The sequence below is a fragment of the Coregonus lavaretus genome (assembly GCF_964263955.1).
Source record: "Coregonus lavaretus genome assembly, contig: HAP1_SCAFFOLD_1175, whole genome shotgun sequence".
In the NCBI taxonomy this organism is placed as follows: domain Eukaryota; kingdom Metazoa; phylum Chordata; class Actinopteri; order Salmoniformes; family Salmonidae; genus Coregonus; species Coregonus lavaretus.
The window spans coordinates 1,475-73,563 of record NW_028156594.1 but is presented as its reverse complement, the minus strand read 5'-3'; the positions used below and the strand labels follow the sequence as shown (position 1 = coordinate 73,563).

At 42.9% G+C, this 72,089-nt stretch overlaps 2 protein-coding genes across 2 annotated transcripts; both read left to right on the top strand.

The window, feature by feature from the left end:
* Positions 1–25,094: 25,094 nt before the first annotated feature.
* On the top strand, positions 25,095–39,419 carry LOC311126172 (uncharacterized protein; the record flags this gene model as incomplete). The annotated part of the gene is made up of 9 exons (XM_084200193.1): positions 25,095–25,113; positions 25,300–25,357; positions 25,485–25,632; positions 25,760–26,039; positions 26,236–26,465; positions 37,792–37,921; positions 38,199–38,321; positions 38,539–38,726; positions 39,051–39,419. 9 exons carry the CDS (start codon positions 25,095–25,097, stop codon positions 39,417–39,419), a joined length of 1,545 nt encoding a protein of 514 aa, XP_084056319.1.
* A 2,903-nt stretch (positions 39,420–42,322) lies between these two features.
* On the top strand, positions 42,323–44,193 carry LOC311126170 (cytosolic 5'-nucleotidase 1A-like; the record flags this gene model as incomplete). The annotated part of the gene is made up of 5 exons (XM_084200192.1): positions 42,323–42,340; positions 42,560–42,689; positions 42,967–43,089; positions 43,307–43,494; positions 43,825–44,193. The coding sequence occupies 5 exons, from the start codon at positions 42,323–42,325 to the stop codon at positions 44,191–44,193; spliced, it is 828 nt and encodes a 275-aa protein (XP_084056318.1).
* Positions 44,194–72,089: the final 27,896 nt, after the last annotated feature.

Below are 72,089 nucleotides of genomic sequence, written 5' to 3'. Positions count from 1 at the left end.
CACAGTGCGGAAACGAAAAACACACGCACGAGCACAAAATCCCAAACAAGAAACGAACACAGCCGACAGGAAATAAACACTCACAACACCTGACCCCAAACACAGAAACTAAATAGGCACATAATCAAACACTAACAAGGGTCAGGTGTACAAACAGACAAAACCAAACAAACACGAAACATCGAACGGTGGCAGCTAGTACTCCGGAGACGACGACCGCCGAAACCTGCCCGAACAAGGAGGAGGGGCAGCCTCGGCCGAAACCGTGACAGCCTTGATGACAGCTTTGCACACTCTTGGCATTCTCTCAACTAGCTTCACCTGGAATGCTTTTCCAACAGTCTTGAAGGAGTTCACACATGCTGAGCACTTGTTGGCTGCTTTTCCTTCACTCTGCCGTCCGACTCATCCCAAACCAGCTCAATTGGGTTGAGGTCGGGGGTTTGTGGAGGCCAGGTAATCTGATGCAGCACTCATCACTCTCCTTCTTGGTAAAAAATATCCCTTACACAGCCTGGAGGTGTGTTGGGTCATTGTCCTGTTGAAAAACAAATGATAGTCCCACTAAGCACAAACCAGATGGGCCATGAAGGCCTGATTCACACAGTCTCCTCTGAACAGTTGATGTTGAGATGTGTCTGTTACTTGAACTCTGAATTATTTATTTGGGCTGCAATTTCTGAGGCTGGTAACTAATGAACTTATCCTCTGCAGCAGAGGTAACTCTGGGTCTTCCTTTCCTGTGGCGGTCCTCATGAGAGCCAGTTGCATCATAGCACTTGAGGGTTTTTGCGACTGCACTTGAAGAAACTTTAAAAGTTCTTGAAATGTTCCATATTGACTGACCTTCATGTCTTAAAGTAATGATGGACTGTCGTTTCTCTTTGCATAATTGAGCTGTTCTTGCCATAATATGGACTTGGTCTTTTACCAAATAGGGCTATCTTCTGTATAGATACCTTGTCACAACACAACTGATTGGCTCAAACGCATTAAGAAGGAAAGAAATTCCACTAATTAACTTTTAAGAAAGCACACCTGTTAATTAAAATGCTTTCCAGGTGACTACCTCATGAAGCTGGTTGAGAGAATGCCAAGAGTGTGCAAAGCTGTCATCAAGGCAAAGGTGGCTATTTGAAGAATCTCAAATATAAAATATATTTTGATTTGTTTAACACTTTTTTGGTTACTACATGATTCCATATGTGTTATTTCATAATTTTGATGTCTTCACCATTATTCTACAATGTAGAAAATAGTAAATCCCTTGAATTAGTAGGTGTTCTAAAACTTTTGACCAGTAGTGTATTTTACAGTTAACTGCCAAAATAATGGAAGCAGATGAGTAAATGAGGGATACAACGTATATTGAAATCAGGCACTGAATGGTTTGATAAGCATGACAACTATGTAAACCATTTGCGATGGCCGTCTCAGTCACCAGATTTCCACCCAATTGGACACTTAAGGGGAGATTCTGGAGCGGCGCCTGAGACGAGTTTTCCACCACCATCAACAAAACACCAAACGATGGAATTTATCGTGGAAGAAGGGTGTCGCGTCCCTCCAATAGAGTTCCAGACACGTGTAGAATCTATGCCAAGGTGCATTGAAGCTGTTCTGGCTCGTGGTGGCCCAACGCGCTATTAAGACATTTTATTTTGGTGTTTCCATTATTTTGACCTGTATATTCTCAACACTCCTGCATCTAGACTTCGGCCAATGCATGTCATGGAATTGCGGTTTATCATAGCTTTGAAATCCTTTGCATAGAGGAACGGCAAGGATATGTGCATAGTGAAGGTATGAAAGGGAGCATTTACAAGGTAGAACGCTAATTGATATGAAAGTGATGCGTTTTGGTTTTCATGCTTAGGCTACCATATAAAATAGGCTTTATTACATTTATTTACACTTAATATTGTCAATGTCGCGTCAATTCAAATCTGGTATCAGGAACAAAAGAGGTCAACACGACTTCTAAGGTATACTAGTTATTTTAATTAATGCAAAAACCTTCAATGGTAAATATGATGTTTCGTATATACGGGCTCTCTGTGATGCCTCGCAGGACACTCCAGAGAACTAACACATTGTTCCAGAAAACAATACCCAAATACTCTGACAGAGGAAGTTTCCCACTTCTCTGCTGGCCAATTAGAGTAAAGACTTGAGCGTGGTTTACACTATCTCAGCCAATCCGTTGATGCAGTGGTTGCTCTCATCTCCTCGACGCCATTTGTTACACACTTAATCCAGGCACAAGATTATCATAACAACCTATCATAGTGAGAAGAGCCAGCTCCCTTAGACATCATTCCCATGTCAAAGGAAGACTCATAGATCACAATGAACTATTATAGTCTAGCATTTGAAGACACAATCCTTATCTTCTCTTCACATCAATCACAGCCTTCCAGGTGTCACAGCCTACATTAGCCCAGTCAAGACTGCATTCTTTCTAAGTTAGTCATCCTATCAGTTTAGAAGAATAATAAATCCCCAATAATATCTATTCCACTTTTTACTATCCATTCATTGTTCTAATACAGGGTTCTTCAATTCCGGTCCTGGAGGGCCGAAACACTTCTGTTTTATATTTCTACCTGGTAGTTAATTGCACTCACCTGGTGTCCCAGGTCTGAATTAGCCCCTGATTAGAAGGAGAGGATGAAAACAGAGGTGTTTCGGCCCTCCAGGACCGGAATTGAAGAACCCTGTTCTAATATATTCGGCTTTCCTATTCCATAAAATAATTACTTTTTAAACGCAATAAACCTCACCTTGCTCTTAAAGCTATATCAAAATCTCAAGCAAGTTAGTTGACCATATCTGCTGTTCCACTTGTAAAATGTTACACGTCCGGCGTTACGCTTACAGTTTAAAGTTGAATATACATAATGCGAAAGGACAGTCTCATGTTGCACATGTAGTGTTTTTCTTTTTAAACTCTAATTTCTATATTTAAGAAGATCAAGTCTGTCTTTTTGTAAACGTTTAACTGAGAATAAAGGGTTTATCGTGTGCATATAGCAGTACGGTTGAAGGGAGGTTGAAAAAGGTTCGAAACAGAATTGAACGGTTGATTTTGTTTTTATGTATTATCAAATCTCACCAATAGATGGGGCTGCTGGCTACAAAATGGCTGAATTGTTTTGTTCACTGTTTTGTGATGTCTACATTGGCCTTTGCGTTAGCATTTTATGCTCTCAAGTGAACTATAACAATCAAATGTAGAAAACTCATTCAGATCCTGGAGTAAAATCTTCCATAAATCAGCCTTGCTCTTCTGAACCAGAGTTGATCAAAAGCCTCTCTTCCATGCACTTGCAGGTACGCCCCACAGGAGAGCACTGTCATTCACACTATTTAGTGTACATGAGGTATCTTTCTGCCTGTTGGGCAACGGACTGCATCTCCATGAGCTGGGCCCAGTCTGCAGTTGCCATGGATACTCTGGGTGCTGACACTAGGAGGACTGAGTAGCCACTGCTTGTTTAAGACACTATTCATAACAAAGGATTAGAGGCACAAAGTACCCCCACTGCGTTATATGAGATACACCTCATCCTCATCACACAGGCACTATAATTAGCTGTACGTGGGTGTTTGCTTGTGTGAAGGTGGGGATCATGGTGTTAATTCTGTAAATTCTCAAACCATTTTACTTTGTAAAATAGGTAATTCACCTCATCCACTACCAATATGTACTTACCTATGCAACAGATGGTTGATTGTGGTTGTTGCTCTACTACTGTAGATGTCTGGGATTGACCTGTATGTGTTTGTGTTTTCCAGAATGAGTTCAAGGCCAAGAACATCAAGAAGAAGCAGAAGGTGAGCATTATAATGTCTGTGGATGAAAACAGAAGGTAAGGGGGGGTCTCAATGATAGGAGACGGATTGGAGCGTGTGGCTATGTGGGGTTTATTTAGGATCATCTTTGAAGAGGTAGGGTTTGCATGAACATTATCTGTTGGTGATAAGTGTGTGTCAGGATGGGATGGGGATGTTTTGGTGTCTACAGGGATGTCAACAGCAGCAGCAGCACTTGACTGTATCGTGCTTCCAGGGGGCTAGCATGTGGCACATCTTTAGGCTGTGTTACATAGGACTGACACACACACAGTGATACGGCTTCTTCTTGCCAACAGGAAACTGTGATATGATAATGACATGTATTGAGGTCAGCTGGCCCCGTTCCTTACGAGAAGGAGCAGGATGAATCCCACAGCAGCAACATTATCCAGGTCACCAACCGAAATCTGGGAGGGGCCTAAAATACTGTAATTCAACCAAATGACTATCAACTCACTGTAACTTATTGTAGGTCTATTTATAGAGGAACTTATTTAGTTGTTTAGTGATAACGTTTTTATAAGACATTGGCCTATAAGACAGAGTTGAAAGCAGATGTTCATCAAGGACTCTACTATAGACTTCTATTTCCTTACAAAATAGTGTAACAAATATGGTTCTGTGCATATATAAAAGCTATATGTATTGAGTTTCAGTTGATTTTAGAATGGCTTTACTTTTCAGCAGTGCAAATGTTAGTGTTACATTAGGCCCTGTGGTTTCTTGTGTCATGATTCTATCATTGGACATAATAATCCTCATAGGATTGTAGCCTACATATTACTTATTCAATCTCAATTCAACATGATATGGAATTATATGGAACTATGTATTTATTATGTCACAATCAATAGAAGTCTCTGGTTGCTATGACGTTGTTAACCTAGATTAACTATTAGTTATGTAGTCATGATTATGACTCAATAATATGTCATAATACTGAGCAATACCGCTGCTTTTCCATCCATAGAAATTGAATCTCATTCTAGTTCTGTGGATCCATCATTCAGGCACAAGACAAAAAGTTGCCTGAAGGCTGTGTATCATTGTATTGTTGACCCAGACGGAGTGCACTTCACAAGGATTGTCTTTATCTGAGAAAGCTAACCATGGATAACTCTCCTGGAGGTAAGCACTGATTGGGCTGATGTAAGGTTGCATAATTCTGGTAACTTTCCCAAAAGTCCCCTATGAACGACTACCAATGGAGCAAGGATTGACTTCATTTGTACAGTCCAATAGTCATGGTGTGCAGAATGTGTCATTGCTGAACCAAGGCTTTGTCCTCTAATCTTCCTTGCATTCTTTCTTTAGTGAACCAGGAGCAGGGAGACATACCAATGATCCCATTGGTCCATGAGCCCATGTCAGGGTAAGGGTTTTCTATGTAACACAATGTAACATCTGCACAGAGGTGCATTCTTAAAGAAATGGGAATTGGGGGACAAAGAATCCTAAAGATGGTCCAATGGGCATGGTGTGAAATCTCTTTATCTCAGTCTGATAAACGTCCTGATGACTGCTAAGGATGAGATGCAGTGGGCCCAGAACCAGGTGAACAACTTGCAGCAGTCAATGGACCACATGCAGGGGCAGCTGAATTCCATGCAGGGGAAGTTTATTGAGTTGCAGAGTGCCCTCTCTCAGGTAGTAGATTAGTCTCAGCAAGAGTAGAATGATTCATGTGTAATCATGATGATTAATGATGATGGCTGGAATGATAATGGTAATTCTAATGTCTTTGTAACTCCTATACTCCACCTGCACTGGATAGCTCCTTGATGACATGCCTGTGGTACCTGAAAGGGAGGGGATCCAACCGACAAACATCATCCCTGTGCAGAGGGAGGGGATCCTCCCGACAGGCATCATCCAGAGGGAGGATCCCAACAAGAACCAATCATTCCAACAAGGCATCATCCCAACACAAACCAATGGAATGGAACAGATGGAATGGCATGGACCACCTTCACCTCCCATCATCCCCATAGTGGGATCCTGGGATGCTGGAGTGAATGCTCCACGTTGTGGACATTTCTATGCCAGGAGAAAAGGTAATAAGAAAAGCCTTATCTTATGAGTGTGTTGTCTAAATGTCTACGTGAAACAGATTTAACTCTAGGAATCCATGTGCCTGTAGTCTGGTTGTGTTTGGGTTGTAACAAAGTATCATTTCAAGACACACTGTCAGTTAGTGATTGTTCTGTACTGTGATGAGCAGAGTGGCTTGACTTCTCCCACTTGTCACAGATATCCGGAGTAGATATGTGGCGGATCCTGCTTTAATGACCATCACCAAGCCGGAACACTCCGAGGCCAACCCTCAGAGCCAGACTGGCAACTGGCTGGCGGCTGAACCTCAGCCCCCAGCACCCCCAGTACAGAAAACACCAAACAGTGGAGGCTGGCTCAGCTGGTTCTTCTGTGAAAAGAAAAAGGTTCCTCAGATGACAACGATACCAGATGACAAGCCTAGTTCTGTAAGTAACCTGTTATGTATATTCTATATAGAGACACTCTAGTGGATTCATCTATTTCTCAGTGGCTTGATTCACATTGATGGGTTGACACAAGTCCCATGCCCAAGGCTGAGGTATTCACTTTAATTCACGTCAGTAAAGCAGTGGATGACCATTGTATTTCAACTGTAAGAATGTTACTAATACATTTGCAAATTTGTTGATATGTTTTCCAGAATAAGCCTGTTCTACCTCCTCCCCCGATGGGGATGTATCTAGGGAACTCTAGTCTCCCCAAAGGAGTGAATCCTTACTCCATGAAAGCAGGTGAATAGTGCTTTAGACTACATGAGGTTTAACTCCAAGACTATACCAGCCAATGATAGCCCTCTCTGATGATCTCCTGCTAACACCTTTCCTTCTAACAGCAGGTCTAGGGGGCAGGTATCCCAAGCTATTGAACCCTGGTGGGATCACCACAACGCCTCCATACCAGGGACCTGGATCGCTCCCTGCCCAGCACACAACACTCATGGCACCAATGGCTGTGCCATTCGATGTTTAAAGGCAGAAACTTGCCCAAGGCACTCTATCCTATTGAGGTTTGACACTGAACAATCCTTCCGCAATGTATTAATTGAGTTAGCTTTACTTTACAGCAACACCTGGCTGAAGTAGCAGTGATGTTTAAGCTATTTATTTTTGTCTCACAGGTCATTTTCCAGGAGGGATCATTTGATATTTCAGCATTTTTAAAAGACAAAAAAAAGCATAAAAAAGTTATTAAAAGACTCTGTATGTTCACATAGCTTTGATATGTTTTCTGGCATCCTTTACAAGTCCATCGCTTGTGCATTTCTCTATGTTACATACTATACAGATGGCTGTATTATTTATACATATATTTCCCAAATATATAAAAAAAGATATTTCATTTATCTATTTCATAAACATAAGATCAAATGCAATTATAGTGCATATATTTAAATATATTACTTTACTGCAGGCCTGGCGTTGTGGGCGGGCCTTAGGGAGCCATGCTCGCCCTACCATACATTTACATTTACATTTTAGTCATTTAGCAGACGCTCTTATCCAGAGCGACTTACAGTTAGCACATACATTATTTTATCGAACACACAACCCTGGCGTTGCAAACGCCATGCTCTACCAACTGAGCTACATCCCCTGCCGGCTCCACCTCCTTGCCTGTGTAAATAAAATACATGGTTGAATGAAATTTTGCATGACTAATGTTTTTGTTGTTGTTGCTATAACATGCTATGATATGATATGATATTTGGTTAAATTAAATATGGCTCAAGTAATTAAGACTGACAGGGTTTTAGACCTATCATAAATGCATCATGAAGCGTGTGTCTCTTTTTGCTGATTCAAATGAATAGTGGGTGGAGCGTTATGTAGACAGCCTCGTGATCGTTCGGAATGTCATGTTCAAGAGTAGGCTACCTTAACTTGTTTGTTCATCGTGGTCAAAATGGATATTAGAAATTGGTTTGCTAAAAAGAATGCCTCATCTGCTGCAACAAGTAGTCTTAAAACAGCCGGCCACAACACAGCAATGATATGGAATAATTTACTCTTTATTGTATTGATATGACATAGACATTGTCAACGGATTCCTTTGTATATGTTGAAATAAGCTGATCTTTGTATTTAAAGCAGTAGCTTTTTATGTTATTTTTATTGTAGTGTGGAAGCAATGAATTTCATCATATAGGCTAATTTGAGAAGAATTTGTAAAACTATTATTTGACACAAGTGGTGGTGATCTGTTCAAAATGACCATAATGTGACTATTTCACGAATGGCCATGAGCGCACAAGTTGGTTAAAAAGGTACGCTACAGTAGGCCAATTTTACAGAAAAATCAGAGTGATTATTGTTATATAGAGGCAATTCTGTTTTGAATGCTTCCCAATCTACTTAATTACTGTCATGAATTCATCTTGCCTTGGTCTGCAAATGCGATCAAAGAGTTGCATTAGCCTATTATAAAGGCGATTTAAGCAGCTGTGGTGAGTGTTAGTAAAAGCATTCTAATTTAATTTACATTTCAGTGTATTTCCTATGTCATGTAGGTAGTAGGCCATGCATAATACAAATATACGGAGCTGTCCATGGTGCTGAAGTTAGAGATCAATGTACCGGTAATGCCGAAGCCAGTAGGCAGCAAGCCACGTCAACAGGTGGAACGTGGACATGGGTAGGCTTATGCATGTTGTGCATAAGCCTACCCAGTTTTACATCTCAATAAAGTAAGCGGTTGGCACTTGGCACATACCTGAAAAAAAGAATGACTTAGCCCTAGAGATGAGAGGGAAAGTGTCCTAGTAGTGTTCCCATATCTCCTATTAATTCGCTGACAAAATATTATCATTAACTGCTCTTGAGTGTGAGGATACAGTGGTGAGGATGATTGCTTTTGTGTCTCAGGGTTGGAGATTTATCTTATCTATCACACAATATTTGTTGCTCAGAATGTTTGGCTCCCAAATAACACCAGCCTGTGGTGGAGTGGTCATTAGGACAGACAGAGAGAGAGAGAGACCTTAGACCTTCTGTCTGAGGACCAACTAGGGTCACCCAGCCACAGACTTGCGGGATCCCCCCCCCCACATCCACACCCCCACCCCAACCAATCAATACCCCCCCAAACCAACCATGCCCACATCCCATATAGGCCCCCTCAGATCAGACCTATGCCCCTCCTGCCCACCCCACGCCCCCCACTCCCGCAAAGAGGGCCTCAACATAAAAGTCACACATACGCCCAGGCCGTGAGCAGGCAAACAGGCCCAACCCCCACGCTTACACTAGCCCAAGATAATGGAATGTATCAGATGCTCAGCAGGCTCTGCTCACACTTACTGGTCTGAGGCCAAAACACACGACTAACAACATTGGACACTTTATGGAACACAAATCCTTCACTATCTCGTCCTGGAGTATCCAAGGCCTGAGGTCATCTGCCTTTGGCCTAAAGATCAGGAACCTGGACTTTACCAAATAAATCAGAAATACAGACATTGTCATCCTACAAGAAACATGGTATAGAGGTGATGGACCCACTGGTTGCCCTCTAGGTTACAGAGAGCTGGTAGTCCCATCCACCAAACTAGCAGGAGTAAAACAGGGAAGGGACTCAGGGGGTATGCTAATTTGGTATAACTCACTCTATAAAAATAAATAAAAACAGGAACATTTTACATTTGGCTAGAAATTCAAAAGGAAATGATCTCAACAGAGATAAATGTCCTCCTGTGTGGTACCTATATCCCCCCACTAGAATCCCCATACTTTAATGAAGACAGCTTCTCCATCCTAGAGGGGGAGATCAATCATTTCCAGGCCCAGGGACATGTACAGTGCCTTGCAAAAGTATTTATCCCCCTTGGCGTTTTTCCTATTTTGTTGAATTACAGCCTGTAATTTAAATGGATTTTTATTTGGATTTCATGTAATGGACATACACAAAATAGTCCAAATTGGTGAAGTGAAATGAATAAAATAACTTTGCTATGAAGCCCCTAAATAAGATCTGGTGCAACCAATTACCTTCAGAAGTCACATAATTAGTTAAATAAAGTCCACCTGTGTGCAATCTAAGTGTCACATGATCTGTCACATGATTTCAGTGTATATATACACCTGTTCTGAAAGGCCCCAGAGTCTGCAAAACCACTAAGCAAGGGGCACCACCAAGCAAGCGGCACCATGAAGACCAAGGAGCTCTCCAAACAGGTCAGGGACAAAGTTGTGGAGAAGTACAGATCAGGGTTGGGTTATAAATAAATATCAGAAACTTTGAACATCCCACGGAGCACCATTAAATCCATTATTAAAAAATGGAAAGGATATGGCACCACAACAAACCTGCCAAGAGAGGGCCGCCCACCAAAACTCATGGACCAGGCAAGGAGGGCATTAATCAGAGAGGCAACAAAGAGACCAAAGATAACCCTGGAGGAGCTGCAAAGCTCCACAGTGGAGATTGGGGTATCTGTCCATAGGACCACTTTAAGCCGTACACTCCACAGAGCTGGGCTTTATGGAAGAGTGGCCAGAAAAAATCCATTGCTTAAAGAAAAAAATAAGCAAACACGTTTGGTGTTCGCCAAAAGGCATGTGGGAGACTCCCCAAACATATGGAAGAAGGTACTCTGGTCAGATGAGACTAAAATTGAGCTTTTTGGCCATCAAGGAAAACGCTATGTATGGTGCAAACCCAACACCTCTCATCACCCCGAGAACACCATCCCCACAGTGAAGCATGGTGGTGGCAGCATCATGCTGTGGGGATATTTTTCATCGGCAGGGACTGGGAAACTGGTCAGAATTGAAGGAATGATGGATGGCGCTAAATACAGGGAAATTCTTGAGGGAAACCTGTTTCAGTCTTCCAGAGATTTGAGACTGGGACGGAGGTTCACCTTCCAGCAGGACAATGACCCTAAGCATACTGCTAAAGCAACACTTGAGTGGTTTAAGGGGGAAACATTTAAATGTCTTAGAATGGCCTAGTCAAAGCCCAGACCTCAATCCAATTGAGAATCTGTGGTATAAAGATTGCTGTACACCAGCGGAACCCATCCAACTTGAAGGAGCTGGAGCAGTTTTGCCTAGAAGAATGGGCAAAAGTCCCAGTGGCTAGATGTGCCAAGCTTATAGAGACATACCCCAAGAGACTTGCAGCTGTAATTGCTGCAAAAGGTGGCTCTACAAAGTATTGACTTTGGGGGGGGGTGAATAGTTATGCACACTCAAGTTTTGTGTTTTTTTGTCTTATTTCTTGTTTGTTTCACCCAAAAAAAATATTTTGCATCTTCAAAGTGGTAGACATATTATGTAAATCAAATTATACAAACCCCCCAAAAATCCATTTTAATTCCAGGTTGTAAGGCAACAAAATAGGAAAAATGCCAAGGGGGGTGAATACTTTCGCAAGCCACTGTTCTAGTCTGTGGTGACCTAAATGCTAGAACTGGACAAGAACCTGACACCCTCAGCACACAGGGGGACAAAGACCTACCAGGAGGTGACAGCACCCCTCCCCATATGTCCCCCTAGACACAACTACGTCAACATAACCAACAAAAACGGGTCACAACTCCTGCAGCTCTGTCTCACACTGGGTATGTACATAGTCAATGGTAGGCTTCGAGGGGACTCCTACGGTAGGTATACCTATAACCCATCTCTTGGCAGTAGTACTGTAGACTACTTTATCACCAACCTCAACCCAGAGTCTCTCGGAGCATTCACAGTCAGCCCACCGACACCCCTATCAGATCACAGCAAAATCATAATCTACTTGAATGGAGCAATAATCAACCATGAGGCATCGAAGCTGAACGAACTGCATACTATTAAGAAATGCTATAGATGGAAGGAGGGTAGTGTAGAAACCTACCAAAAAACTATTGGCCAACAACACATCCAATCCCTCCTAGACAAAATGTTTTCCTTCAATAGTGAAGGTGTAAACTTAGGAACAGTAGGAAGCCTGAACAATATATTTGACCTATCAGCTGACATATTAAATTAAAATTCCGGCAGAAAACCTAAGACAACTAACAACAATGAGAAATGGTTTGATGAAGAATGTAAAAACCTAATAAAGAAATTGAGAAACCTATCCAACCAAAAACACAGAGAACCAGAAAACTTTAGCTTACGCCTTCACTATGGTGAAACACTAAAACAATACAGAAATACACTAAGAAAAAAGAAGGACCAGCATGACAGAAAACAGCTCATTGTGATTGAAGAATCCATAGAATCAAATCACTTCTGGGAAAATTGGAACACACTAAACAAACAACAACATGAAGAGCTATCTATCCAATATGAAGATGTATTGATAAACCACTTCTCCAACCTTTTTGGCCATATAACAAAGAACCAGGTGCAAAAACATATACATGATCATTTACTAAACTTAGAATAAGTTATTAAAGACTACCAGAACCCACTGGATTCTCCAATTACATTGGATGAGCTACAGTGTCACGATCGTCTAGGAGTGAAGGAGACCAAAGCGCAGCGCGTTGAACGAACATGACTTTAATTGAAAAAAGCACCGAAATACAAAACAAAAGACGACTCGTGAAGTCCACAGTACAACGACTGAAACACGGAACAATAACCCACAATGCCCACAGGAAAACATGCAGTATAAATATGGCTCCCAATCAGAGATAACGAGCCGACAGCTGACACTCGTTACCTCCGATTGGGAGTCAATGACCAAACCTAGAAATAAACGTGACAGAAATGCAAACATAGAAAATCACCCAAAACCCAACAAAACACAATACACCCTGGCTCAAATACAAAAGTCCCGGAGCCAGAGTGTTACAGTACCCCCCCCTAAAGGTGCGCACTCCGGGCGCACCAGCATACAGTCTAGGGGAGGGTCTGGGTGGGCGTCTGTCCACGGTGGCGGTTCTGGCCCTGGTCGTGGTCCCCACCCCACCTTAGTCACCACCCGCTTCCCTAGCCTCCTCCACATGACCACCCCCCAATTAAACCCCACTGGATTAAGGGGCGGCACCGGACTAAGGGACAGTACCTGACTAAGGGGCGGATCCTGGCTGGCTGGCTCTGGCGGATCCTGGCTGGACGGCTCATGGCAGGCTGAAGGATCTGGCTGCTCATGGCTGGCTGACGGATCTGGCTGCTCATGGCTGGCCGACGGATCTGGCTGCTCATGGCTGGCCGACGGATCTGGCTGCTCATGGCTGGCCGACGGATCTGGCTGCTCATGGCTGGCCGACGGATCTGGCTGCTCATGGCTGGCCGACGGATCTGGCTGCTCATGGCTGGCGGAAGGCTCTGGCTGATCCTGTCTGGCGGAAGGCTCTGTCTGATCCTGTCTGGCGGAAGGCTCTGGCTGATCCTGTCTGGCAGAAGGCTCTGGCTGATCCTGTCTGGCAGAAGGCTCTGGCTGATCCTGTCTGGCGGAAGGCTCTGGCTGATCCTGTCTGGCGGAAGGCTCTAGCGGCTCTGGTCTGGCGGACGGCTCTGATGGCTCATGGCAGACGGGCGGCTTTGCAGGCTTTAGGCAGACGGGCAGTTCAGGCCCCGTTGGGCAGACGGCAGACTCTGGCCGTCTGAGGCGCACCGTAGACTTAGTGCGGGTGGCCGGAACAGGCCGGACCGGGCTTGCGACGCGCACCGTAGTCTTGGTGCGGGTGGCAGGAACAGGCCGGGTCGGGCTGGCGACGCGCACCGTAGTCTTGGTGCGGGTGGCAGGAACAGGCCGGGTCGGGCTGGCGACGCGCACCGTAGTCTTGGTGCGGGTGGCAGGAACAGGCCGGACCGGGCTGGCGACGCGCACCGTAGACTTGGTGCGGGTGGCAGGAACAGGCCGGACCGGGCTGGCGACGCACACCGTAGACCTGGTGCGGGTGGCAGGAACAGGCCGGACCGTGCTGGCGACGCGCACCGTAGACTTGGTGCGGGTGGCAGGAACAGGCCGGACCGGGCTGGCGACGCACACCGTAGACCTGGTGCGGGTGGCAGGAACAGGCCGGACCGGGCTGTGGAGACGGATAGGAGGCCTGGAGCGAACAGCGGACACCACCCGTCCTGGCTGAATGCCTACCCTCACACACTCTGTGTGAGGCATCAGCACAGGACGTACAGGGCGGTGTACCCCTGGCCTGGTGGCCTCCTGGATACTCCCCCTTTTCTCCTCCGTCAGCCCCGTCGTCCATGCCGTGTGCCCCCCCCTAAAAATGTTCTGGGGTTGACACACGACCCTCCGACGATGGCCCTGCTGCCGCCGTTGCTCCTCTCTCGCCAGGGCCTTGATCCTTCCCCAAGGTCCCTTGCCTCCGAGCATGTCCTCCCAGGACCACGATGTGCCCACCTGGGCCATCGCCAGCCTCTCCATCTCCTTGCCCGGTGCCTCCTCCCATGTCCAGTCTCCCTGCTCCTGGACACGCTGCTTGGTCTTTCTTTGGTGGGTTATTCTGTCACGATCGTCTAGGAGTGAAGGAGACCAAAGCGCAGCGCGTTGAACGAACATGACTTTAATTGAAAAAAGCACCGAAATACAAAACAAAAGACGACTCGTGAAGTCCACAGTACAACGACTGAAACACGGAACAATAACCCACAATGCCCACAGGAAAACATGCAGTATAAATATGGCTCCCAATCAGAGATAACGAGCCGACAGCTGACACTCGTTACCTCCGATTGGGAGTCAATGACCAAACCTAGAAATAAACGTGACAGAAATGCAAACATAGAAAATCACCCAAAACCCAACAAAACACAATACACCCTGGCTCAAATACAAAAGTCCCGGAGCCAGAGTGTTACATACAGGACAAAATACAACTTATTTTTCAGTGACAACACGTTTGTGGCGTCCTTGGAGACGCAGATAGCTAATTAGCACGGGTAGTCGACTCTGTCTTCCGTCTGTTGTCTGTAAACAAGCTCTGTAAAATGGAAATATGTCCATGTGGGGGAGTCTTAACCCTATAAAGGTGTTTTAGGAATTTAACCTTAACATTTTTATAATAATAATAATTCTTGCTGATATGAAATATACGTTCTTTGTTTCCAAAGCCGTACCGCAAGCGATCCGTGCTAACGTTTAGAGCTAGCATCAGGGCTGTAAACAACTCCCACAGCCAGAAGATACTATTGTCAATAGGCACTAAAGGTTATTAGTGTCTATGAATGGGCTGGGATTGCCTTACAACTATATATACATTCCTTATTGTAGGTGAAGGAGAAACCTCACTCAATATTGCCATTGTCTTTAGGCCTAGCTGAAATGTGTGTAATGCATCCAGAATAGGTTTTTGCTCAGAATTACAATAGCCAATGTTGTTTACCACTGTTACCATCTACGCATGGATGCCATTGTGGCAGGTTAATCTGGTTCTTCTACTATAATGGTATGCAGCCACAGGAGTCAAAATTATATGACCATTAGACCATGTTTGAATCAATAGCTGAATGACAAATGTTTAACTCGAGGGAAGACCTCTTGTAATAACATTTATAGTTGGGTGGATTTCTGTTGGGTGGATTGTTGCACAATTGCTGTTATACTAATCTATAATGAGCCTTTTAGCTAATCAGTGGGCAAGGCCAGCCCCCCTGCCAAGATGGGCCAGCCTGTTTTTCTCAGGCTGAGGTCACGCAAACTCATATTCAAAGTGAAACAGGGCTTCAGCAAAGATACTTGTTCTGACACTGTCATCAGTTACAGACAACATCATGGATTGTAAAAAACTGAAAGGATGGGTGTCACTGCTTATAAACTTGGAGCACATTCCACTTTGTCATATTTTTTTGGGCAGCTAAAACCATGATTTGGACAAACAGTAAAGTGCATTAGCCTCACGATTCCTGTAATGAAACTGAGCACCCTGACCCTGTGCCTGTTTCACAGGGACCTGCTGCTGTAATGAGCAAGCCACTCTCCTCTTCCCCCATGCGCTTGAGAGAGAAATGTGGTCTAATCGTTTAACATTTCAAAATGCAATTGCGGGAAATCACCGCTTTGGAAGTTTAGTCTCTTTGTCCCGTTTGAAGAGTGGAGGGCCTCAGCTTTCTCAATAGTCAGCTCAATAGTTTTACAACCAAGATATTTGATATGGCTTTGAGATATGGAGCGGCGCGCGGCGAAATGCACACCGGCCTTTGCGAGGGTATAGGCCGATAGGTCTCATGGGTAGTAGCCTACAACTGCAACATGTTTTTAGGACATAAAATGTACTGTTGGTTGAATACATGGCTACTAGCAGTGGGTATTATATTTAGAGTTATCGATCTAGTTAATGTGTTTTGAGTTTCCACTTCCTCGTGTTGTACCCCAAATTAATTAGCCTAATGATATTTGAGGTGCACATAAAGATGTATCTCTATTGAACAAAAAAATTCTGGAGTCCTATTTTGACAGTAAAATATAGCAAATATAGTCTTAATTGTCATCCCATAATTCATGACAATCACTGGGTTAGGTTAAATGTATTGAGTCATGCATTCCTGCTTGTACGTGTTAGATGAAACAACTTAGTCTGTCTATTTATTACACTTCTTAATAAAGCACTATGAATGACTTCATAAAATGATTACTCGTAATTTGGGGGGCTGGTGCCAACAACTGTAAAAGTTAGTAGCACCAGTGACACCAGGGGAAAATGTTAGCCTGGAGCCCTGTAATAGTAATTGACCTAGAGACTGCTGCCCTATGTACATAGTCATTGAACACTGGTCACTTTAATAATATTTACATACTGTTTTACCTACTTTGTGTGTATGCTGTATTCTAGTCAAGGCTCATCCTATATAACTACTGCTGTACACACCTTTTCTATTCATACATTTTCCATTATGTCTATACACACCATCATATAAACTCAGCAAAAAAAGAAATGTCCCTTTTTCAGGACCCTGTCTTTCAAAGATAATTTGTAAAAATCCAAATAACTTCACAGATCTCAATTGTAAAGGGTTTAAACACTGTTTCGCATGCTTGTTCAATGAACCATAAACAATTAATGAACATGCACGTGTGGAACGGTCGTTAAGACACTAACAGCTTACAGACGGTAGGCAATTAAGGTCACAGTTATGAAAACTTAGGACACTAAAGAGGCCTTTCTACTGACCTGCTCATCTGCGTGAACGTGCCTTAGACATGCTGCAAGGAGGCATGAGGACTGCCGATGTGGCCAGGGCAATAAATTGCAATGTCCGTACTGTGAGACGCCTAAGACGGCGCTACAGGGAGACAGGACAGACAGCTGATCGTCCTCGCAGTGGCAGACCACGTGTAACAACACCTGCACAGGATCGGTACATCCGAACATCACACCTGCGGGACAGGTACAGGATGGCAACAACAACTGCCCGAGTTACACCAGGAACGCACAATCCCTCCATCAGTGCTCAGACTTTCCGCAATAGGCTGAGAGAGGCTGGACTGAGGGCTTGTAGGCCTGTTGTAAGGCAGGTCCTCACCAGACATCACCGGCAACAACGTCGCCTATGGGCACAAACCCACCGTCGGGACTGGCAAAAAGTGCTCTTCACTGACGAGTCGCGGTTTTGTCTCACCAGGGGTGATGGTCGGATTCGCGTTTATCGTCGAAGGAATGAGCGTTACACCGAGGCCTGTACTCTGGAGCGGGATCAATTTGGAGGTGGAGGGTTCGTCATGGTCTGGGGCGGTGTGTCACAGCATCGTCGGAATGAGCTTGTTGTCATTGCAGGCAATCTCAACGCTGTGCGTTACAGGGAAGACATCCTCCTCCCTCATGTGGTACCCTTTCTGCAGGCTCATCCTGACATGACCCTCCAGCATGACAATGCCACCAGCCATACTGCTCGTGATTTCCTGCAAGACAGGAATGTCAGTGTTCTTCCATTGCCAACGAAGAGCCCAGATCTCAAACCCATTGAGCACGTCTGGGACCTGTTGGATCGGAGGGTGAGTGCTAGGGCCATCCCCCCTCAGAAATGTCCGGGAACTTGCAGGTGCCTTGTGGAAGAGTGGGGTAACATCTCACAGCATGAACTGGCAAATCTGGTGCAGTCCATGAGGAGGAGATGCACCGCAGTACTTAATGCAGCTGGTGGCCACACCAGACTGTTACTTTTGATTTTGACCCCCCTTTTGTTCAGGGACACATTATTCAATTTCTGCTAGTCACATGTCTGTGGAACTTGTTCAGTTTGTCTCAGTTGTTGAATCTTGTTATGTTCATGCAAATATTTACACATGTTAAGTTTGCTGAAAATAAACGCAGTTGACAATGAGAGGACGTTTTCTTTATATGTATATTCCGTCTATCTAATAACTCTATATTAAATTCCTTTATTTTTATTTAGGGGATTTGTGTGGTTTTTTGTATTGTTCGCTATTATTAATATCACTACTGCACTGTTGGCGCTAGAAACATCATTTCGCTACACCCACGATAACATCTGCAAAATGTCTATGCGGCCAATAACATTTGAAGGTATGTGTTGATTCAGGAGAACATATATATGACGGGCACTAATTAGCAATATAGGCTAAGTTGCTAGCTTGGCTTTTATAACGTGGAATGTTTAAGCAGACAGAACAGAACAAAAGCAGCACTGAGTGACACCAGCGAAGATGCTGAGACAAACAAAATGGTTAGAGAAGAGGCACAGTTATAGTGGTGAGTTGTCTCCAGTGGTGTTTTTACGTATTTGTTTTAAACATGAGCTGGTTAAAAAAAGAGGACCATGTCTCGCCAATCACTGGTACAGAAAATGGTTGAGAAATGCTGTACTTTACTGCCAATGTTATGTCAGCACTACTGCCTGTGTGTAGGGTCAGGGTGAAGGGTGCATCTATGGTTGGTGGTATCATGATGGTGGGAGGGATGGTGGTGTACGCAGCGATGTGGATAATGCCAGGGCTGAATTCTTGTCCCAGTCCGCCCCTGTGCATTTATCAGTGCATTTGTGCACACCCTGCAGGCTCTGATGTCTGTGAACGCACGGCTGAGGCAGCTCTACCCCGACAGCGAAGAGCTGTTTGACATCGTCCTGATGACTAATAACCACGCCCAGGTCGGAGTGCGCCTCATCAACAGCATCAACCACTACGGTTCGTGGTCGACATGCTCAGCCATGCCTACTACAGTGCTATAAGCAGAGAAATACAATGACCAGTAATTGGAGTAATTATATTTCTATGGTTATAAGACGCGCTTATTGTGAGCTGCATTTCATTGAATGATGGGTATTTTTGACCAAATATGTTTTTAGTGGTTGTATGCATGTTTTGCATGGATGTTAGTGGCAATCTTTGGCTACCAGCCTGATGATACCATCACATTTGTATGGGGTTCTGATACGTTTTTGTTTTTCACTCTACCTGACAGATTTAACCATTGAGAGGTTCTGTATGACGGGAGGGCAAAGCCCCATTGGCTATCTGAAGGCCTATCTGACCAACCTGTACCTCTCCAAGGATGGAGAGAAAGTCATGGAGGCCATTGAGGAGGGTAGTTGAAAATGCTGCTTTCCTTTGTCCTCTAGGGATTAAACTGGTTTAGGTTAGCATGGATGCTAAATTGGTAACAGAGTAAAAAACTGTAGATGTACATTGTGGTAACACTTTTTATAGGTATGATATAGCCTACATATATGATACCGTTGTAATGCATTTTTAAGACTTATGAGCATGTATAAGCCCCTTTTTTATAATGTCTTTATAAATAGGCATTGCAGCAGCGACCATGTTTGCATCTGGAGATGTGGAGAACAAGCTTTCCGACACACAGCTGAAAGTTGCCTTTGACGGGGATGCTGTCCTCTTCTCTGATGAGTCGGAGATCATCGTGAAACAACACGGCCTGGACACGTTCTTTGAGCATGAGAAGGAGTTTGAGAACAAACCTCTTGCACAGGTGTTCATGAGAGTATATGCCTCCTATTTTATGTTAGCTTTTGACATGATTCCAAATGTTCTTTCTTTGGGTAATACTTTATTTGGAGTCTCCCTATAGAGGGTTATAGATGTTCAACTTACTATCAACAAACTTTTTAACTAACACACCCACTTACCCTAATCCTTAACAAGTTGTTGCATATCATCCGTGGCTGTTGATAGTTTGAGCATTTAAAGACCATCTATAATAGGGGACTATCCAAATAAACTGGAACCCATTGATGTATTTGCTTTAATAAAAAATGTAATAATACTATGCTAACCCTATGTCTCATTCACTCAGGGTCCCTTAAAGTGTTTCCTGGAGGCGCTTGGTAAGCTCCAGAGGAAGTTCTACGCCAAGAACGAGCGTATGACCTGCCCCATTCGTACCTACCTAGTAACATCCCGCAGCGCAGCCAGCTCAGGGGCCCGCGTCCTCAAGACCCTCAGGAGCTGGGGCCTGGAGATCGACGAGGCCCTGTTCCTAGCCGGGGCCCCTAAAGGGCCCCTCCTGCAGAAGATCCGTCCCCACATCTTCTTTGATGACCAGATGTTCCACATCGAGGGGGCCAAGGAGCTGGGTACTATCGCGGCACACGTGCCTTATGGGATTGGACAGAAGTACCACAAGGAGAAACTTAGTGAGCAGCCTGCCAAAGACACAAAGTAGTGAGCCTCCTAGGGGTGGGAAGGTATCATACATTATGCAAATAGTTAGTTGCGCACAACCCTGTCATCAGCGGTAGGTTTTGTTTTGTGCTGGATTTTGTATTAAAAGTGCCTTTATCAGAATATACTGTAATAAAAATGTAGTAGTACTCACTTCAGGGATTTTTGCTAGAATAAAACAAGTTTTACAATGTCACCTGATGTTCTCGTTCATAAGGAGAATACTTTAATGCAATATTCATCATATTCCAGTTGTTAATTACAGAATTATCTATCTAGTTTTTGCAAGAATGTATGTGTTCACATTTCACACACACAAGTGTTTTTTATATCTTTAGAGAAGAACATTTGGTCTCATTTGCTGCAGAGACCAACATGTACACTACCTGTGAAAAGTTTTAGAGCACCTACTCATTCAAGGGTTTTTCTTAATTTTTACTATTTTCTACATTGTAGAATAATAGTGAAGACATCAAAATTATGAAATAACACGTATGGAATCATGTAGTAACCAAAAAAGTATCAAAATCAAAATATATTTGAGATTCTTCAAATAGCCACCCTTTGCCTTGATGACTGCTTTGCACACTCTTGGCATTCTCTCAACTAGCTTCACCTGGAATGCTTTTCCAACAGTCTTGAAGGAGTTCACACATGCTGAGCACTTGTTGGCTGCTTTTCCTTCACTCTGTGGTCCAACTCATCCCAAACCAGCTCAATTGGGTTGAGGTTGGGGGATTGTGGAGGCCAGGTCTTCTGATGCTGCACTCCATCACTCTCCTTCTTGGTTAAATAGCCCTTATACAGCCCGGAGGTGTGTTGGGTCATTGTCCTGTTGTAAAACAAATGATAGTCCCACTAAGCACAAACCAGATGGGCCATGAAGGCCTGATTCACACAGTCTCCTCTGAACAGTTGATGTGTCTGTTACTTGAACTCTGTGAAGCATTTATTTGGGCTGCAATTTCTGAGGCTGGCAACTCTAATGAACTTATCCTCTACAGCAGAGGTAACTCTGGGTCTTCCATTCCTGTGGCAGTCCTCATGAGAGCCATCATAGCACTTGATGGTTTTTGCGACTGCACTTGAAGAAACTTTAAAAGTTCTTGAAATGTTCCATATTGACTGACCTTCATGTCTTAAAGTAATGATGGACTGTCGTTTCTCTTTGCATAATTGAGCTGTTCTTGCCATAATATGGACTTGGTCTTTTACCAAATAGGGCTATCTTCTGTATAGATACCTTGTCACAACACAACTGATTGGCTCAAACACATTAAGAAGGAAAGAAATTCCACTAATTAACTTTTAAGAAAGCACACCTGTTAATTAAAATGCTTTCCAGGTGACTACCTCATGAAGCTGGTTGAGAGAATGCCAAGAGTGTGCAAAGCTGTCTTCAAGGCAAAGGGTGGCTATTTGAAGAATCTCAAATATAAAATATATTTTGATTTGTTTAACACTTTTTTGGTTACTACATGATTCCATATGTGTTATTTCATAATTTTGATGTCTTCACCATTATTCTACAATGTAGAAAATAGTAAATCCCTTGAATTAGTAGGTGTTCTAAAACTTTTGACCAGTAGTGTATTTTACAGTTAACTGCCAAAATAATGGAAGCAGATGAGTAAATGAGGGATACAACGTATATTGAAATCAGGCACTGAATGGTTTGTTAAGCATGACAACTATGTAAACCATTTGCGATGGCCGTCTCAGTCACCAGATTTCCACCCAATTGGACACTTATGGGAGATTCTGGAGCGGCGCCTGAGACGAGTTTTCCACCACCATCAACAAAACACCAAACGATGGAATTTATCGTGGAAGAAGGGTGTCGCGTCCCTCCAATAGAGTTCCAGACACGTGTAGAATCTATGCCAAGGTGCATTGAAGCTGTTCTGGCTCGTGGTGGCCCAACGCGCTATTAAGACATTTTATTTTGGTGTTTCCATTATTTTGACCTGTATAGTCTCAACACTCCTGCATCTAGACTTCGGCCAATGCATGTCATGGAATTGCGGTTTATCATAGCTTTGAAATCCTTTGCATAGAGGAACGGCAAGGATATGTGCATAGTGAAGGTATGAAAGGGAGCATTTACAAGGTAGAACGCTAATTGATATGAAAGTGATGCGTTTTGGTTTTCATGCTTAGGCTACCATATAAAATAGGCTTTATTACATTTATTTACACTTAATATCTATTCCACTTTTTACTATCCATTCATTGTTCTAATAAAGGGTTCTTCAATTCCGGTCCTGGAGGGCCGAAACACTTCTGTTTTTTTATTTCTACCTGGTAGTTAATTGCACTCACCTGGTGTCCCAGGTCTGAATTAGCCCCTGATTAGAAGGAGAGGATGAAAAACAGACCGGAATTGAAGAACCCTGTTCTAATATATTCGGTTTTCTTATTCCATAAAAAAATTACTTTTTAAACGCAATAAAGCTCACCTTGCTCTTAAAGCTATATCAAAATATCAAGCAAGCTAGTTGACCATATCTGCTGTTCCACTTGTAAAATGTTACACGTCCGGCGTTACGCTTACAGTTTAAAGTTGAATATACATAATGCGAAAGGACAGTCTCATGTTGCACATGTAGTGTTTTTCTTTTTAAACTCTAATTTCTATATTTAAGAAGATCAAGTCTGTCTTTTTGTAAACGTTTAACTGAGAATAAAGGGTTTATCGTGTGCATCTAGCAGTACGGTTGCAGGGAGGTTGAAAAAGGTTCGAAACAGAATTGAACGGTTGATTTTGTTTTTATGTATTATCAAATCTCACCAATAGATGGGGCTGCTGGCTACAAAATGGCTGAATTGTTTTGTTCACTGTTTTGTGATGTCTACATTGGCCTTTGCGTTAGCATTTTATGCTCTCAAGTGAACTATAACAATCAAATGTAGGAAACTCATTCAGATCCTGGAGTAAAATCTTCCATAAATCAGCCTTGCTCTTCTGAACCAGAGTTGATCAAAAGCCTCTCTTCTATGCACTTGCAGGTACGCCCCACAGGAGAGCACTGTCATTCTCACTATTTAGTGTACATGAGGTATCTTTCTGCCTGTTGGGCAACGGACTGCATCTCCATGAGCTGGGCCCAGTCTGCAGTTGCCATGGATACTCTGGGTGCTGACACTAGGAGGACTGAGTAGCCACTGCTTGTTTAAGACACTATTCATAACAAAGGATTAGAGGCACAAAGTACCCCCACTGCGTTATATGAGATACACCTCATCCTCATCACACAGGCACTATAATTAGCTGTACGTGGGTGTTTGCTTGTGTGAAGGTGGGGATCATGGTGTTAATTCTGTAAATTCTCAAACCATTGTACTTTGTAAAATAGGTAATTCACCTCATCCACTACCAATATGTACTTACCTATGCAACAGATGGTTGATTGTGGTTGTTGCTCTACTACTGTAGATGTCTGGGATTGACCTGTATGTGTTTGTGTTTTCCAGAATGAGTTCAAGGCCAAGAACATCAAGAAGAAGCAGAAGGTGAGCATTATAATGTCTGTGGATGAAAACAGAAGGTAAGGGGGGTTCTCAATGATAGGAGACGGATTGGAGCGTGTGGCTATGTGGGGTTTATTTAGGATCATCTTTGAAGAGGTAGGGTTTGCATGAACATTATCTGTTGGTGATAAGTGTGTGTCAGGATGGGATGGGGTTGTTTTGGTGTCTACAGGGATGTCAACAGCAGCAGCAGCACTTGACTGTATCGTGCTTCCAGGGGGCTAGCATGTGGAACATCTTTAGGCTGTGTTACATAGGACTGACACACACACAGTGATACGGCTGCTTCTTGCCAACAGGAAACTGTGATATGATAATGACATGTATTGTGGTCAGCTGGCCCCGTTCCTTACGAGAAGGAGCAGGATGAATCCCACAGCAGCAACATTATCCAGGTCACCAACCGAAATCTGGGAGGGGCCTAAAATACTGTAATTCAACCAAATGACTATCAACTCACTGTAACTTATTGTAGGTCTATTTATAGAGGCACTTATTTAGTTGTTTAGTGATAACGTTTTTATAAGACATTGGCCTATAAGACAGAGTTGAAAGCAGATGTTCATCAAGGACTCTACTATAGACTTCTATTTCCTTACAAAATAGTGTAACAAATATGGTTCTGTGCATATATAAAAGCTATATGTATTGAGTTTCAGTGGATTTTAGAATGGCTTTACTTTTCAGCAGTGCAAATGTTAGTGTTACATTAGGCCCTGTGGTTTCTTGTGTCATGATTCTATCATTGGACATAATAATCCTCATAGGATTGTAGCCTACATATTACTTATTCAATCTCAATTCAACATGATATGGAATTATATGGAACTATGTATTGATTATGTCACAATCAATAGAAGTCTCTGGTTGCTATGACGTTGTTAACCTATATTAACTATTAGTTATGTAGTCATGATTATGACTCAATAATATGTCATAACACTGAGCAATACCGCTGCTTTTCCATCCATAGAAATTGAATCTCATTCTAGTTCTGTGGATCCATCATTCAGGCACAAGACAAAAAGTTGCCTGAAGGCTGTGTATCATTGTATTGTTGACCCAGACGGAGTGCACTTCACAAGGATTGTCTTTATCTGAGAAAGCTAACCATGGATAACTCTCCTGGAGGTAAGCACTGATTGGGCTGATGTAAGGTTGCATAATTCTGGTAACTTTCCCAAAAGTCCCCTATGAACGACTACCAATGGAGCAAGGATTGACTTCATTTGTACAGTCCAATAGTCATGGTGTGCAGAATGTGTCATTGCTGAACCAAGGCTTTGTCCTCTAATCTTCCTTGCATTCTTTCTTTAGTGAACCAGGAGCAGGGAGACATACCAATGATCCCATTGGTCCATGAGCCCATGTCAGGGTAAGGGTTTTCTATGTAACACAATGTAACATCTGCACAGAGGTGCATTCTTAAAGAAATGGGAATTGGGGGACAAAGAATCCTAAAGATGGTCCAATGGGCATGGTGTGAAATCTCTTTATCTCAGTCTGATAAACGTCCTGATGACTGCTAAGGATGAGATGCAGTGGGCCCAGAACCAGGTGAACAACTTGCAGCAGTCAATGGACCACATGCAGGGGCAGCTGAATTCCATGCAGGGGAAGTTTATTGAGTTGCAGAGTGCCCTCTCTCAGGTAGTAGATTAGTCTCAGCAAGAGTAGGATGAGTCATGTGTAATCATGATGATTAATGATGATGGCTGGAATGATAACGGTAATTCTAATGTCTTTGTAACTCCTATACTCCACCTGCACTGGATAGCTCCTTGATGACATGCCTGTGGTACCTGAAAGGGAGGGGATCCAACCGACAAACATCATCCCTGTGCAGAGGGAGGGGATCCTCCCGACAGGCATCATCCAGAGGGAGGATCCCAACAAGAACCAATCATTCCAACAAGGCATCATCCCAACACAAACCAATGGAATGGAACAGATGGAATGGCATGGACCACCTTCACCTCCCATCATCCCCATAGTGGGATCCTGGGATGCTGGAGTGAATGCTCCACGTTGTGGACATTTCTATGCCAGGAGAAAAGGTAATAAGAAAAGCCTTATCTTATGAGTGTGTTGTCTAAATGTCTACGTGAAACAGATTTAACTCTAGGAATCCATGTGCCTGTAGTCTGGTTGTGTTTGGGTTGTAACAAAGTATCATTTCAAGACACACTGTCAGCTAGTGATTGTTCTGTACTGTGATGAGCAGAGTGGCTTGACTTCTCCCACTTGTCACAGATATCCGGAGTAGATATGTGGCGGATCCTGCTTTAATGACCATCACCAAGCCGGAACACTCCGAGGCCAACCCTCAGAGCCAGACTGGCAGCTGGCTGGCGGCTGAACCTCAGCCCCCAGCACCCCCAGTACAGAAAACACCAAACAGTGGAGGCTGGCTCAGCTGGTTCTTCAGTGAAAAGAAAGATGTTCCTCAGATGACAAGGATACCAGATGACAAGCCTAGTTCTGTAAGTAACCTGTTATGTATATTCTATATAGAGACACTCTAGTGGATTCATCTATTTCTCAGTGGCTTGATTCACATTGATGGGTTGACACAAGTCCCATGCCCAAGGCTGAGGTATTCACTTTAATTCACGTCAGTAAAGCAGTGGATGACCATTGTATTTCAACTGTAAGAATGTTACTAATACATTTGCAAATTTGTTGATATGTTTTCCAGAATAAGCCTGTTCTACCTCCTCCCCCGATGGGGATGTATCTAGGGAACTCTAGTCTCCCCAAAGGAGTGAATCCTTACTCCATGAAAGCAGGTGAATAGTGCTTTAGACTACATGAGGTTTAACTCCAAGACTATACCAGCCAATGATAGCCCTCTCTGATGATCTCCTGCTAACACCTTTCCTTCTAACAGCAGGTCTAGGGGGCAGGTATCCCAAGCTATTGAACCCTGGTGGGATCACCACAACGCCTCCATACCAGGGACCTGGATCGCTCCCTGCCCAGCACACAACACTCATGGCACCAATGGCTGTGCCATTCGATGTTTAAAGGCAGAAACTTGCCCAAGGCACTCTATCCTATTGAGGTTTGACACTGAACAATCCTTCCGCAATGTATTAATTGAGTTAGCTTTACTTTACAGCAACACCTGGCTGAAGTAGCAGTGATGTTTAAGCTATTTATTTTTGTCTCACAGGTCATTTTCCAGGAGGGATCATTTGATATTTCAGCATTTTTAAAAGACAAAAAAAAGCATAAAAAAGTTATTAAAAGACTCTGTATGTTCACATAGCTTTGATATGTTTTCTGGCATCCTTTACAAGTCCATCGCTTGTGCATTTCTCTATGTTACATACTATACAGGTGGCTGTATTATTTATACATATATTTCCCAAATATATAAAAAAAGATATTTCATTTATCTATTTCATAAACATAATATCAAATGCAATTATAGTGCATATATTTAAATATATTACTTTACTGCAGGCCTGGCGTTGTGGGCGGGCCTTAGGGAGCCATGCTCGCCCTACCATACATTTACATTTACATTTTAGTCATTTAGCAGACGCTCTTATCCAGAGCGACTTACAGTTAGCGCATACATTATTTTATCGAACACACAACCCTGGCGTTGCAAACGCCATGCTCTACCAACTGAGCTACATCCCCTGCCGGCTCCACCTCCTTGCCTGTGTAAATAAAATACATGGTTGAATGAAATTTTGCATGACTAATGTTTTTGTTGTTGTTGCTATAACATGCTATGATATGATATGATATTTGGCCCATTTAAAGTTTCAATTACCTCTATTTTTTATTGTTAAATTAAATATGGCTCAAGTAATTAAGACTGACAGGGTTTTAGACCTATCATAAATGCATCATGAAGCGTGTGTCTCTTTTTGCTGATTCAAATGAATAGTGGGTGGAGCGTTATGTAGACAGCCTCGTGATCGTTCGGAATGTCATGTTCAAGAGTAGGCTACCTTAACTTGTTTGTTCATCGTGGTCAAAATGGATATTAGAAATTGGTTTGCTAAAAAGAATGCCTCATCTGCTGCAACAAGTAGTCTTAAAACAGCCGGCCACAACACAGCAATGATATGGAATAATTTACTCTTTATTGTATTGATATGACATAGACATTGTCAACGGATTCCTTTGTATATGTTGAAATAAGCTGATCTTTGTATTTAAAGCAGTAGCTTTTTATGTTATTTTTATTGTAGTATGGAAGCAATGAATTTCATCATATAGGCTAATTTGAGAAGAATTTGTAAAACTATTATTTGACACAAGTGGTGGTGATCTGTTCAAAATGACCATAATGTGACTATTTCACGAATGGCCATGAGCGCACAAGTTGGTTAAAAAGGTACGCTACAGTAGGCCAATTTTACAGAAAAATCAGAGTGATTATTGTTATATAGAGGCAATTCTGTTTTGAATGCTTCCCAATCTACTTAATTACTGTCATGAATTCATCTTGCCTTGGTCTGCAAATGCGATCAAAGAGTTGCATTAGCCTATTATAAAGGCGATTTAAGCAGCTGTGGTGAGTGTTAGTAAAAGCATTCTAATTTAATTTACATTTCAGTGTATTTCCTATGTCATGTAGGTAGTAGGCCATGCATAATACAAATATACGGAGCTGTCCATGGTGCTGAAGTTAGAGATCAATGTACCGGTAATGCCGAAGCCAGTAGGCAGCAAGCCACGTCAACAGGTGGAACGTGGACATGGGTAGGCTTATGCATGTTGTGCATAAGCCTACCCAGTTTTACATCTCAATAAAGTAAGCGGTTGGCACTTGGCACATACCTGAAAAAAAGAATGACTTAGCCCTAGAGATGAGAGGGAAAGTGTCCTAGTAGTGTTCCCATATCTCCTATTAATTCGCTGACAAAATATTATCATTAACTGCTCTTGAGTGTGAGGATACAGTGGTGAGGATGATTGCTTTTGTGTCTCAGGGTTGGAGATTTATCTTATCTATCACACAATATTTGTTGCTCAGAATGTTTGGCTCCCAAATAACACCAGCCTGTGGTGGAGTGGTCATTAGGACAGACAGAGAGAGAGAGAGACCTTAGACCTTCTGTCTGAGGACCAACTAGGGTCACCCAGCCACAGACCTGCGGGACCCCCCCCCCCCCCCCCCCACATCCACACCCCCACCCCAACCAATCAATACCCCCCCAAACCAACCATGCCCAAATCCCATATATGCCCCCTCAGATCAGACCTATGCCCCTCCTGCCCACCCCACGCCCCCCACTCCCGCAAAGAGGGCCTCAACATAAAAGTCACACATACGCCCAGGCTGTGAGCAGGCAAACAGGCCCAACCCCCACGCTTACACTAGCCCAAGATAATGGAATGTATCAGATGCTCAGCAGGCTCTGCTCACACTTACTGGTCTGAGGCCAAAACACACGACTAACAACATTGGACACTTTATGGAACACAAATCCTTCACTATCTCGTCCTGGAGTATCCAAGGCCTGAGGTCATCTGCCTTTGGCCTAAAGATCAGGAACCTGGACTTTACCAAATAAATCAGAAATACAGACATTGTCATCCTACAAGAAACATGGTATAGAGGTGATGGACCCACTGGTTGCCCTCTAGGTTACAGAGAGCTGGTAGTCCCATCCACCAAACTACCAGGAGTAAAACAGGGAAGGGACTCAGGGGGTATGCTAATTTGGTATAACTCACTCTATAAAAATAAATAAAAACAGGAACATTTTACATTTGGCTAGAAATTCAAAAGGAAATTATCTCAACAGAGATAAATGTCCTCCTGTGTGGTACCTATATCCCCCCACTAGAATCCCCATACTTTAATGAAGACAGCTTCTCCATCCTAGAGGGGGAGATCAATCATTTCCAGGCCCAGGGACATGTACAGTGCCTTGCAAAAGTATTTATCCCCCTTGGCGTTTTTCCTATTTTGTTGAATTACAGCCTGTAATTTAAATGGATTTTATTTGGATTTCATGTAATGGACATACACAAAATAGTCCAAATTGGTGAAGTGAAATGAATAAAATAACTTTGCTATGAAGCCCCTAAATAAGATCTGGTGCAACCAATTACCTTCAGAAGTCACATAATTAGTTAAATAAAGTCCACCTGTGTGCAATCTAAGTGTCATATGATCTGTCACATGATTTCAGTGTATATATACACCTGTTCTGAAAGGCCCCAGAGTCTGCAAAACCACTAAGCAAGGGGCACCACCAAGCAAGCGGCACCATGAAGACCAAGGAGCTCTCCAAACAGGTCAGGGACAAAGTTGTGGAGAAGTACAGATCAGGGTTGGGTTATAAAAAAATATCAGAAACTTTGAACATCCCACGGAGCACCATTAAATCCATTATTAAAAAATGGAAAGGATATGGCACCACAACAAACCTGCCAAGAGAGGGCCGCCCACCAAAACTCATGGACCAGGCAAGGAGGGCATTAATCAGAGAGGCAACAAAGAGACCAAAGATAACCCTGGAGGAGCTGCAAAGCTCCACAGTGGAGATTGGGGTATCTGTCCATAGGACCACTTTAAGCCGTACACTCCACAGAGCTGGGCTTTATGGAAGAGTGGCCAGAAAAAAGCCATTGCTTAAAGAAAAAAATAAGCAAACACGTTTGGTGTTCGCCAAAAGGCATGTGGGAGACTCCCCAAACATATGGAAGAAGGTACTCTGGTCAGATGAGACTAAAATTGAGCTTTTTGGCCATCAAGGAAAACGCTATGTATGGTGCAAACCCAACACCTCTCATCACCCCGAGAACACCATCCCCACAGTGAAGCATGGTGGTGGCAGCATCATGCTGTGGGGATATTTTTCATCGGCAGGGACTGGGAAACTCGTCAGAATTGAAGGAATGATGGATGGCGCTAAATACAGGGAAATTCTTGAGGGAAACCTGTTTCAGTCTTCCAGAGATTTGAGACTGGGACGGAGGTTCACCTTCCAGCAGGACAATGACCCTAAGCATACTGCTAAAGCAACACTTGAGTGGTTTAAGGGGGAAACATTTAAATGTCTTAGAATGGCCTAGTCAAAGCCCAGACCTCAATCCAATTGAGAATCTGTGGTATAAAGATTGCTGTACACCAGCGGAACATATCCAACTTGAAGGAGCTGGAGCAGTTTTGTCTAGAAGAATGGGCAAAAATCCCAGTGGCTAGATGTGCCAAGCTTATAGAGACATACCCCAAGAGACTTGCAGCTGTAATTGCTGCAAAAGGTGGCTCTACAAAGTATTGACTTTGGGGGGGGGGGGGGTGAATAGTTATGCACACTCAAGTTTTGTGTTTTTTTGTCTTATTTCTTGTTTGTTTCACCCCAAAAAAATATTTTGCATCTTCAAAGTGGTAGACATATTATGTAAATCAAATTATACAAACCCCCCAAAAATCCATTTTAATTCCAGGTTGTAAGGCAACAAAATAGGAAAAATGCCAAGGGGGGTGAATACTTTCGCAAGCCACTGTTCTAGTCTGTGGTGACCTAAATGCTAGAACTGGACAAGAACCTGACACCCTCAGCACACAGGGGGACAAAGACCTACCTGGAGGTGACAGCACCCCTCCCCATATGTCCCCCTAGACACAACTACGTCAACATAACCAACAAAAACGGGTCACAACTCCTGCAGCTCTGTCTCACACTGGGTATGTACATAGTCAATGGTAGGCTTCGAGGGGACTCCTACGGTAGGTATACCTATAACCCATCTCTTGGCAGTAGTACTGTAGACTACTTTATCACCAACCTCAACCCAGAGTCTCTCGGAGCATTCACAGTCAGCCCACCGACACCCCTATCAGATCACAGCAAAATCATAATCTACTTGAACGGAGCAATAATCAACCATGAGGCATCGAAGCTGAACGAACTGCATACTATTAAGAAATGCTATAGATGGAAGGAGGGTAGTGTAGAAACCTACCAAAAAACTATTGGCCAACAACACATCCAATCACTCCTAGACAAAATGTTTTCCTTCAATAGTGAAGGTGTAAACTTAGGAACAGTAGGAAGCCTGAACAATATATTTGACCTATCAGCTGACATATTAAATTAAAATTCCGGCAGAAAACCTAAGACAACTAACAACAATGAGAAATGGTTTGATGAAGAATGTAAAAACCTAATAAAGAAATTGAGAAACCTATCCAACCAAAAACACAGAGAACCAGAAAACTTTAGCTTACGCCTTCACTATGGTGAAACACTAAAACAATACAGAAATACACTAAGAAAAAAGAAGGACCAGCATGACAGAAAACAGCTCATTGTGATTGAAGAATCCATAGAATCAAATCACTTCTGGGAAAATTGGAACACACTAAACAAACAACAACATGAAGAGCTATCTATCCAATATGAAGATGTATTGATAAACCACTTCTCCAACCTTTTTGGCCATATAACAAAGAACCAAGTGCAAAAACATATACATGATCATTTACTAAACTTAGAATAAGTTATTAAAGACTACCAGAACCCACTGGATTCTCCAATTACATTGGATGAGCTACAGGACAAAATACAACCCCCCCCACCCCAACCCAAAAAGGGCTGTGGTGTTGATGGTGTCCTAAACAAAATGATAAAATATATGGACCACAAATTCAAGTTGGCTACTCTTAAACTCTTCAATATTACCCTCAGCTCTGGCATCTTCCCTAATATTTGGAACCAAGGCTTGATCACTCCAACCCATAAAATGTGACCCCAATAATTTCTGTAGAATATGCGTTAGCAGCAATCTCTGAAGAATCCTCTGCAGTATCATCAACAGCAGACTCTAACATTTCCTCAGTGGAATCAATGTCCTGAGAAAATGTAAAATTGTCTTCTTACCAAAATACTGTACGACAAACCACGTATACACCATTATTGACAAACTGGACTCAGAAATCAAATGTCTACTGTTTGCAGATGATCTGGTACTTCTGTCCCCAACCAAAGAGGGCCTAAAGCAGCAGTGAATCTCAGTAAGACAAAAATAATGGTGTTCCAAAAAAGGTCCAGTAGCCAAGACAACAAATACAAATTCTATCTAGACACTGTTGCCCTAGAGCACACAAAGAATTACACCCACCTCATCCTAAACATCAACACAACAGGTACAGTTGAAGTCGGAAGTTTTACATACACCTTAGCCAAATATATTTAAACTCAGTTTTTCACAATTCCTGACATTTAATCCTAGTAAAAATTCCCTGTTTTAGGTCAGTTAGGATCAGCACTTTATTTTAAAAATGTGAAATGACAGAATAATAGTAGAGAAGTTTACATACACTCAATTAGTATTTGGTAGCATTGCCTTTAAATAGTTTAACTTGGGTCAAACGTTTCGGGTAGCCTTCCACAAGCTTCCCACAATAAATTGGGTGAATTTTGGCCCATTCCTCCTGACAGAACTGGTGTAACTGAGTCAGGTTTGTAGGCATCCTTGCTCGCACAGGCTTTTTCAGATCTGCCCACAAAAGTCCTTCAATGCAAAACAGTATTTTAATCAGTTATTTGGTGATGTGAATATATTTACTGTATCTAAAATTGATAACTAAAAAAAAAAAACACACTATTGAAACATTTCTGAAATTCACTGAGTTGGATGGTATTTCCTGTCCTCCTCTGCTGTACAATGTTTTAAAACAGTTGCAGCCAACAGTATTTTTCAGTGACAACACGTTTGCGGCGTCCTCGGAGACGCAGATAGCTAATTAGCACGGGTAATCGACTCTGTCTTCCGTCTGTTGTCTGTAAACAAGCTCTGTAAAATGGAAATATGTCCATGTGGGGGAGTCTTAACCCTATAAAGGTGTTTTAGGAATTTAACCTTAACATTTTTATAATAATAATAATTCTTGCTGATATGAAATATACGTTCTTTGTTTCCAAAGCCGTACCGCAAGCGATCCGTGCTAACGTTTAGAGCTAGCATCAGGGCTGTAAACAACTCCCACAGCCAGAAGATACTATTGTCAATAGGCACTAAAGGTTATTAGTGTCTATGAATGGGCTGGGATTGCCTTACAACTATATATACATTCCTTATTGTAGGTGAAGGAGAAACCTCACTCAATATTGCCATTGTCTTTAGGCCTAGCTGAAATGTGTGTAATGCATCCAGAATAGGTTTTTGCTCAGAATTACAATAGCCAATGTTGTTTACCACTGTTACCATCTACGCATGGATGCCATTGTGGCAGGTTAATCTGGTTCTTCTACTATAATGGTATGCAGCCACAGGAGTCAAAATTATATGACCATTAGACCATGTTTGAATCAATAGCTGAATGACAAATGTTTAACTCGAGGGAAGACCTCTTGTAATAACATTTATAGTTGGGTGGATTTCTGTTGGGTGGATTGTTGCACAATTGCTGTTATACTAATCTATAATGAGCCTTTTAGCTAATCAGTGGGCAAGGCCAGCCCCCCTGCCAAGATGGGCCAGCCTGTTTTTCTCAGGCTGAGGTCACGCAAACTCATATTCAAAGTGAAACAGGGCTTCAGCAAAGATACTTGTTCTGACACTGTCATCAGTTAGACAGACAACATCATGGATTGTAAAAAACTGAAAGGATGGGTGTCACTGCTTATAAACTTGGAGCACATTCCACTTTGTCATATTTTTTTGGGCAGCTAAAACCATGATTTGGACAAACAGTAAAGTGCATTAGCCTCACGATTCCTGTAATGAAACTGAGCACCCTGACCCTGTGCCTGTTTCACAGGGACCTGCTGCTGTAATGAGCAAGCCACTCTCCTCTTCCCCCATGCGCTTGAGAGAGAAATGTGGTCTAATCGTTTAACATTTCAAAATGCAATTGCGGGAAATCACCGCTTTGGAAGTTTAGTCTCTTTGTCCCGTTTGAAGAGTGGAGGGCCTCAGCTTTCTCAATAGTCAGCTCAATAGTTTTACAACCAAGATATTTGATATGGCTTTGAGATATGGAGCGGCGCGCGGCGAAATGCACACCGGCCTTTGCGAGGGTATAGGCCGATAGGTCTCATGGGTAGTAGCCTACAACTGCAACATGTTTTTAGGACATAAAATGTACTGTTGGTTGAATACATGGCTACTAGCAGTGGGTATTATATTTAGAGTTATCGATCTAGTTAATGTGTTTTGAGTTTCCACTTCCTCGTGTTGTACCCCAAATTAATTAGCCTAATGATATTTGAGGTGCACATAAAGATGTATCTCTATTGAACAAAAAAATTCTGGAGTCCTATTTTGACAGTAAAATATAGCAAATATAGTCTTAATTGTCATCCCATAATTCATGACAATCACTGGGTTAGGTTAAATGTATTGAGTCATGCATTCCTGCTTGTACGTGTTAGATGAAACAACTTAGTCTGTCTATTTATTACACTTCTTAATAAAGCACTATGAATGACTTCATAAAATGATTACTCATAATTTGGGGGGCTGGTGCCAACAACTGTAAAAGTTAGTAGCACCAGTGACACCAGGGGAAAATGTTAGCCTGGAGCCCTGTAATAGTAATTGACCTAGAGACTGCTGCCCTATGTACATAGTCATTGAACACTGGTCACTTTAATAATATTTACATACTGTTTTACCTACTTTGTGTGTATGCTGTATTCTAGTCAAGGCTCATCCTATATAACTACTGCTGTACACACCTTTTCTATTCATACATTTTCCATTATGTCTATACACACCATCATATAAACTCAGCAAAACAAGAAATGTCCCTTTTTCAGGACCCTGTCTTTCAAAGATAATTTGTAAAAATCCAAATAACTTCACAGATCTCAATTGTAAAGGGTTTAAACACTGTTTCGCATGCTTGTTCAATGAACCATAAACAATTAATGAACATGCACGTGTGGAACGGTCGTTAAGACACTAACAGCTTACAGACGGTAGGCAATTAAGGTCACAGTTATGAAAACTTAGGACACTAAAGAGGCCTTTCTACTGACCTGCTCATCTGCGTGAACGTGCCTTAGACATGCTGCAAGGAGGCATGAGGACTGCCGATGTGGCCAGGGCAATACATTGCAATGTCCGTACTGTGAGACGCCTAAGACGGCGCTACAGGGAGACAGGACAGACAGCTGATCGTCCTCGCAGTGGCAGACCACGTGTAACAACACCTGCACAGGATCGGTACATCCGAACATCACACCTGCGGGACAGGTACAGGATGGCAACAACAACTGCCCGAGTTACACCAGGAACGCACAATCCCTCCATCAGTGCTCAGACTTTCCGCAATAGGCTGAGAGAGGCTGGACTGAGGGCTTGTAGGCCTGTTGTAAGGCAGGTCCTCACCAGACATCACCGGCAACAACGTCGCCTATGGGCACAAACCCACCGTCGGGACTGGCAAAAAGTGCTCTTCACTGACGAGTCGCGGTTTTGTCTCACCAGGGGTGATGGTCGGATTCGCGTTTATCGTCGAAGGAATGAGCGTTACACCGAGGCCTGTACTCTGGAGCGGGATCAATTTGGAGGTGGAGGGTTCGTCATGGTCTGGGGCGGTGTGTCACAGCATCGTCGGAATGAGCTTGTTGTCATTGCAGGCAATCTCAACGCTGTGCGTTACAGGGAAGACATCCTCCTCCCTCATGTGGTACCCTTTCTGCAGGCTCATCCTGACATGACCCTCCAGCATGACAATGCCACCAGCCATACTGCTCGTGATTTCCTGCAAGACAGGAATGTCAGTGTTCTTCCATTGCCAACGAAGAGCCCAGATCTCAAACCCATTGAGCACGTCTGGGACCTGTTGGATCAGAGGGTGAGTGCTAGGGCCATCCCCCCTCAGAAATGTCCGGGAACTTGCAGGTGCCTTGTGGAAGAGTGGGGTAACATCTCACAGCATGAACTGGCAAATCTGGTGCAGTCCATGAGGAGGAGATGCACCGCAGTACTTAATGCAGCTGGTGGCCACACCAGACTGTTACTTTTGATTTTGACCCCCCTTTTGTTCAGGGACACATTATTCCATTTCTGCTAGTCACATGTCTGTGGAACTTGTTCAGTTTGTCTCAGTTGTTGAATCTTGTTATGTTCATGCAAATATTTACACATGTTAAGTTTGCTGAAAATAAACGCAGTTGACAATGAGAGGACGTTTTCTTTATATGTATATTCCGTCTATCTAATAACTCTATATTAAATTCCTTTATTTTTATTTAGGGGATTTGTGTGGTTTTTTGTATTGTTCGCTATTATTAATATCACTACTGCACTGTTGGCGCTAGAAACATCATTTCGCTACACCCACGATAACATCTGCAAAATGTCTATGCGGCCAATAACATTTGAAGGTATGTGTTGATTCAGGAGAACATATATATGACGGGCACTAATTAGCAATATAGGCTAAGTTGCTAGCTTGGCTTTTATAACGTGGAATGTTTAAGCAGACAGAACAGAACAAAAGCAGCACTGAGTGACACCAGCGAAGGTGCTGAGACAAACAAAATGGTTAGAGAAGAGGCACAGTTATAGTGGTGAGTTGTCTCCAGTGGTGTTTTTACGTATTTGTTTTAAACATGAGCTGGTTAAAAAAAGAGGACCATGTCTCGCCAATCACTGGTACAGAAAATGGTTGAGAAATGCTGTACTTTACTGCCAATGTTATGTCAGCACTACTGCCTGTGTGTAGGGTCAGGGTGAAGGGTGCATCTATGGTTGGTGGTATCATGATGGTGGGAGGGATGGTGGTGTACGCAGCGATGTGGATAATGCCAGGGCTGAATTCTTGTCCCAGTCCGCCCCTGTGCATTTATCAGTGCATTTGTGCACACCCTGCAGGCTCTGATGTCTGTGAACGCACGGCTGAGGCAGCTCTACCCCGACAGCGAAGAGCTGTTTGACATCGTCCTGATGACTAATAACCACGCCCAGGTCGGAGTGCGCCTCATCAACAGCATCAACCACTACGGTTCGTGGTCGACACGCTCAGCCATGCCTACTACAGTGCTATAAGCAGAGAAATACAATGACCAGTAATTGGAGTAATTATATTTCTATGGTTATAAGACGCGCTTATTGTGAGCTGCATTTCATTGAATGATGGGTATTTTTGACCAAATATGTTTTTAGTGGTTGTATGCATGTTTTGCATGGATGTTAGTGGCAATCTTTGGCTACCAGCCTGATGATACCATCACATTTGTATGGGGTTCTGATACGTTTTTGTTTTTCACTCTACCTGACAGATTTAACCATTGAGAGGTTCTGTATGACGGGAGGGCAAAGCCCCATTGGCTATCTGAAGGCCTATCTGACCAACCTGTACCTCTCCAAGGATGGAGAGAAAGTCATGGAGGCCATTGAGGAGGGTAGTTGAAAATGCTGCTTTCCTTTGTCCTCTAGGGATTAAACTGGTTTAGGTTAGCATGGATGCTAAATTGGTAACAGAGTAAAAAACTGTAGATGTACATTGTGGTAACACTTTTTATAGGTATGATATAGCCTACATATATGATACCGTTGTAATGCATTTTTAAGACTTATGAGCATGTATAAGCCCCTTTTTTATAATGTCTTTATAAATAGGCATTGCAGCAGCGACCATGTTTGCATCTGGAGATGTGGAGAACAAGCTTTCCGACACACAGCTGAAAGTTGCCTTTGACGGGGATGCTGTCCTCTTCTCTGATGAGTCGGAGATCATCGTGAAACAACACGGCCTGGACACGTTCTTTGAGCATGAGAAGGAGTTTGAGAACAAACCTCTTGCACAGGTGTTCATGAGAGTATATGCCTCCTATTTTATGTTAGCTTTTGACATGATTCCAAATGTTCTTTCTTTGGGTAATACTTTATTTGGAGTCTCCCTATAGAGGGTTATAGATGTTCAACTTACTATCAACAAACTTTTTAACTAACACACCCACTTACCCTAATCCTTAACAAGTTGTTGCATATCATCCGTGGCTGTTGATAGTTTGAGCATTTAAAGACCATCTATAATAGGGGACTATCCAAATAAACTGGAACCCATTGATGTATTTGCTTTAATAAAAAATGTAATAATACTATGCTAACCCTATGTCTCATTCACTCAGGGTCCCTTAAAGTGTTTCCTGGAGGCGCTTGGTAAGCTCCAGAGGAAGTTCTACGCCAAGAACGAGCGTATGACCTGCCCCATTCGTACCTACCTAGTAACATCCCGCAGCGCAGCCAGCTCAGGGGCCCGCGTCCTCAAGACCCTCAGGAGCTGGGGCCTGGAGATCGACGAGGCCCTGTTCCTAGCCGGGGCCCCTAAAGGGCCCCTCCTGCAGAAGATCCGTCCCCACATCTTCTTTGATGACCAGATGTTCCACATCGAGGGGGCCAAGGAGCTGGGTACTATCGCGGCACACGTGCCTTATGGGATTGGACAGAAGTACCACAAGGAGAAACTTAGTGAGCAGCCTGCCAAAGACACAAAGTAGTGAGCCTCCTAGGGGTGGGAAGGTATCATACATTATGCAAATAGTTAGTTGCGCACAACCCTGTCATCAGCGGTAGGTTTTGTTTTGTGCTGGATTTTGTATTAAAAGTGCCTTTATCAGAATATACTGTAATAAAAATGTAGTAGTACTCACTTCAGGGATTTTTGCTAGAATAAAACAAGTTTTACAATGTCACCTGATGTTCTCGTTCATAAGGAGAATACTTTAATGCAATATTCATAATATTCCAGTTGTTAATTACAGAATTAAGTATCTAGTTTTTGTAAGAATGTATGTCATAAAATGTGTTCACATTTCACACACACAAGTGTTTTTTATATCTTTAGAGAAGAACATTTGGTCTCATTTGCTGCAGAGACCAACATGTACACTACCGGTGAAAAGTTTTAGAGCACCTACTCATTCAAGGGTTTTTCTTAATTTTTACTATTTTCTACATTGTAGAATAATAGTGAAGACATCAAAATTATGAAATGACACGTATGGAATCATGTAGTAACCAAATAAGTGTTAAACAAATCAAAATATATTTGAGATTCTTCAAATAGCCACCCTTTGCCTTGATGACTGCTTTGCCCACTCTTGGCATTCTCTCAACTAGCTTCACCTGGAATGCTTTTCCAACAGTCTTGAAGGAGTTCACACATGCTGAGCACTTGTTGGCTGCTTTTCCTTCACTCTGCCGTCCGACTCATCCCAAACCAGCTCAATTGGGTTGAGGTCGGGGGTTTGTGGAGGCCAGGTAATCTGATGCAGCACTCATCACTCTCCTTCTTGGTAAAAATATCCCTTACACAGCCTGGAGGTGTGTTGGGTCATTGTCCTGTTGAAAAACAAATGATAGTCCCACTAAGCCCAAACCAGATGGGCCATGAAGGCCTGATTCACACAGTCTCCTCTGAACAGTTGATGTTGATGTGTCTGTTACTTGAACTCTGTGAAGCATTTATTTGGGCTGCAATTTCTGAGGCTGGCAACTCTAATGAACTTATCCTCTCCAGCAGAGGTAACTCTGGGTCTTCCATTCCTGTGGCAGTCCTCATGAGAGCCAGTTGCATCATAGCACTTGATGGTTTTTGCAACTGCACTTGAAGAAACTTTAAAAGTTCTTCACTGACGAGTCGCGGTTTTGTCTCACCAGGGGTGATGGTCGGATTCGCGTTTATCGTCGAAGAAATGAGCGTTACACCGAGGCCTGTACTCTGGAGCGGGATCAATTTGGAGGTGGAGGGTCCGTCATGGTCTGGGGCGGTGTGTCACAGCATCATCGGACTGAGCTTGTTGTCATTGCAGGCAATCTCAACGCTGTGCGTTACAGGGAAGACATCCTCCTCCCTCATTTGGTACCCTTTCTGCAGGCTCATCCTGACATGACCCTCCAGCATGACAATGCCACCAGCCATACTGCTCGTTCTGTGCGTGATTTCCTGCAAGACAGGAATGTCAGTGTTCTTCCATTGCCAGCGAAGAGCCCAGATCTCAATCCCATTGGGCACGTCTGGGACCTGTTGGATCGGTGTTATGTGAATTATTTAACAAACTATTTTAGTGTCTCTGTGCGTCTCCCAAAAGGTTGTAAGTCTTTTGGGATTTAAGTAACGGCCAGAGTCCCGGTCTGCATTGTCAGAGATATTTATTCATTGAGAATTCTGCAATCACAATTTCAGAGTCCATCTTTTATACTCATACAAAAAGAAATCCCTTCCCTCTGTAGGCGGGCTGTAGTTTTCCACTCTAAAACTGCTCTACTGACCTTCAGTTCACACACACACACACATGCATACACACATGCATACACACACACACACACACACACACACACATATCCTACTCCCTGCTTTACTCAGTTATTGCCGTTCTCACAATATTCTGCACCATGTTTTCATAACAGTTTCTCCCCTCCCTAAATTGGGAGGCCTCTTTATCTTAGTTTCTCAGTTGTCTTTGTTGTCTGGCCTAACTCTTACTCACATTGCTAAATAGTGGCTCAATGCCATAGCCTTTACTGGTCCTACACTCACACATTTCTAACACATTATACACAGTTTCAGGGTGTAATAATTAGTCATTAATAATTAATCTATCAATCGGAGGGTGAGGGCTAGGGCCATCCCCCCTCAGAAATGTCCGGGAACTTGCAAGTGCCTTGTGGAAGAGTGGGGTAACATCTCACAGCAAGAACTGGCAAATCTGGTGCAGTCCATGAGGAGGAGATGCACCGCAGTACTTAATGCAGCTGGTGGCCACACCAGATACTGACTGTTACTTTTGATTTTGACCCCCCTTTTTTTCAGGGACACATTCCATATCTGCTAGTCACATGTCTGTGGAACTTGTTCAGTTTGTCTCAGTTGTTGACTCTTGTTATGTTCATGCAAATATTTACACATGCTAAGTTTGCTGAAAATAAACGCAGTTGACAGTGAGAGGACGTTTTCTTTATATGTATATTCCGTCTATCTAATAACTCTATATTAAATTCCTTTATTTTTATTTAGGGGATTTGTGTGTTTTTTTTGTATTGTTCGCTATTATTAATATCACTACTGCACTGTTGGCGCTAGAAACATCATTTCGCTACACACACGATAACATCTGCAAAATGTCTATGCGGCCAATAACATTTGAAGGTATGTGTTGATTCAGGAGAACATATATATGACGGGCACTAATTAGCAATATAGGCTAAGTTGCTAGCTTGGCTTTTATAACGTGGAATGTTTAAGCAGACAGAACAGAACAAAAGCAGCACAGAGTGACACCAGCGAAGATGCTGAGACAAACAAAATGGTTAGAGAAGAGGCACAGTTATAGTGGTGAGTTGTCTCCAGTGGTGTTTTTACATATTTGTTTTAAACATGAGCTGGTTAAAAAAGAGGACCATGTCTCGCCAATCACTGGTACAGAAAATGGTTGAGAAATGCTGTACTTTACTGCCAATGTTATGTCAGCACTACTGCCTGTGTGTAGGGTCAGGGTGAAGGGTGCATCAATGGTTGGTGGTATCATGATGGTGGGAGGGATGGTGGTGTACGCAGCGATGTGGATAATGCCAGGGCTGAATTCTTGTCCCAGTCCGCCCCTGTGCATTTATCAGTGCATTTGTGCACACCCTGCAGGCTCTGATGTCTGTGAACGCACGGCTGAGGCAGCTCTACCCCGACAGCGAAGAGCTGTTTGACATCGTCCTGATGACTAATAACCACGCCCAGGTCGGAGTGCGCCTCATCAACAGCATCAACCACTACGGTTCGTGGTCGACACGCTCAGCCATGCCTACTACAGTGCTATAAGCAGAGAAATACAATGACCAGTAATTGGAGTAATTATATTTCTATGGTTATAAGACGCGCTTATTGTGAGCTGCATTTCATTGAATGATGGGTATTTTTGACCAAATATGTTTTTAGTGGTTGTATGCATGTTTTGCATGGATGTTAGTGGCAATCTTTGGCTACCAGCCTGATGATACCATCACATTTGTATGGGGTTCTGATACGTTTTTGTTTTTCACTCTACCTGACAGATTTAACCATTGAGAGGTTCTGTATGACGGGAGGGCAAAGCCCCATTGGCTATCTGAAGGCCTATCTGACCAACCTGTACCTCTCCAAGGATGGAGAGAAAGTCATGGAGGCCATTGAGGAGGGTAGTTGAAAATGCTGCTTTCCTTTGTCCTCTAGGGATTAAACTGGTTTAGGTTAGCATGGATGCTAAATTGGTAACAGAGTAAAAAACTGTAGATGTACATTGTGGTAACACTTTTTATAGGTATGATATAGCCTACATATATGATACCGTTGTAATGCATTTTTAAGACTTATGAGCATGTATAAGCCCCTTTTTTATAATGTCTTTATAAATAGGCATTGCAGCAGCGACCATGTTTGCATCTGGAGATGTGGAGAACAAGCTTTCCGACACACAGCTGAAAGTTGCCTTTGACGGGGATGCTGTCCTCTTCTCTGATGAGTCGGAGATCATCGTGAAACAACACGGCCTGGACACGTTCTTTGAGCATGAGAAGGAGTTTGAGAACAAACCTCTTGCACAGGTGTTCATGAGAGTATATGCCTCCTATTTTATGTTAGCTTTTGACATGATTCCAAATGTTCTTTCTTTGTGTAATACTTTATTTGGAGTCTCCCTATAGAGGGTTATAGATGTTCAACTTACTATCAACAAACTTTTTAACTAACACACCCACTTACCCTAATCCTAGACCTTAACAAGTTGTTGCATATCATCCGTGGCTGTTGATAGTTTGAGCATTTAAAGACCATCTATAATAGGGGACTATCCAAATAAAGTGGAACCCATTGATGTATTTGCTTTAATAAAAAATGTAATAATACTATGCTAACCCTATGTCTCATTCACTCAGGGTCCCTTAAAGTGTTTCCTGGAGGCGCTGGGGAAGCTCCAGAGGAAGTTCTACGCCAAGAACGAGCGTATGACCTGCCCCATTCGTACCTACCTAGTAACATCCCGCAGCGCAGCCAGCTCAGGGGCCCGCGTCCTCAAGACCCTCAGGAGCTGGGGCCTGGAGATCGACGAGGCCCTGTTCCTAGCCGGGGCCCCTAAAGGGCCCCTCCTGCAGAAGATCCGTCCCCACATCTTCTTTGATGACCAGATGTTCCACATCGAGGGGGCCAAGGAGCTGGGTACTATCGCGGCACACGTGCCTTATGGGATTGGACAGAAGTACCACAAGGAGAAACTTAGTGAGCAGCCTGCCAAAGACACAAAGTAGTGAGCCTCCTAGGGGTGGGAAGGTATCATACATTATACAAATAGTTAGTTGCGCACAACCCTGTCATCAGCGGTAGGTTTTGTTTTGTGCTGGATTTTGTATTAAAAGTGCCTTTATCAGAATATACTGTAATAAAAATGTAGTAGTACTCACTTCAGGGATTTTTGCTAGAATAAAACAAGTTTTACAATGTCACCTGATGTTCTCGTTCATAAGGAGAATACTTTAATGCAATATTCATAATATTCCAGTTGTTAATTACAGAATTAAGTATCTAGTTTTTGTAAGAATGTATGTCATAAAATGTGTTCACATTTCACACACACAAGTGTTTTTTATATCTTTAGAGAAGAACATTTGGTCTCATTTGCTGCAGAGACCAACATGTACACTACCGGTGAAAAGTTTTAGAGCACCTACTCATTCAAGGGTTTTTCTTAATTTTTACTATTTTCTACATTGTAGAATAATAGTGAAGACATCAAAATTATGAAATGACACGTATGGAATCATGTAGTAACCAAATAAGTGTTAAACAAATCAAAATATATTTGAGATTCTTCAAATAGCCACCCTTTGCCTTGATGACTGCTTTGCCCACTCTTGGCATTCTCTCAACCAGCTTCACCTGGAATGCTTTTCCAACAGTCTTGAAGGAGTTCACACATGCTGAGCACTTGTTGGCTGCTTTTCCTTCACTCTGCCGTCCGACTCATCCCAAACCAGCTCAATTGGGTTGAGGTCGGGGGTTTGTGGAGGCCAGGTCATCTGATGCAGCACTCATCACTCTCCTTCTTGGTAAAAATATCCCTTACACAGCCTGGAGGTGTGTTGGGTCATTGTCCTGTTGAAAAACAAATGATAGTCCCACTAAGCCCAAACCAGATGGGCCATGAAGGCCTGATTCACACAGTCTCCTCTGAACAGTTGATGTTGAGATGTGTCTGTTACTTGAACTCTGAAGCATTTATTTGGGCTGCAATTTCTGAGGCTGGTAACTCTAATGAACTTATCCTCTGCAGCAGAGGTAATGCTGGGTCTTCCATTCCTGTGGCAGTCCTCATGAGAGCCAGTTGCATCATAGCATTTGATGGTTTTTGCAACTGCACTTGAAGAAACTTTAAAAGTTCTTGAAATGTTCCATATTGACTGACCTTCATGTCTTAAAGTAATGATGGACTGTCGTTTCGCTTTGCTTATTTGAGCTGTTCTTGCCATAATATGGACTTGGTCTTTTACCAAATAGGGCTATCTTCTGTATAGATACCTTGTCACAACACAACTGATTGGCTCAAACGCATTAAGAAGGAAAGAAATTCCACTAATTAACTTTTAAGAAAGCACACCTGTTAATTGAAATGCTTTCCAGGTGACTACCTCATGAAGCTGGTTGAGAGAATGCCAAGAGTGTGCAAAGCTGTCATCAAGGCAAAGGGTGGCTATTTGAAGAATCTCAAATATAAAATATATTTAGATTTGTTTAACACTTTTTTGGTAACTACATGATGCCATGTGTTATTTCATAGTTTTGATGTCTTCACCATTATTCTACAATGTAGAAAATAGTAAATCCCTTGAATTAGTAGGTGTTCTTAAACTTTTGACCAGTAGTGTATTTTACAGTTAACTGCCAAAATAATGGAAGCAGTTGAGTAAATGAGGGATACAACGTATTTGAAATCAGGCACTGAATGGTTTGATAAGCATGACAACTATGTAAACCATTTGCGATGGCTGTTATGGGTGGAAGATGGCACATTGATGCCATCTGTTGGTAAATGTTCATTACTGCAACTCCAGTGTTTTACCGGTATACTTGAGATACCCGGATGTATTGCAATATACTGAACAAGACTGGTTACTCGCATCAATGCCTCTGCCTCGTTATTTAACATGCAAACATGGTGTCAGAGTCGGATAACTAACCATGCTTTCCGCAAATTAGAGTCACCTGTTCTGGTTTTAAAAAGCTTAGTTGAGTAAAACTTCTCCGGAATTGTCCTTAGCTAGATTGAGTTTGCTAGTTAGATTCAGTGTTGTTAGCACCGTTTAGACATGGCAGGGAACATTTCCCGTCCCGCCGTTATGAAGCTCAGCGGAGATTGGAGCACAAACTGGGATACGTTTAGAGGTGAATGGGAGGACTATGCACTAGCAACGGGACTTCGGGAAAAGGACGATGAGGTAGTGGCTGCCACTTTGAGGACTATAATGGGAGCAGAATGCCGACACGTATACAAACACAACCTGAACCTAACAGCAGCTCAGCAAGGTAACGCTACAGCTATTCTTGATGCTCTCGAACTTTACTTTAAGCCAGCAAAGAACGTTATCTACGAGCGTTATGTTTTCGGTTGTTGCAAACAGGAGGACGGGGAGTCCATTGACAGCTTTGTCACTAAGCTAAGGAAAAAGGCAGCTACATGTGACTATGGTGCTTTAAGAGATGAACTGATCAGAGACAAGATAGTGCTTGGCATAACTGATGAGGGCACCCGCAGACGTTTGCTGAGAGAACGTGACCTGACACCAGTGGCGGCTCCTGAAAAAATTCTCAGGGGGGGCAATTTTTCTGATGATTTAGGTGACCTACGCACATTTTAAAAAAGATATGTCCAGCAACAACATGAAGACAGGGGCAGCATATAAGTCAATACCAGAAGCATTTATTGACTGATCTCAAAAGTGTTGGCTTACCAGGGTTGGTGGAGCCCTCAGTTTCATCTTTGCCTCGCAAAGCTAACTCAAACACTCCGCAAAACTTCACACACTCGATTAGCCGGCTGAGGATGTGGCGGTTCTTGCTAATGTCGTAGTAAATATATTTGTTATAGTGAATATGGAATATGATATGTTGAGTAAAATGTTGTGCTAAGATCTATTTAGGTCAGGAGCTGGTTATAAGTTCTGTTCCTATCCAATAACAATGGACAAAAGGGTCCTATCTTGTCAGCCTTGTCAGTTTCAGTTCTCCAGTAAACTTGTGATTATCAACACTAACCTCATCGTTGTGGCGGCGGACAGCTAGCCTGTATCCCTCATCCAGTTGAGTGGGAATGTTCACTCTCCCCAAAGCAGACAATCTCAAACAGCTATCCATGTGGGTCTTTGACAGCTCATGTTTCTTAATCTTTCCTGAAAGATGGTGCATGTCCGTTACACACCAGTCGCTGTCCAAGCGGTGCTGTCTGCCGTGCCGCCTTCAGGGTGAAAGAGTAAGGAGGGGGTAGCAGAAGACTGCATTAGCTACATCGCAGCCTGCTAGCCAGGTTTTTCGTTCGTACCAATTTTTGGAAAATCCTCGGGTGTAGGACTTCCCCCCTTTAGTAGAAACCTGTTGAATTATTAAATTTGGTCTGGGAGGTCCTAATTGTTTCGTTGCCAATTTATCTTCATTTGTTCGCCGACAAAAAGGAACTTCTTTCAAAGACACAATCGAGTTACACTGAAGCCTAGCCATTTTGATAGTAGTAGTGAATTGATTGAGGCTGCTACCCGCTCTTTTCTTAGTTACGTTCATGGTTATGTTACGTATGACGAAAGCGCGTAAGTGCAAGCCCTCAGAAACCCATAGAGATTGTATTGAAAGCTCTGATATTTGAAAAAAATTGATTTTACATGGGAGTCTATGACAGACTTCTGGGCGATTTTCAACCTGACTGAAATCGCCCCAAAAGGGGGGGGGGGGCATTTGAAGCACGACTTTAGCCTGATTGGACATTTAGTGGCACTGTGGCAGATCAGACGTCTAGATTACAACACTGATAACTACTGTTGCCGTGATATAATTGATTAGAAAAAAAATCCCTTCCTTTTCCCGTTTGGCAGTGCGTCGCCCATATCGCCCTATTGAACACACCGCCCCTGCCTGACACTAGTCTTGGCAGTGGAGACATGCCGTGCAGCAGAGCTTACGGATATACAGATAAGGTCCATGGAGCTAGAAAGGCAACATATGGACAATGTCAATGCTACATTCAGGCAGCCAATAAAGAAATTCCCTTTTGCCACAGCTAATGCTAATACTACAGCCAACTCTGCAGTAGACAACCCCAATGCATGCCGATATTGTGGCATTTCTCATGGACGAGGAAAAGAACACTGCCCAGCCTATGGAAAAATATGCAAATCCTGTGGTACAGCTAATCACTTCGCAAGGGCCTGCATGAAAAGCAAGAGAAAGGAGGGTAAAGTGCACTCCATTGAAATAAACACAGATGAAGGGAACAACAGCACAGAGGATGTATATGCTAGCGAGTGCATAGGGGCAGTAAGGGCAAAAGGAAAAAATTTGTTTGTCACTCTGCTACTTAATAATAAACCACAGCAATGCCAGCTAGATTCAGGGGCCACATGTAACGTTATGAGCCTTAAAGATAAAAGGAGGCTCGCGCCCAGAGACAAACTCACACAGAGTAGCACCAAGCTGAAACTGTATTCAGGCCAGTTCATGACCTCTTTAGGCCTGTTTGTGACAGAGTGTGTTTTACGTGGCCAGAAACACACTCTTGAGTTTGAAATAGTTGAGGCTAGTCAACAGCCATTACTGTCAGGTTCTACATGCGAGCGCCTTGGGCTTATTAACTTCACCATCCCAGCTGATCTTAACATTATAGACAAAGTCCAGGCTGGGCCCCTGAGCAAGGAGACTCTCCTAAGCAAGTACCATGATGTCTTCAACGCACCGGTCGAGTCAGTTCCCGGCGAAGTCCACTTTGAGTTGGATGCAGCAATCCAGCCTGTCCAGTGTGCACCTCGCAATGTACCAGTGGCCATGAAAGCAGCTACAAAGGCTCAGCTTGACAAATACGAAGCAGATGGCCACATCATATCCGTCACCGAGCCTACAGACTGGATAAGTAATATGGTTATCGTCAAGAAACCAGACAAGCTACGGATATGCATAGATCCTAAACACCTCAACCGGGCTCTGAGACGTTCACATTACATTATGCCCACGTTGGAGGATGTTCTTTACAAGCTCCCAAAGGCCAGAGTCTTCACGCTCGTGGACGCCAGAGATGCCTTCCTGCAGTGCAAGCTTGACGAGCCCAGCAGCTACATGACCACCTTTTGGACACCCTGGGGCAGGAAGAGGTGGTTGAAGCTCCCGTTTGGTGTCTCCGTGGCTCCAGAGGTGTATCAGCGGAAACAGCACGAGCTGTTGATGGGACTCAGCGGCGTGGAACCCATAGCAGATGACATCCTCGTAGTGGGCTGTGGGGACAGTGATGAGGAGGCAGAATGTGACCATGACGCCAAGCTGCTGGCCCTGATGGTCAGATGCAGACAGGTCAAGCTAAGGCTAAGCATAAAAAAGCTTCAGTTTAAAGTGCCAGAGGTTCGCTTTCATGGGCACATCTTGTCCTCCACCGGATTGAAGGCGGATCCAGAAAAAGTGAAGGCTGTCTTGGATATGCCCCACCCATCTGACGTGAAGGCAGTGCAGCGCTTCGTCGGATTCGTCACCTACCTGGCCAAGTTCCTACCGCGGCTCTCTGAAGTGTGTGAACCACTAAGGAGGCTCATGGACAAGGACACCATCTGGCATTGGCTCCCAAAACATGACACAGCGGTGAGGGAAATAAAACAACTGTTCACCCAGACACCTGTACTGCGATACTACGATGTGTCAAAACCTGTCACGATTCAGAGTGACTCAAGCCAGTATGGACTGGGCTGTTGCCTCATGCAAGAGGGCCAGCCTGTGGCATTCGCCTCTAGGGCACTCACTCCAACAGAGCAGAACTATGCCCAGATAGAGAAGGAGTGCCTCAGCATTGTATTTGCATGCCAACGCTTCCACCACTACCTGTACGGGCGTGACAATATTACCGCAGAGACAGATCACAAGCCCCTTATTGCTATATTCAGCAAGCCTCTCCTGAATGCCCCGAAATGACTGCAGAGTAATATTCAAGGGTCAGAGAGTCGTTATTCCCCGGTCTCTGCGCCCTGAGATGTTGGCGCGCGTGCACTCAAGTCACATAGGAGGTGAGGCCTGTTACAGACAAGCACGTGACACACTGTATTGGCCAGGAATGCAGAGTGAAATCAAAGACTATGTCAGTAAATGCACAATCTGCAATGAATATGCCATTGAGCAACAGAGCGAGACGATGATGTCCCACGAGCTACCAATGCGCCCCTGGCAGATAGTAAGTCTAGATCTCTTCCAGCACAGTGGCAAAGACTTTCTGCTGGTAGTTGATCATTACTCAGACTTCTGGGAGATTGACCTCCTCCCCGACCTCTCAGCAGAGACAACGATCAAACGCTGCAAGGCTCAGTTTGCCCGCTATGGCCAGCCAGATAGGGTAATTTCAGATAATGGACCCCAATTCTCCGGATGTGAGTTCCGAAAATTTGCTGCAGAATGGGAATTCGAGCACGTCACTTCATCACCACGACACCCAAAAGCTAATGGGAAGGCTGAGTCGGCAGTCAAAATTGCAAAGAACCTCTGCAAAAAATCTCTGCGAGAGGGCAAAGATGCCTGGAAAGCAATCCTGCAATGGCGCAATACCCCGACAGAAGGCATGGATAGCAGCCCGGCCCAGCGCCTCATGGCACGGCGTTTAAAAGCAGCTCTGCCAGTAGCAGGCACTCTCCTGGAGCCATGTGTGGTGACAGACGTGCTGGTGAAGCTACGTCACAGAAGACAGGTCTCCAAGTTCATCTACGACAAATCAGCAAAAGACTTACCTGAGCTCAGGGTGGGTGAAACGGTGCGAATGAAGCCACTACCAGGGGACCGGACGGGCCTCTGGAGACTCGGATCCTGTGTACAGAAAGTGGCACCACGCTCCTACTTGGTCGAAGTGAATGACAGGGTTGACCTTTGGATTGCTGAGCCAGCATCTACTCAGAACTCGGATGGTCATAGGGGTCGCATGACAAAAGACGGAACCCCAGCAAGTCACATGGGGCCTGAGGCACTGGGCGAAGAGCCAGGGGATCACAGGTCGGCCACTCCCTCGCCCATCAATACTCCCCTTAGACAGTCAGGTGACACGCCTGTGCGGGAGCCCGCAGTCCACGCAGACAAGCCCCCTGTCTTTTCACGCTGCGGGCGTCTGTCCCAGCCACCAAAAAGACTCAATCTGTAGGTTTCCCATTAGGGATTGTTGACAGACAGAGATAAAAGTGAAGAGAGTATCAAAATGTGTTAAGTGGTTAATAAAAAATAAATAAATAAAAAAAATAATAATAATAATACTTAACTGTTCATGTTGGAAATTACTACTAGGTTTGTTTTGTTAGTGAATTGACAGCTTCTGTCCTATTTTATAAAAGGGAAGATGTTATGGGTGGAAGATGGCACATTGATGCCATCTGTTGGTAAATGTTCATTACTGCAGCTCCAGTGTTTTACCGGTGTACTTGAGATACCCGGATGTATTGCAATATACTGAACAAGACTGGTTACTCGCATCAATGCCTCTGCCTCGTTATTTAACATTCAAACAATGGCCGTCTCAGTCACCAGATTTCCACCCAATTGGACACTTATGGGAGATTCTGGAGAGGCGCCTGAGACGAGTTTTCCACCACCATCAACAAAACACCAAACGATGGAATTTCTCGTGGAAGAAGGGTGTCGCGTCCCTCCAATAGAGTTCCAGACACGTGTAGAATCTATGCCAAGGTGCATTGAAGCTGTTCTGGCTCGTGGTGGCCCAACGCGCTATTAAGACATTTTATTTAGGTGTTTCCATTATTTTGACCTGTATATTCTCAACACTCCTGCATCTAGACTTCGGCCAATGCATGTCATGGAATTGCGGTTTATCATAGCTTTGAAATCCTTTGCATAGAGGAACGGCAAGGATATGTGCATAGTGAAGGTATGAAAGAGAGAATTTACAAGGTAGAATGCTAATTGATATGAAAGTGATGCGTTTTGGTTTTCATGCTTAGGCTACCATATAAAATAGGCTTTATTACATTTATTTACACTTAATATCTATTCCACTTTTTACTATCCATTCATTGTTCTAATAAAGGGTTCTTCAATTCCGGTCCTGGAGGGCCGAAACACTTCTGTTTTCTATTTCTACCTGGTAGTTAATTGCACTCACCTGGTGTCCCAGGTCTGAATTAGCCCCTGATTAGAAGGAGAGGATGAAAAACAGAGGTGTTTCGGCCCTCCAGGACCGGAATTGAAGAACCCTGTTCTAATATATTCGGTTTTCCTATTCCATAAAACAATTACTTTTTAAACGCAATAAACCTCACCTTGCTCTTAAAGCTATATCAAAATATCAAGCAAGCTAGTTGACCATATCTGCTGTTCCACTTGTAAAATGTTACACGTCAGGCGTTACGCTTACAGTTTAAAGTTGAATATACATAATGCGAAAGGACAGTCTCATGTTGCACATGTAGTGTTTTTCTTTTTAAACTCTAATTTCTATATTTAAGAAGATCAAGAAGATCTGAATATTCAAGAAGTAAAGAATATTCAAGAAGATCTGTCTTTTTGTAAACGTTTAACTGAGAATAAAGGGTTTATCGTGTGCATATAGCAGTACGGTTGCAGGGAGGTTGAAAAAGGTTCGAAACAGAATTGAACGGTTGATTTTGTTTTTATGTATTATCAGATCTCACCAATAGATGGGGCTGCTGGCTACAAAATGGCTGAATTGTTTTGTTCACTGTTTTGTGATGTCTACATTGGCCTTTGCGTTAGCATTTTATGCTCTCAAGTGAACTATAACAATCAAATGTAGAAAACTCATTCAGATCCTGGAGTAAAATCTTCCATAAATCAGCCTTGCTCTTCTGAACCAGAGTTGATCAAAAGCCTCTCTTCCATGCACTTGCAGGTACGCCCCACAGGAGGGCACTGTCATTCACACTATTTAGTGTACATGAGGTATCTTTCTGCCTGTTGGGCAACGGACTGCATCTCCATGAGCTGGGCCCAGTCTGCAGTTGCCATGGATACTCTGGGTGCTGACACTAGGAGGACTGAGTAGCCACTGCTTGTTTAAGACACTATTCATAACAAAGGATTAGAGGCACAAAGTACCCCCACTGCGTTATATGAGATACACCTCATCCTCATCACACAGGCACTATAATTAGCTGTACGTGGGTGTTTGCTTGTGTGAAGGTGGGGATCATGGTGTTAATTCTGTAAATTCTCAAACCATTTTACTTTGTAAAATAGGTAATTCACCTCATCCACTACCAATATGTACTTACCTATGCAACAGATGGTTGATTGTGGTTGTTGCTCTACTACTGTAGATGTCTGGGATTGACCTGTATGTGTTTGTGTTTTCCCAGAATGAGTTCAAGGCCAAGAACATCAAGAAGAAGCAGAAGGTGAGCATTATAATGTCTGTGGATGAAAACAGAAGGTAAGGGGCGGTCTCAATGATAGGAGATGGATTGGAGCGTGTGGCTATGTGGGGTTTATTTAGGATCATCTTTGAAGAGGTAGGGTTTGCATGAACATTATCTGTTGGTGATAAGTGTGTGTCAGGATGGGATGGGGTTGTTTTGGTGTCTACAGGGATGTCAACAGCAGCAGCAGCACTTGACTGTATCGTGCTTCCAGGGGGCTAGCATGTGGCACATCTTTAGGCTGTGTTACATAGGACTGACACACACACAGTGATATGGCTGCTTCTTGCCAACAGGAAACTGTGATATGATAATGACATGTATTGAGGTCAGCTGGCCCCGTTCCTTACGAGAAGGAGCAGGATGAATCCCACAGCAGCAACATTATCCAGGTCACCAACCGAAATCTGGGAGGGGCCTAAAATACTGTAATTCAACCAAATGACTATCAACTCACTGTAACTTATTGTAGGTCTATTTATAGAGGAACTTATTTAGTTGTTTAGTGATAACGTTTTTATAAGACATTGGCCTATAAGACAGAGTTGAAAGCAGATGTTCATCAATGACTCTACTATAGACTTCTATTTCCTTACAAAATAGTGTAACAAATATGGTTCTGTGCATATATAAAAGCTATATGTATTGAGTTTCAGTGGATTTTAGAATGGCTTTACTTTTCAGCAGTGCAAATGTTAGTGTTACATTAGGCCCTGTGGTTTCTTGTGTCATGATTCTATCATTGGACATAATAATCCTCATAGGATTGTAGCCTACATATTACTTAATTCAATCTCAATTCAACATGATATGGAATTATATGGAACTATGTATTGATTATGTCACAATCAATAGAAGTCTCTGGTTGCTATGACGTTGTTAACCTAGATTAACTATTAGTTATGTAGTCATGATTATGACTCAATAATATGTCATAACACTGAGCAATACCGCTGCTTTTCCATCCATAGAAATTGAATCTCATTCTAGTTCTGTGGATCCATCATTCAGTCACAAGACAAAAAGTTGCCTGAAGGCTGTGTATCATTGTATTGTTGACCCAGACGGAGTGCACTTCACAAGGATTGTCTGTATCTGAGAAAGCTAACCATGGATAACTCTCCTGGAGGTAAGCACTGATTGGGCTGATGTAAGGTTGCATAATTCTGGTAACTTTCCCAAAAGTCCCCTATGGATGACTACCAATGGAGCAAGGATTGACTTCATTTGTACAGTCCAATAGTCATGGTGTGCAGAATGTGTCATTGCTGAACCAAGGCTTTGTCCTCTAATCTTCCTTGCGTTCTTTCTTTAGTGAACCAGGAGCAGGGAGACATACCAATGATCCCATTGGTCCATGAGCCCATGTCAGGGTAAGGGTTTTCTATGTAACACAATGTAACATCTGCACAGAGGTGCATTCTTAAAGAAATGGGAATTGGGGGACAAAGAATCCTAAAGATGGTCCAATGGGCATGGTGTGAAATCTCTTTATCTCAGTCTGATAAACTTCCTGATGACTGCTATGAATGAGATGCAGTGGGCCCAGAACCAGGTGAACAACTTGCAGCAGTCAATGAACCACATGCAGGGGCAGCTGAATTCCATGCAGGGGAAGTTTATTGAGTTGCAGAGTGCCCTCTCTCAGGTAGTAGATTAGTCTCAGCAAGAGTAGGATGAGTCATGTGTAATCATGATGATTAATGATGATGGCTGGAATGATAATGGTAATTCTAATGTCTTTGTAACTCCTATACTCCACCTGCACTGGATAGCTCCTTGATGACATGCCTGTGGTACCTGAAAGGGAGGGGATCCAACCGACAAACATCATCCCTGTGCAGAGGGAGGGGATCCTCCCGACAGGCATCATCCAGAGGGAGGATCCCAACAAGAACCAATCATTCCAACAAGGCATCATCCCTACACAAACCAATGGAATGGAACAGATGGAATGGCATGGACCACCTTCACCTCCCATCATCCCCATAGTGGGATCCTGGGATGCTGGAGTGAATGCTCCACGTTGTGGACATTTCTATGCCAGGAGAAAAGGTAATTAGAAAAGCCTTATCTTATGAGTGTGTTGTCTAAATGTCTACGTGAAACAGATTTAACTCTAGGAATCCATGTGCCTGTAGTCTGGTTGTGTTTGGGTTGTAACAAAGTATCATTTCAAGACACACTGTCAGCTAGTGATTGTTCTGTACTGTGATGAGCAGAGTGGCTTGACTTCTCCCACTTGTCACAGATATCCGGAGTAGATATGTGGCGGATCCTGCTTTAATGACCATCACCAAGCCGGAACACTCCGAGGCCAACCCTCAGAGCCAGACTGGCAGCTGGCTGGCGGCTGAACCTCAGCCCCCAGCACCCCCAGTACAGAAAACACCAAACAGTGGAGGCTGGCTCAGCTGGTTCTTCTGTGAAAAGAAAGAGGTTCCTCAGATGACAACGATACCAGATGACAAGCCTAGTTCTGTAAGTAACCTGTTATGTATATTCTATATAGAGACACTCTAGTGGATTCATCTATTTCTCAGTGGCTTGATTCACATTGATGGGTTGACACAAGTCCCATGCCCAAGGCTGAGGTATTCACTTTAATTCACGTCAGTAAAGCAGTGGATGACCATTGTATTTCAACTGTAAGAATGTTACTAATACATTTGCAAATTTGTTGATATGTTTTCCAGAATAAGCCTGTTCCACCTCCTCCCCCGATGGGGATGTATCTAGGGAACTCTAGTCTCCCCAAAGGAGTGAATCCTTACTCCATGAAAGCAGGTGAATAGTGCTTTAGACTACATGAGGTTTAACTCCAAGACTATACCAGCCAATGATAGCCCTCTCTGATGATCTCCTGCTAACACCTTTCCTTCTAACAGCAGGTCTAGGGGGCAGGTATCCCAAGCTATTGAACCCTGGTGGGATCACCACAACGCCTCCATACCAGGGACCTGGATCGCTCCCTGCCCAGCACACAACACTCATGGCACCAATGGCTGTGCCATTCGATGTTTAAAGGCAGAAACTTGCCCAAGGCACTTGACCCTATTGAGGTTTGACACTGAACAATCCTTCCGCAATGTATTAATTGAATTAGCTTTACTTTACAGCAACACCTGGCTGAAGTAGCAGTGATGTTTAAGCTATTTATTTTTGTCTCACAGGTCATTTTCCAGGAGGGATCATTTGATATTTCAGCATTTTTAAAAGACAAAAAAAAGCATAAAAAAGTTATTAAAAGACTCTGTATGTTCACATAGCTTTGATATGTTTTCTGGCATCCTTTACAAGTCCATCGCTTGTGCATTTCTCTATGTTACATACTATACAGATGGCTGTATTATTTATACATATATTTCCCAAATATATAAAAAAATATATTTCATTTATCTATTTCATAAACATAATATCAAATGCAATTATAGTGCATATATTTAAATATATTACTTTACTGCAGGCCTGGCGTTGTGGGCGGGCCTTAGGGAGCCATGCTCGCCCTACCATACATTTACATTTACATTTTAGTCATTTAGCAGACGCTCTTATCCAGAGCGACTTACAGTTAGCGCATACATTATTTTATCGAACACACAACCCTGGCGTTGCAAACGCCATGCTCTACCAACTGAGCTACATCCCCTGCCGGCTCCACCTCCTTGCCTGTGTAAATAAAATACATGGTTGAATGAAATTTTGCATGACTAATGTTTTTGTTGTTGTTGCTATAACATGCTATGATATGATATGATATTTGGCCCATTTAAAGTTTCAATTACCTCTATTTTTTATTGTTAAATTAAATATGGCTCAAGTAATTAAGACTGACAGGGTTTTAGACCTATCATAAATGCATCATGAAGCGCATGTCTCTTTTTGCTGATTCAAATGAATAGTGGGTGGAGCGTTACGTAAACAGCCTCGTGATCGTTCGGAATGTCATGTTCAAGAGTAGGCTACCTTAACTTGTTTGTTCATCGTGGTCAAAATGGATATTAGAAATTGGTTTGCTAAAAAGAATGCCTCATCTGCTGCAACAAGTAGTCTTAAAACAGCCGGCCACAACACAGCAATGATATGGAATAATTTACTCTTTATTGTATTGATATGACATAGACATTGTCAACGGATTCCTTTGTATATGTTGAAATAAGCTGATCTTTGTATTTAAAGCAGTAGCTTTTTATGTTATTTTTATTGTAGTATGGAAGCAATGAATTTCATCATATAGGCTAATTTGAGAAGAATTTGTAAAACTATTATTTGACACAAGCGGCGGTGATCTGTTCAAAATGACCATAATGTGACTATTTCACGAATGGCCATGAGCGCACAAGTTGGTTAAAAAGGTAGGCTACAGTAGGCCAATTTTACAGAAAAATCAGAGTGATTATTGTTATATAGAGGCAATTCTGTTTTGAATGCTTCCCAATCTACTTAATTACTGTCATGAATTCATCTTGCCTTGGTCTGCAAATGCGATCAAAGAGTTGCATTAGCCTATTATAAAGGCGATTTAAGCAGCTGTGGTGAGTGTTAGTAAAAGCATTCTAATTTAATTTACATTTCAGTGTATTTCCTATGTCATGTAGGTAGTAGGCCATGCATAATACAAATATACGGAGCTGTCCATGGTGCTGAAGTTAGAGATCAATGTACCGGTAATGCCGAAGCCAGTAGGCAGCAAGCCACGTCAACAGGTGGAACGTGGACATGGGTAGGCTTATGCATGTTGTGCATAAGCCTACCCAGTTTTACATCTCAATAAAGTAAGCGGTTGGCACTTGGCACATACCTGAAAAAAAGAATGACTTAGCCCTAGAGATGAGAGGGAAAGTGTCCTAGTAGTGTTCCCATATCTCCTATTAATTCGCTGACAAAATATTATCATTAACTGCTCTTGAGTGTGAGGATACAGTGGTGAGGATGATTGCTTTTGTGTCTCAGGGTTGGAGATTTATCTTATCTATCACACAATATTTGTTGCTCAGAATGTTTGGCTCCCAAATAACACCAGCCTGTGGTGGAGTGGTCATTAGGACAGACAGAGAGAGAGAGAGACCTTAGACCTTCTGTCTGAGGACCAACTAGGGTCACCCAGCCACAGACCTGCGGGATCCCCCCCCCCCCCCCCCCCCACATCCACACCCCCACCCCAACCAATCAATACCCCCCCAAACCAACCATGCCCACATCCCATATAGGCCCCCTCAGATCAGACCTATGCCCCTCCTGCCCACCCCACGCCCCCCACTCCCGCAAAGAGGGCCTCAACATAAAAGTCACACATACGCCCAGGCCGTGAGCAGGCAAACAGGCCCAACCCCCACGCTTACACTAGCCCAAGATAATGGAATGTATCAGATGCTCAGCAGGCTCTGCTCACACTTACTGGTCTGAGGCCAAAACACACGACTAACAACATTGGACACTTTATGGAACACAAATCCTTCACTATCTCGTCCTGGAGTATCCAAGGCCTGAGGTCATCTGCCTTTGGCCTAAAGATCAGGAACCTGGACTTTACCAAATAAATCAGAAATACAGACATTGTCATCCTACAAGAAACATGGTATAGAGGTGATGGACCCACTGGTTGCCCTCTAGGTTACAGAGAGCTGGTAGTCCCATCCACCAAACTACCAGGAGTAAAACAGGGAAGGGACTCAGGGGGTATGCTAATTTGGTATAACTCACTCTATAAAAATAAATAAAAACAGGAACATTTTACATTTGGCTAGAAATTCAAAAGGAAATGATCTCAACAGTGATAAATGTCCTCCTGTGTGGTACCTATATCCCCCCACTAGAATCCCCATACTTTAATGAAGACAGCTTCTCCATCCTAGAGGGGGAGATCAATCATTTCCAGGCCCAGGGACATGTACAGTGCCTTGCAAAAGTATTTATCCCCCTTGGCGTTTTTCCTATTTTGTTGAATTACAGCCTGTAATTTAAATGGATTTTTATTTGGATTTCATGTAATGGACATACACAAAATAGTCCAAATTGGTGAAGTGAAATGAATAAAATAACTTTGCTATGAAGCCCCTAAATAAGATCTGGTGCAACCAATTACCTTCAGAAGTCACATAATTAGTTAAATAAAGTCCACCTGTGTGCAATCTAAGTGTCACATGATCTGTCACATGATTTCAGTGTATATATACACCTGTTCTGAAAGGCCCCAGAGTTTGCAAAACCACTAAGCAAGGGGCACCACCAAGCAAGCGGCACCATGAAGACCAAGGAGCTCTCCAAACAGGTCAGGGACAAAGTTGTGGAGAAGTACAGATCAGGGTTGGGTTATAAAAAAATATCAGAAACTTTGAACATCCCACGGAGCACCATTAAATCCATTATTAAAAAATGGAAAGGATATGGCACCACAACAAACCTGCCAAGAGAGGGCCGCCCACCAAAACTCATGGACCAGGCAAGGATGGCATTAATCAGAGAGGCAACAAAGAGACCAAAGATAACCCTGGAGGAGCTGCAAAGCTCCACAGTGGAGATTGGGGTATCTGTCCATAGGACCACTTTAAGCCGTACACTCCACAGAGCTGGGCTTTATGGAAGAGTGGCCAGAAAAAAGCCATTGCTTAAAGAAAAAAATAAGCAAACACGTTTGGTGTTCGCCAAAAGGCATGTGGGAGACTCCCCAAACATATGGAAGAAGGTACTCTGGTCAGATGAGACTAAAATTGAGCTTTTTGGCCATCAAGGAAAACGCTATGTATGGTGCAAACCCAACACCTCTCATCACCCCGAGAACACCATCCCCACAGTGAAGCATGGTGGTGGCAGCATCATGCTGTGGGGATATTTTTCATCGGCAGGGACTGGGAAACTGGTCAGAATTGAAGGAATGATGGATGGCGCTAAATACAGGGAAATTCTTGAGGGAAACCTGTTTCAGTCTTCCAGAGATTTGAGACTGGGACGGAGGTTCACCTTCCAGCAGGACAATGACCCTAAGCATACTGCTAAAGCAACACTTGAGTGGTTTAAGGGGGAAACATTTAAATGTCTTAGAATGGCCTAGTCAAAGCCCAGACCTCAATCCAATTGAGAATCTGTGGTATAAAGATTGCTGTACACCAGCGGAACCCATCCAACTTGAAGGAGCTGGAGCAGTTTTGCCTAGAAGAATGGGCAAAAATCCCAGTGGCTAGATGTGCCAAGCTTATAGAGACATACCCCAAGAGACTTGCAGCTGTAATTGCTGCAAAAGGTGGCTCTACAAAGTATTGACTTTGGGGGGGGTGAATAGTTATGCACACTCAAGTTTTGTGTTTTTTTGTCTTATTTCTTGTTTGTTTCACCCAAAAAAAATATTTTGCATCTTCAAAGTGGTAGACATATTATGTAAATCAAATTATACAAACCCCCCAAAAATCCATTTTAATTCCAGGTTGTAAGGCAACAAAATAGGAAAAATGCCAAGGGGGGTGAATACTTTCGCAAGCCACTGTTCTAGTCTGTGGTGACCTAAATGCTAGAACTGGACAAGAACCTGACACCCTCAGCACACAGGGGGACAAAGACCTACCTGGAGGTGACAGCACCCCTCCCCATATGTCCCCCTAGACACAACTACGTCAACATAACCAACAAAAACGGGTCACAACTCCTGCAGCTCTGTCTCACACTGGGTATGTACATAGTCAATGGTAGGCTTCGAGGGGACTCCTACGGTAGGTATACCTATAACCCATCTCTTGGCAGTAGTACTGTAGACTACTTTATCACCAACCTCAACCCAGAGTCTCTCGGAGCATTCACAGTCAGCCCACCGACACCCCTATCAGATCACAGCAAAATCATAATCTACTTGAATGGAGCAATAATCAACCATGAGGCATCGAAGCTGAACGAACTGCATACTATTAAGAAATGCTATAGATGGAAGGAGGGTAGTGTAGAAACCTACCAAAAAACTATTGGCCAACAACACATCCAATCCCTCCTAGACAAAATGTTTTCCTTCAATAGTGAAGGTGTAAACTTAGGAACAGTAGGAAGCCTGAACAATATATTTGACCTATCAGCTGACATATTAAATTAAAATTCCGGCAGAAAACCTAAGACAACTAACAACAATGAGAAATGGTTTGATGAAGAATGTAAAAACCTAATAAAGAAATTGAGAAACCTATCCAACCAAAAACACAGAGAACCAGAAAACTTTAGCTTACGCCTTCACTATGGTGAAACACTAAAACAATACAGAAATACACTAAGAAAAAAGAAGGACCAGCATGACAGAAAACAGCTCATTGTGATTGAAGAATCCATAGAATCAAATCACTTCTGGGAAAATTGGAACACACTAAACAAACAACAACATGAAGAGCTATCTATCCAATATGAAGATGTATTGATAAACCACTTCTCCAACCTTTTTGGCCATATAACAAAGAACCAAGTGCAAAAACATATACATGATCATTTACTAAACTTAGAATAAGTTATTAAAGACTACCAGAACCCACTGGATTCTCCAATTACATTGGATGAGCTACAGGACAAAATACAACCCCCCCCCCCCCCCCCCAACCCAAAAAGGGCTGTGGTGTTGATGGTGTCCTAAACAAAATGATAAAATATATGGACCACAAATTCAAGTTGGCTATTCTTAAACTCTTCAATATTACCCTCAGCTCTGGCATCTTCCCTAATATTTGGAACCAAGACTTGATCACTCCAACCCATAAAATTTGACCCCAATAATTTCTGTAGAATATGCGTTAGCAGCAATCTCTGAAGAATCCTCTGCAGTATCATCAACAGCAGACTCTAACATTTCCTCAGTGGAATCAATGTCCTGAGAAAATGTAAAATTGTCTTCTTACCAAAATACTGTACGACAAACCACGTATACACCATTATTGACAAACTGGACTCAGAAATCAAATGTCTACTGTTTGTAGATGATCTGGTACTTCTGTCCCCAACCAAAGAGGGCCTAAAGCAGCAGTGAATCTCAGTAAGACAAAAATAATGGTGTTCCAAAAAAGGTCCAGTAGCCAAGACAACAAATACAAATTCTATCTAGACACTGTTGCCCTAGAGCACACAAAGAATTACACCCACCTCATCCTAAACATCAACACAACAGGTACAGTTGAAGTCGGAAGTTTTACATACACCTTAGCCAAATATATTTAAACTCAGTTTTTCACAATTCCTGACATTTAATCCTAGTAAAAATTCCCTGTTTTAGGTCAGTTAGGATCAGCACTTTATTTTAAAAATGTGAAATGACAGAATAATAGTAGAGAAGTTTACATACACTCAATTAGTATTTGGTAGCATTGCCTTTAAATAGTTTAACTTGGGTCAAACGTTTCGGGTAGCCTTCCACAAGCTTCCCACAATAAATTGGGTGAATTTTGGCCCATTCCTCCTGACAGAACTGGTGTAACTGAGTCAGGTTTGTAGGCATCCTTGCTCGCACAGGCTTTTTCAGATCTGCCCACAAAAGTCCTTCAATGCAAAACAGTATTTTAATCAGTTATTTGGTGATGTGAATATATTTACTGTATCTAAAATGGATAACTTTAAAAAAAAACACACTATTGAAACATTTCTGAAATTCACTGAGTAGGATGGTATTTCCTGTCCTCCTCTGCTGTACAATGTTTTAAAACAGTTGCAGCCAACAGTATTTTTCAGTGACAACACGTTTGTGGCGTCCTCGGAGACGCAGATAGCTAATTATCACGGGTAGTCGACTCTGTCTTCCGTCTGTTGTCTGTAAACAAGCTCTGTAAAATGGAAATATGTCCATGTGGGGGAGTCTTAACCCTATAAAGGTGTTTTAGGAATTTAACCTTAACATTTTTATAATAATAATAATTCTTGCTGATATGAAATATACGTTCTTTGTTTCCAAAGCCGTACCGCAAGCGATCCGTGCTAACGTTTAGAGCTAGCATCAGGGCTGTTAACAACTCCCCCAGCCAGAAGATACTATTGTCAATAGGCACTAAAGGTTATTAGTGTCTATGAATGGGCTGGGATTGCCTTACAACTATATATACATTCCTTATTGTAGGTGAAGGAGAAACCTCACTCAATATTGCCATTGTTTTTAGGCCTAGCTGAAATGTGTGTAATGCATCCAGAATAGGTTTTTGCTCAGAATTACAATAGCCAATGTTGTTTACCACTGTTACCATCTACGCATGGATGCCATTGTGGCAGGTTAATCTGGTTCTTCTACTATAATGGTATGCAGCCACAGGAGTCAAAATTATATGACCATTAGACCATGTTTGAATCAATAGCTGAATGACAAATGTTTAACTCGAGGGAAGACCTCTTGTAATAACATTTATAGTTGGGTGGATTTCTGTTGGGTGGATTGTTGCACAATTGCTGTTATACTAATCTATAATGAGCCTTTTAGCTAATCAGTGGGCAAGGCCAGCCCCCCTGCCAAGATGGGCCAGCCTGTTTTTCTGGTAGGCTGAGGTCACGCAAACTCATATTCAAAGTGAAACAGGGCTTCAGCAAAGATACTTGTTCTGACACTGTCATCAGTTAGACAACATCATGGATTGTAAAAAACTGAAAGGATGGGTGTCACTGCTTATAAACTTGGAGCACATTCCACATTGTCATATTTTTTTGGGCAGCTAAAACCATGATTTGGACAAACAGTAAAGTGCATTAGCCTCACGATTCCTGTAATGAAACTGAGCACCCTGACCCTGTGCCTGTTTCACAGGGACCTGCTGCTGTAATGAGCAAGCCACTCTCCTCTTCCCCCATGCGCTTGAGAGAGAAATTTGGTCTAATCGTTTAACATTTCAAAATGCAATTGCGGGAAATCACCGCTTTGGAAGTTTAGTCTCTTTGTCCCGTTTGAAGAGTGGAGGGCCTCAGCTTTCTCAATAGTCAGCTCAATAGTTTTACAACCAAGATATTTGATATGGCTTTGAGATATGGAGCGGCGCGCGGCGAAATGCACACCGGCCATTGCGAGGGTATAGGCCGATAGGTCTCATGGGTAGTAGCCTACAACTGCAACATGTTTTTAGGACATAAAATGTACTGTTGGTTGAATACATGGCTACTAGCAGTGGGTATTATATTTAGAGTTATCGATCTAGTTAATGTGTTTTGAGTTTCCACTTCCTCGTGTTGTACCCCAAATTAATTAGCCTAATGATATTCGAGGTGCACATAAAGATTTATCTCTATTGAACAAAAAAATTCTGGACATTCTGGAGTCCTATTTTGACAGTAAAATATAGCAACTATAGTCTTAATTGTCATCCCATAATTCATGACAATCACTGGGTTAGGTTGCACAAAATGTATTGAGTCATGCATTCCTGCTTGTACGTGTTAGATGAAACAACTTAGTCTGTCTATTTATTACACTTCTTAATAAAGCACTATGAATGACTTCATAAAATGATTATTCGTAATTTGGGGGGCTGGTGCCACTAACTGTAAAAGTTAGTAGCACCAGTGACACCAGGGGAAAATGTTAGCCTGGAGCCCTGTAATAGTAACTGACCTAGAGACTGCTGCCCTATGTACATAGTCATTGAACACTGGTCACTTTAATAATATTTACATACTGTTTTACCTACTTTGTGTGTATACTGTATTCTAGTCAAGGCTCATCCTATATAACTACTGCTGTACACACCTTTTCTATTCATACATTTTCCATTATGTCTATACACACCATCATATAAACTCAGCAAAAAAAGAAATGTCCCTTTTTCAGGACCCTGTCTTTCAAAGATAATTTGTAAAAATCCAAATAACTTCACAGATCTCAATTGTAAAGGGTTTAAACACTGTTTCCCATGCTTGTTCAATGAACCATAAACTATTAATGAACATGCACCTGTGGAACGGTCGTTAAGACACTAACAGCTTACAGACGGTAGGCAATTAAGGTCACAGTTATGAAAACTTAGGACACTAAAGAGGCCTTTCTACTGACCTGCTCATCTGCGTGAACGTGCCTTAGGCATGCTGCAAGGAGGCATGAGGACTGCAGATGTGGCCAGGGCAATAAATTGCAATGTCCGTACTGTGAGACGCCTAAGACAGCGCTACAGGGAGACAGGACAGACAGCTGATCGTCCTCGCAGTGGCAGACCACATGTAACAACACCTGCACAGGATTGGTACATCCGAACATCACACCTGCGGGACAGGTACAGGATGGCAACAACAACTGCCCGAGTTACACCAGGAACGCACAATCCCTCCATCAGTGCTCAGACTTTCCGCAATAGGCTGAGAGAGGCTGGACTGAGGGCTTGTAGGCCTGTTGTAAGGCAGGTCCTCACCAGACATCACCGGCAACAACGTCGCCTATGGGCACAAACCCACCGTCGGGACTGGCAAAAAGTGCTCTTCACTGACGAGTCGCGGTTTTGTCTCACCAAGGGTGATGGTCGGATTTGCGTTTATCGTCGAAGGAATGAGCGTTACACCGAGGCCTGTACTCTGGAGCGGGATCAATTTGGAGGTGGAGGGTCCGTCATGGTCTGGGGCGGTGTGACACAGCATCGTCGGAATGAGCTTGTTGTCATTGCAGGCAATCTCAACGCTGTGCGTTACAGGGAAGACATCCTCCTCCCTCATGTGGTACCCTTTCTGCAGGCTCATCCTGACATGACCCTCCAGCATGACAATGCCACCAGCCATACTGCTCGTTCTGTGCGTGATTTCCTGCAAGACAGGAATGTCAGTGTTCTTCCATTGCCAACGAAGAGCCCAGATCTCAAACCCATTGAGCACGTCTGGGACCTGTTGGATCGGAGGGTGAGTGCTAGGGCCATCCCCCCTCAGAAATGTCCGGGAACTTGCAGGTGCCTTGTGGAAGAGTGGGGTAACATCTCACAGCAAGAACTGGCAAATCTGGTGCAGTCCATGAGGAGGAGATGCACCGCAGTACTTAATGTAGCTGGTGGCCACACCAGATACTGACTGTATACTTTTGATTTTGACCCCCCTTTTGTTCAGGGACACATTCAATTTCTGCTAGTCACATGTCTGTGGAACTTGTTCAGTTTATGTCTCAGTTGTTGACTCTTGTTATGTTCATGCAAATATTTACACATGTTATGTTTGCTGAAAATAAACGCAGTTGACAGTGAGAGGACGTTTTCTTTATATGTATATTCCGTCTATCTAATAACTCTATATTAAATTCCTTTATTTTTATTTAGGGGATTTGTGTGGTTTTTTGTATTGTTCGCTATTATTAATATCACTACTGCACTGTTGGCGCTAGAAACATTATTTCGCTACACCCACGATAACATCTGCAAAATGTCTATGCGGCCAATAACATTTGAAGGTATGTGTTGATTCAGGAGAACATGACGGGCACTAATTAGCAATATAGGCTAAGTTGCTAGCTTGGCTTTTATAACGTGTAATGTTTAAGCAGACAGAACAGAACAAAAGCAGCACAGAGTGACACCAGCGAAGATGCTGAGACAAACAAAATGGTTAGAGAAGAGGCACAGTTATAGTGGTGAGTTGTCTCCAGTGGTGTTTTTACGTATTTGTTTTAAACATGAGCTGGTTAAAAAAAGAGGACCATGTCTCGCCAATCACTGGTACAGAAAATGGTTGAGAAATGCTGTACTTTACTGCCAATGTTATGTCAGCACTACTGCCTGTGTGTAGGGTCAGGGTGAAGGGTGCATCTATGGTTGGTGGTATCATGATGGTGGGAGGGATGGTGGTGTGAGTTGGTGGTGTACGCAGCGATGTGGATAAAATGCCAGGACTGAATTCTTGTCCCAGTCCGCCCCTGTGCATTTATCAGTGCATTTGTGCACACCCTGCAGGCTCTGATGTCTGTGAACGCACGGCTGAGGCACCTCTACCCCGACAGCGAAGAGCTGTTTGACATCGTCCTGATGACTAATAACCACGCCCAGGTCGGAGTGCGCCTCATCAACAGCATCAACCACTACGGTTCGTGGTCGACACGCTCAGCCATGCCTACTACAGTGCTATAAGCAGAGAAATACAATGACCAGTAATTGGAGTACCGGTAATTATATTTCTATGGTTATAAGACGCGCTTATTGTGAGCTGCATTTCATTGAATGATGGGTATTTTTGACCAAATATGTTTTTAGTGGTTGTATGCATGTTTTGCATGGATGTTAGTGGCAATCTTTGGCTACCAGCCTGATGATACCATCACATTTGTATGGGGTTCTGATACGTTTTTGTTTTTCACTCTACCTGACAGATTTAACCATTGAGAGGTTCTGTATGACGGGAGGGCAAAGCCCCATTGGCTATCTGAAGGCCTATCTGACCAACCTGTACCTCTCCAAGGATGGAGAGAAAGTCATGGAGGCCATTGAGGAGGGTAGTTGAAAATGCTGCTTTCCTTTGTCCTCTAGGGATTAAACTGGTTTAGGTTAGCATGGATGCTAAATTGGTAACAGAGTAAAAAACTGTAGATGTACATTGTGGTAACACTTTTTATAGGTATGATATAGCCTACATATATGATACCGTTGTAATGCATTTTTAAGACTTATGAGCATGTATAAGCCCCTTTTTTATAATGTCTTTATAAATAGGCATTGCAGCAGCGACCATGTTTGCATCTGGAGATGTGGAGAACAAGCTTTCCGACACACAGCTGAAAGTTGCCTTTGACGGGGATGCTGTCCTCTTCTCTGATGAGTCGGAGATCATCGTGAAACAACACGGCCTGGACACGTTCTTTGAGCATGAGAAGGAGTTTGAGAACAAACCTCTTGCACAGGTGTTCATGAGAGTATATGCCTCCTATTTTATGTTAGCTTTTGACATGATTCCAAATGTTCTTTCTTTGGGTAACACTTTATTTGGAGTCTCCCTATAGAGGGTTATAGATGTTCAACTTACTATCAACAAACTTTTTAACTAACACACCCACTTACCCTAATCCTAGACCTTAACAAGTTGTTGCATATCAACCGTGGCTGTTGATAGTTTGAGCATTTAAAGACCATCTATAATAGGGGACTATCCAAATAAACTGGAACCCATTGATGTATTTGCTTTAATAAAAAATGTAATAATACTATGCTAACCCTATGTCTCATTCACTCAGGGTCCCTTAAAGTGTTTCCTGGAGGCGCTGGGGAAGCTCCAGAGGAAGTTCTACGCCAAGAACGAGCGTATGACCTGCCCCATTTGTACCTACCTAGTAACATCCCGCAGCGCAGCCAGCTCAGGGGCCCGCGTCCTCAAGACCCTCAGGAGCTGGGGCCTGGAGATCGACGAGGCCCTGTTCCTAGCCGGGGCCCCTAAAGGGCCCCTCCTGCAGAAGATCTGTCCCCACATCTTCTTTGACGACCAGATGTTCCACATCGAGGGGGCCAAGGAGCTGGGTACTATCGCGGCACACGTGCCTTATGGGATTGGACAGAAGTACCACAAGGAGAAACTTAGTGAGCAGCCTGCCAAAGACACAAAGTAGTGAGCCTCCTAGGGGTGGGAAGGTATCATACATTATGCAAATAGTTAGTTGCGCACAACCCTGTCATCAGCGGTAGGTTTTGTTTTGTGCTGGATTTTGTATTAAAAGTGCCTTTATCAGAATATACTATAGTAAAAATGTAGTAGTACTCACTTCAGGGATTTTTGCTAGAATAAAACAAGTTTTACAATGTCACCTGATGTTCTCGTTCATAAGGAGAATACTTTAATGCAATATTCATCATATTCCAGTTGTTAATTACAGAATTATCTATCTAGTTTTTGTAAGAATGTATGTGTTCACATTTCACACACACAAGTGTTTTTTATATCTTTAGAGAAGAACATTTGGTCTCATTTGCTGCAGAGACCAACATGTACACTACCTGTGAAAAGTTTTAGAGCACCTACTCATTCAAGGGTTTTTCTTAATTTTTACTATTTTCTACATTGTAGAATAATAGTGAAGACATCAAAATTATGAAATAACACGTATGGAATCATGTAGTAACCAAAAAAGTGTTAAACAAATCAAAATATATTTGAGATTCTTCAAATAGCCACCCTTTGCCTTGATGACTGCTTTGCCCACTCTTGGCATTCTCTCAACCAGCTTCACCTGGAATGCTTTTCCAACAGTCTTGAAGGAGTTCCCACATGCTGAGCACTTGTTGGCTGCTTTTCCTTCACTCTGCCGTCCGACTCATCCCAAACCAGCTCAATTGGGTTGAGGTCGGGGGTTTGTGGAGGCCAGGTAATCTGATGCAGCACTCATCACTCTCCTTCTTGGTAAAAATATCCCTTACACAGCCTGGAGGTGTGTTGGGTCATTGTCCTGTTGAAAAACAAATGATAGTCCCACTAAGCCCAAACCAGATGGGCCATGAAGGCCTGATTCACACAGTCTCCTCTGAACAGTTGATGTTGATGTGTCTGTTACTTGAACTCTGTGAAGCATTTATTTGGGCTGCAATTTCTGAGGCTGGCAACTCTAATGAACTTATCCTCTACAGCAGAGGTAACTCTGGGTCTTCCATTCCTGTGGCAGTCCTCATGAGAGCCAGTTGCATCATAGCACTTGATGGTTTTTGCGACTGCACTTGAAGAAACTTCAAAAGTTCTTGAAATGTTCCATATTGACTGACCTTCATGTCTTAAAGTAATGATGGACTGTCGTTTCTCTTTGCTTATTTGAGCTGTTCTTGCCATAATATGGACTTGGTCTTTTACCAAATAGGGCTATCTTCTGTATAGATACCTTGTCACAACACAACTGATTGGCTCAAACGCATTAAGAAGGAAAGAAATTCCACTAATTAACTTTTAAGAAAGCACACCTGTTAATTAAAATGCTTTCCAGGTGACTACCTCATGAAGCTGGTTGAGAGAATGCCAAGAGTGGAAAGCTGTCATCAAGGCAAAGGGTGGCTATTTGAAGAATCTCAAATATAAAATATATTTTGATTTGTTTAACACTTTTTTGGTTACTACATGATTCCATATGTGTTATTTCATAGTTTTGATGTCTTCACCATTATTCTACAATGTAGAAAATAGTAAATCCCTTGAATTAGGTGTTCTAAAACTTTTGACCAGTAGTGTATTTTACAGTTAACTGCCAAAATAATGGAAGCAGTTGAGTAAATGAGGGATACAACGTATATTGAAATCAGGCACTGAATGGTTTGATAAGCATGACAACTATGTAAACCATTTGCGATGGCCGTCTCAGTCACCAGATTTCCACCCAATTGGACACTTATGGGAGATTCTGGAGCGGCGCCTGAGACGAGTTTTCCACCACCATCAACAAAACACCAAACGATGGAATTTCTCGTGGAAGAAGGGTGTCGCGTCCCTCCAATAGAGTTCCAGACACGTGTAGAGTCTATGCCAAGGTGCATTGAAGCTGTTCTGGCTCGTGGTGGCCCAACGCGCTATTAAGACATTTTATTTTGGTGTTTCCATTATTTTGACCTGTATATTCTCAACACTCCTGCATCTAGACTTCGGCCAATGCATGCCATGGAATTGCGGTTTATCATAGCTTTGAAATCCTTTGCATAGAGGAACGGCAAGGATATGTGCATAGTGAAGGTATGAAAGGGAGCATTTACAAGGTAGAATGCTAATTGATATGAAAGTGATGCGTTTTGGTTTTCATGCTTAGGCTACCATATAAAATAGGCTTTATTACATTTATTTACACTTAATATCTATTCCACTTTTTACTATCCATTCATTGTTCTAATAAAGGGTTCTTCAATTCCGGTCCTGGAGGGCCGAAACACTTCTGTTTTTTTATTTCTACCTGTTAGTTAATTGCACTCACCTGGTGTCCCAGGTCTGAATTAGCCCCTGATTAGAAGGAGAGGATGAAAAACAGACCGGAATTGAAGAACCCTGTTCTAATATATTCGGTTTTCCTATTCCATAAAAAAATTACTTTTTAAACGCAATAAACCTCACCTTGCTCTTAAAGCTATATCAAAATATCAAGCAAGCTAGTTGACCATATCTGCTGTTCCACTTGTAAAATGTTACACGTCCGGCGTTACGCTTACAGTTTAAAGTTGAATATACATAATGCGAAAGGACAGTCTCATGTTGCACATGTAGTGTTTTTCTTTTTAAACTCTAATTTCTATATTTAAAAAGATCAAGTCTGTCTTTTTGTAAACGTTTAACTGAGAATAAAGGGTTTATCGTGTGCATATAGCAGTACGGTTGCAGGGAGGTTGAAAAAGGTTCGAAACAGAATTGAACGGTTGATTTTGTTTTTATGTATTATCAGATCTCACCAATAGATGGGGCTGCTGGCTACAAAATGGCTGAATTGTTTTGTTCACTGTTTTGTGATGTCTACATTGGCCTTTGCGTTAGCATTTTATGCTCTCAAGTGAACTATAACAATCAAATGTAGAAAACTCATTCAGATCCTGGAGTAAAATCTTCCATAAATCAGCCTTGCTCTTCTGAACCAGAGTTGATCAAAAGCCTCTCTTCCATGCACTTGCAGGTACGCCCCACAGGAGAGCACTGTCATTCACACTATTTAG